This window comes from Staurois parvus, unplaced genomic scaffold, assembly GCF_062004578.1.
Source record: "Staurois parvus isolate SC_StPar_1 unplaced genomic scaffold, SC_StPar_1.0 ptg000198l, whole genome shotgun sequence".
Classification (NCBI taxonomy): domain Eukaryota; kingdom Metazoa; phylum Chordata; class Amphibia; order Anura; family Ranidae; genus Staurois; species Staurois parvus.
In genome coordinates, this window is record NW_028317994.1 from 10225259 (window position 1) to 10297347 (window position 72089).

The window sequence follows — 72089 nt, forward strand, 5'->3', positions numbered from 1 at the left end:
GTCAGGCATGCATACAAGCATGTGGGGGCCATACAAAATATTGAGAACCTATATGAGTTGTTGTAATGGAATTTCAGAAAAATGGACTAGCCTGCTGCATAATTTTTTCACTTTGATTTTTGGGTTGTCTTTGAATTCAGTCCTCTGTAGGTTGATAATTTTCATTTCCATCAAACAATGGGGCATCCTTACATTCCTAACACATTACCCAGTCCACATCAGTATAGATATCCAGCATGATATTTCTCCCCATTGAGATCTGATGTGTTTTCATAGTGTTCTTTTAATTTTTTTGAGCAGTATATATATATATACATACATATATATATATATGTCTGAACAGTCAGTCTACACAAGAGAACCATAATATATATATATATATATATATATATATATATATATATATATATATATATATATATATATATATATATAGCACCATATAGCAACTAACTAACTCTCCCTACACGGATAATGAACTCTCGTTAAACTCCAACATGCACTGCCAAAAGGCTGCTAGGCATCCACCCCTTTATAGTAAAATGGCTGGTACATGACAAAACAATACATTATTTGCCATTGTAACCCAGTTCACCAAAATTGAAAGGTCAGGATGTTATGGTTATGAGGAATTTAGTCTGAGCAATGTACACATTAATTCCTTGGGACTGTGATTTTTAAGCTTGCTGGCCCTGCCACAAACCCATTGTAGATGTGAAACTGAACCTCATGCCTAGTTATAAGTAATACCACCAAAAGAAAGCCTTGTGTGCTCCCTCACTTTGGTATCATAAGCAAATGAATGGAAAATCTGTAGGCACATATATCAGTTACAAAATTGTTCTGCCAATAAGGGGTAAACAACCACTGGTGCAAAAATGATTAAACTATATTTCTATTTTTAGGTACAGTATTTTACATATTTGTAAACCCATAAAGATCAGCAGTGCTGAAGGAGATCAGCGATGTTAGAATGGAACAATGGAAAAGAAAGGTGAAAAAAATATCAATTGTTTATGATAAACATTGCTTTAGCAAACTAAATGTCATTCTGTTATGGTTTGTGTGTTCTTTAATGAACCACTTTAGTACTTTATATAGGTATTGTATATGCTGGCTTGAACAAATGAAATTATAATATGCACACCTTTATAAAATAGACTATATATTTGTTCCCAAATGTTAAAGTGATTGAAAAGGATTTTTTTTAATAACAAACATGTCTACTGTAAACTTACCTGCTCTGTGGAATTGCACAGAGTGACCCCGAACCTCCTCTTCTCAGGTCACCTGCCAGAACTCCTGTCTCATCCTCCTGTCCAGTGCCCCCATGGGAAACTGCTTCCCATGGGGGCACTTGTGCATGCTTGCTCCCGTGTCCCCTACTGTGTCAATTGACACAGAAGGCGGGTCTTGGTACCACCCCCTCCACTTCCCTGTTACTTGCTGTGATTGACAGCAGTGGGAGCCAATGGCTCCTGGTGCCTCAGCAAAGCCAGTGAGAAGTGAGGGGAAAGAAAAGCTGCAGATACGCACAGCTCTTGATTGAATGAGGGCTCAAGTAAGTATAAGAGGGGTAAGAGGCCAAAACTGAGGCCAAAACATTTTAATGCAAAGAATACATTAGGAAGAAATTTTTTTAAGATTTAGAATATGTTGTTTAATAAATACTTAAAGTCTTACACAGAAGCATATTTGAAGATATCCATAAAAAAAAACACATTTTAAAAGATAAGCTACTAACACAATTGAGATTTCTCACGGCATCCAACTAGACAGTAATAAAATGTTAAATAGCTAAGCAATCTTTATAAAGCATTGTTAAAATACTTCTTACCACCTACTGTGAAAATGATGGTCATGGTTATGCAGTGATGAAGGAATAAGAATGTTCAGTGTGAGCTGTCTTTGCCAATTTGCACTGTCAGCATTAGCCATATAATATAGCACCAGTGGAGAGCATTGGATGAGAAGTGAGAGCAATCAGCAAGCTTTCATTTAGTGAGATGGAAGAGCCTGTCAAAGGACAAACAACTAATCATCTGCAGAGTGATGTATCTGACCATATTCAAATATATCACAGTGACCAAGTAATGCTTACATTTCATCCAATGCATAGATAAACTAGCTGTAATGTATGGTGTCAAAGCTAATAGATCATTAACCGCTTAATTTGTGGGAAACTAAGCAAATCTGCTTGCCCTCTCCTGTGGAAGAAATAGATGGTGCCGATTGTGTTTCTCAGACTGAATTTATTACATTTATTTTTATTTCAGTTCATGCCTCCAATTGTCACCTCATTAAATCAATCAAGAAAAGTATCAATGTGTTAATTATAGCCACAGATAAGATAAGCAGTGATTTAGATCCTAAGCAGATGATTACTTTTCGCTTTATGTAGCATGCTCAACTTTGTCCCCAATTTGAATGTTTCTTTTCTCTCCGGAGAGGAAATGTTAAGATGTACGTATTTGTGTTAATTGCATTTACAACTGTGGATTTCTAATTTACTGTAGGATGTACAGAACAACACATTCTAGCCTATACATTCCCAGCAATCAACTGGGAAAAGGAAACTTTACCAGTTAAAAAGCCAATGATATTTCACATGATAATATAATAAACCATACAGTATAACACATGTATAACATAATAAATGAAGGGTTGTAGAATTAATTTTATTTGAGTGGTTATGTTTATTATTAAACTCACACATATTTAACATTGTTTTGCATAACAAGCAGACACACTTGAACTGATTTATTAAAGGAATAAAGGCTGTTTACTTTGCAAACTAAATGGTCGCTTAATTTAGTGAATAAAGTAAATTTGTGTTTGCTTAGATTATCCAATGATGTACAGGAAAAATATATTTTCCCATACACATGATTGAGCATTAAAAATAATCATGGCTTCCCATTTTTCTCTAACCTAATTTTTACTTGTCATTATTTGAATATGAACTAATTACTTTCATGAGATGTCTGCTTATAACATTACTTACCAAGATAAATAACAGTTGTGAATGGCCACTATTTTAGTTGTCTTTCCTCATTTTTAGCATCTAGGGATGCAAGAAATAGGGAAAATATATTTATCTGACATTTTTTTTTCAATTGCTCGAGGTCCAAGATTGGTGCATCTTACACTAAGTTATGCATTTGTGCAATGGCTTTGGATGTGAGTAATCCTTGATTGGTGGTCCTGCCATTAATTTCAACTTGGTGAGGATTGGTACATACGTACAGTTTTTATTAAGTCTGTACCATGGAGATTCTGATTCAATTGTATGGCAATTCTAGAAGCAGTCCTTTCATGATATTCAGCCAATATTTCATGGCATGGTAATGTTACCTTCCTGTGCATCAGTTTTATGAAAGCCCTGTTTCCCTGTGCTAATGTGGTTTTGGAATATATTGTCATTACCTTTGAGACATTTCTGCACACATTAAATAATTTAATTATTTATTTTTACAATACTGATGAATTTATAGTTCAGGCAGTTTTTTTTGGTGCCTTTAGAAATCTATCAGTTCTCTCGCAGTACAATTTATTTATATATATATATATATATATACTTACTGGCCACTTTATTAGGTACACCTTGCTAGTACTGGGTTGCACCCCTTTTGCCTTCAGAACTGCCATAATTCTTAATGGCATAGATTCAACAAGGTGTTGGAAACATTTGTCAGAGATTTTGGTCCATATTGACATGAGTTACAGTTGCCTTCCTATCATCTCCAACTAGTCTACCCATCCTCCTCTGACGTCAACAAGGCATTTTTTCCACACAGCTGCCGCTCACAGGATATTTTCTCTTTTCCCGGCCGGTGGTGAGTGTGTGTATGTGTATATATATATATATATATATATATATATATATACTGTATGTATGTGGGTGTGTGTACTGTATGTAAATATGCATGAAAATGATTTGTAACCCTTTGGAATTGACTGGTTATCTGCAGTAATTTCCCATATAATGTGATCTGATCCTAAGTCACAATAATAGACAAATGCATTGTGGTTGATTTACTAAAGCTGAAGAGTACAAAATCTGGTGCAGTTCTGCATAGAACCAATCAGTTTCCATTTTTTGTCAAGGCTTAATTCAACAAGCTGAAGTTAGAAGTTGATTGGCTACCATACACAGCTGCAAAATATTTTGCAATGTGCTTAACCTGATCACACACCAATTAAACATTCACAGTGCTGGAATAAAAAGTAAGTGAAACAATTGCATAATTACTTCAACAAACGCTAATTGGAGTTAGCAGTTTGCATACCTGGAGTCCAATTAATGAAACGAGTTTGAAGGTGTGATTTAGAGATAAATTGATTGATAAAAGACACACAACCACTTTTCATAAGAAGCATCAGCTGCCTCACAAAAAGGAGCTCTCTGAAGGCTCACAATCAAAAGTAGTTTATTCTGCATAAGGATAAAAAGGGATACAATCCCAAAGTGTTCAGGCATTCATCAGTCGACAGCTAGGAATATTGTCTATAAGTGGAGAGAATTTAGCACTGTGGCTACTCTTTGTAGAAGTGGGTGCCCAGCCATGATAGCTCCCAAGGCAAAATGCAGAATCCTCAGTGAGTTAAAGAAGAACCTACAAGTAACAGCTAAAGGCTAGAAAACATTACTAGAGCTGGCAAACATTCTTGTTCATGAGTTTACTATAGGAAAGTCTTTGAATAGGTAGGGTGTCCATGGCAGAACACCACATAGGAAGGTGCTGCTCTCCTAAAAAAACATAACTGCGTGCCTGATGTTTAACAAAAAGCACCTTAACAAATCACAACAATACTAGGAGAATGTTTTGTGGACTGATGAAACAAAAATTGAATTGTTCAGGAAGTAAACACAGCACTATGTATGGTGCAAAAAAGGGAACAGCTTACCAACTTCAGAACATCATCCCAACTGTGAACTATGGTGGAGGGAACATATTGATTTGCACTTGCTTCACTGCCTCAGGGCCACACATGCCATCATTGAGGGGAATATGAATTCACAAGTTTACCAAAATATTCTACAGGACAATGTCAGGGTGGCTCTCCACCAGCTAAAGTTTAGTAGAAGTTAGGCGATGCAGCAGGACAATGACCCTGAGCATTGAATAAATTAACTAAAGACTGTTTTCTTAAAAAGAAAATGTGCCTTTTGGAGTGGCCCAGCCATAGCACAGACCTTAAGTCCATAGAGATGCTGTGGAATGGCCTCAAGGTAGCCAATCACACCAAACATCCTACAAATGTGTTTGAGCTAAAGCAGTTTTGTAAAGGTGAATGATCAAAAAAATCCTCTTGAATGTTGTGCAGGTCTAATCCAGAGCTACCACAAGTACGTGCTTGAAGTCATTGCTGCCAAAGGGGGTTCTACCAGCTATTGCTGCAGTCATTGTCAAGCACTGTGAATATTTAATGGGTGTGTTCAATAAAGACACAAGAAATTAGAATTGTTTGTGTTTTTTCTGCCTAAGTACATTGTGTTTGTCCATTGTTGTGACTTAGACAAGGATCATATCACATATGATGATAATTTACTACATTTAATTCCACGGGGTTCACATATTTTTCTTGCCACTGTATATATTAGATTGCTAAGTTACACAACCATTTAGCCATATGTCCTTATGTGACACATCTTTTGAAGCTATAAATGAAGTTTAAAATATGTAAAAATGAATGGTACTTATAGACATAGGAGAACAGTACAATGTGTAGGCATGAGCTGACAGACTTTAGGCTAAATGTATGGAACATTTCAGACTACTACATTACCACATACAATTGTTATAGCCAAGCATACATGTTTGCAAAACAGGTAAACTAAATGGTCAGATTTGGCCGGTTCACCTGCCCAAACATGTGGCTGCTGAGTGCTGAAGCTAGAAGTCATTTGATTAGTGGCAATATTACTACTGCCACTGAATGACAGCTTTAGGTCACCAGACCACCAACTTGTTTTAATTGTAAACAAGCCAGCAGCCATCCAAGGTGACATTATCAACCAAATATGGTTCTGAAAATATTTGGTCAATTATGTCATTTGTCTGGTTTGTTGACATTAGCAGGTGGCTGGGGAGTTTTGAGATTAACATTATATTTACATCATTGGTACATGTTGTCCTGGTCAGAGTCCTGCCTGTGCTATTTTTTGACACCGCCTTGCCTATTAGCCCAGAAAATGGGCATTTTAAGTTTGATAGATTTTAATTCCATATATTTCAGTGGGGTTTGGGTTCAGCATTCAAATGTCTTTGAAGTTCGCTGAACCCTGCTCAAATCGAATCAAGGGCAGTTAAGCTCATCTCTATTACCAAAAAAAATTACTTCTTTTAGCGTTCCAATTGATGACGGTAATCTTATGGTCCTCAAAGGGTTAAATGGCAAAATGTAACTAGGTACTTCCTACAGCTGTGCCACTTTATGTGTAGGGTTAAGGCTTCCCTCAAGTAGGTTATACCAGAGTGGCAAATCCCCCCAGACGACGTGTGTGTGCACGAAACGCGTAGGAGGAGCCAGGAACGCCATGACGTCACGTTGCCGGAGCATCGTGGAGCTCCGGCGGCCATCTTTACCATTGGACGGTTAGTCCACATTGTTTATACACTGCTGTGTACACGGATCTCTGTCGTTTTAATAAATTTTTTTAAATGACCTACTACACTATGGATACGTTTTGTTTTGACTCCCTTGGGGAGTATCCATTTTAGTCACTCATCTCTCTGCTGGGTAAGAAACGCATACAAGCTTTAAGGAGAAGTCCGCAGGTCACCTATCAAGGGACCACACAGGAATATCTAGGAGCTCTGGAAGGAGGCTGTCATACCACCACATCCTGTCCAGCCGATGATTCTAAGGGGAATCTATATTGATAAACGCTCATTTACCCGTGCGTTCTGGTGAGTGTGCACTTCTTCAGCACTACTTTGCACAACGCCTGATCATCAGGAGGATACGAAATAGAGGAGGGCACTAAAGTCACCTTATTCTATGAACTGTTGCTTTTGTTCAGTTATCTAATATTGATTTATTGATCTGATTCATTTGTTTTATTATAACGTTCTGGTTCTATAGCGCTGCATCTTTTGATCTATATTGTTTTGAGGGTGTATGGTACCTAATGTTCAGCTGCTATCCTATAGATGCGCTCGTATATATTCTTTTTGATCAGGTTATTTAACCACTTCAATATCGGGCACTTTTACTCCCTTCCTGCCCAGGCCAATGTTCAAGTTTTAGTGCTCTCACACTTTGAACGACAATTGCGCGGTCATGCAGCACTGTACCCAAACTAAATTTTTATAATTTTGTTCACACAACTAGATCTTTCTTTTGGTAGTATTTAATCACCACTGTGTTTTCTATTTTTTGCTAAATTAACAAAAATAGACCAAAAATTTTGAAAAAAAGTTTTTCTTTGTTTCTGATATAAAAGTTTGCAAATAAATAATTGTTCTTCATAAATTTAGGCCAAGATGTATTTTGCTACATTTCTTTGGTGAAAATAACCCAAATCAGTATTTATTATTTAGTCTTTAGGAAAGTTATATAGTTCACAAACTATGGGATATATCTGAAAATTAATCAATCCTGAAGTACTGACGGCCAATCTAATTTTTTGAGGATCAAAAATGTCAGGACAGTACAGATATCTCCCAAATGACCCCTTTTTGCATAGTAGGCAGTCCGACAAATTTCATAACAGGCATGGCGAGTTTTTTGAAGTTGTAATTTTTTGTCATACTTTTTCTTGACTGAAACAATTTAGTCTACAAACATAAGGGATAAGTTAATTAAAGCCAAAGTTTCCTTGCAGTTTCTGGACAATGGGATTCTAATATTTTCCCCACCTGAAGCCTAGGAAAGACTCTTTTTATTGTTCTACAAATGGTCCAATTTAATTGTCAATACTAAAAACAAGAATATTGCCAAACTCTCATAGGCATCTGATATAATTGAAATAAAATCACAAGGTCCAACTTGTATAGCAAAATATTAATTTATCCTATAACAGATTATTTTGTAAGAGTAACTTCCGAGAGCAACTTAGAATAGACACTTCTTGTCCTAGAGTGACATCCAGTGGCCAAGGGATGTAATGCTTGAATAAACACTGGTTTGATAATTGAATAAATCCACCACTGGGAATAAGGTTACACCTTCTGGGCCAGGTTTATTCAAATGTTATGAATGTATTGTGTGCTGCTAGAAAAAAGAGGAAGTCAGGTAGACAGGAGGAGGACACACTTTATGAAGAACACCCACCAGGCAAACACTTACATCAGAAGACACTTGAGGGCTCATGATCTGAAATACACATCATCAGACTACTCATGGCCATCCTCTGACACTTTATTCTAGGACACACCACTCCCACCAAACTAGATGCCATTTTGGGCAAGATCAACTCCATCCATTAATAGGCAGCCATCTTAGGATAGTCTGTCTGCGACCATGTTAAAGAAAATTACCATTTAAGGGTAACTATACTTTCCAAATTTAATTTTGATTTTTCTATGTGCAAATGTTTCCTGAGAGTTGATTTGCTATCTCATTAGGTCTCCTAACACCTCGCAAGTTGGTCAATTTAAGTTGCCTTACTGGCACAACTCTTGGCGAACTTCACCAGGTAATTCTACTTTAGCGGGTTAATGGGTCAAGTTAGTCAAACACAGATCATTATCTGCCCAATTTTATCTTGTTGGGATATTTACAAAAGGGGAAAATCATTATTGTCTCATTGGTATATATATCTTACAGTAAACAGTTAATTTTCAAACCTCATTGCAAAATTGTTTGTGTTTGCCCATTATTCAACGAACTGGTGTGTTTGTAATTGACTTATTGTAATAAATATTAATTTATTTTTAATAATCTACAGGTGATACTTACACTGATCTTTGTGTCCTTAAAGAGTTTTGCTTGGCTACAATTAACTCAGAATAATTAAGTCAGTTAATTTATTTTCGTATTGGACACATTGTGATTTGATTGATTTGGCTGACTAAATTAATCTTTCAGGCATTCCCTAACAGGATAAAATCCTTTCGTTCAGTGTGTACTATTGTCATTAGCTGTGATTGGTCACAGCTAATCACATGATGCAGATGGGTTGTGATTGGCCCTGTCTGTACCATGTGATCACTGTAACCAATCACAGAGATCAACACAATAGTACACAATGAATAGAAGCCATCCATTATGTACAATTGTCATGTGATCTGCTGTGATTGGTCACATCGATCATATGGTACCAGCAGCGGGTCAATACAGTGATCCGTCACTTGCTGTGTCCTGTGGACACAGCGGATGACAGATCCACACCACATCATGATCCATGGGGCCCATGTGAGCTACAATCCTGGGAGGAGATTTGCAAAGTGGCCTTGATGAAGGCCAGAAAAAAGGACAAGATTTACACATAAAAGAGGCAGACTGCTATTTATGAGTTGTGCTTTGAAATGCAGGCTTTTAAATTTTCAAGTGCAGATTAAATGCATGTGTTTTGCCTCCAATGCAAGCTCGTCTTCAATAGGATATGGCACATTCAGAGAAATGCAACATGAAGCCAGTCAAATGTAGCCTGACCACCCTACTTCATACTATAACACTGAGGTAAATGAATATTTGCTTGTAGAGAAGATGTAACAGGGCATGGAGTGGCATGGGTGCCTTGTAGGATATTTTGGCTGGAAGAACCTTGCAGCAAGTGCCGAAGAGCAGGAGGACTGATGAGCTGGCTGATGTGAAGACACAGCAGCAGGTGCAGAATCATAGGCAATAAGCATGCTGGCAAGCGGGCAGATGCAGGATCTCAGGTGGTCAGGCAGGCAGGAGTCAGTATCAGCCAGACAGCAGAGGTGCAGAATCAGGAATCAAAACAGTCAGAGACAGGATGGGGTCAGTATTGGTGGAGCAGGCAAGGTACTGAAACAGCAGGTAGAAGGCAGTGTCAGGTCACAAACCAGAGTCAGCAACGAGGTATCAGGAACAATGAGGGTCAAGACAAGCCGGGTAGTGCAGGATCAGGTTACAAACAGTAGAAGCTAATGACCACTGGTCTCTGGAGCCACTATAAGTAGGCAAGTGAGCGCCAAGTATTCACGCTCACTCAAGCTAATGTGCATTTGCCCAGATACGTGTGTGAGTTAGGACACGTCTAGTTATAACTCAAGAATTATTATGAACATGCGCACATCTTCATGCATGACTGTGCATGTGATTTCCCTGACAATATCTCTTTAACCGCTTCCTGCCCAGACTATAGACAAATAGCAACCGGGTGTAAAATGCGCTGTTCCCGGTGGATGTCATATGAACACATCTTGCACATGCCCCATGGGCCACTGTGGCATGATCTGTCGCACTCTGTGGCCACCTGAAACACTGGATAACTGATCAGTGTACCGGCCGCTGACGGTACCATGTGATCTCTGTGACCAATCACAGAAGATCACATGGCAATTGTACACAGCAGTGATGGGCTGAACACCCCCATGTTCGGTTCGTGGTCGAACATTTGAACCTAATGAATGTTCGACCGCAAACTTCGAACTCAATGCAAGTCTATGGGACTCAAACTTTGGACTTGTCTATGGAACTCAAAAGTGCTAATTTTGAAAGCTTTTATACTATTGGCCATATACAGGGTATGGAGACTCGAGTACTACCCTGAGGGACATGAATCAGTGAAAAAAAGACCCTTAGGTCTGGTAGGAAGGTTAGGAGGGACCCCACAGTAAAAAGTAAAAAAAAAAAAGTTTGGGGGGGTTTCCCTTAAAAGCCATGCCAGGTCATTTAGGCCTAGTAGAACTTTTAAAGGGAACCCCATCCCAAGAAATGGGGGAAAAAAAGCATGAGTTTCCACATAAATTCCTACCAGACCCTTGATCCGAGAACAGGGGAGGGGCACCCTGATGCTGCGCTCCCTTCTACCCCTACCCATTTACTAAAGGGTTACATTTAAAAAAAAAAAAAGACGCCAGACCTTTGAAAAATTTCTTTAATTGAACAAAAAAAAAACAGTTTTTAACAAGCCCTTTAAGTTAAAAAAAAAGCCCAAAGAATGGTTCCATTGTTGTAATTCATTGTCATTCACAGCGTCCAGCGTTGTCACCACTACACCGACTCACCAGGGATATTTGGGGGATATGTGTACTATGCTGGCATTTCCTGGCCTCAGGAAATTAGATAGGCCATCAGTACACGAGGACTGATTAATTGTCAGAGATAAATACCATAGTATGTAGACGCTACAACTTTACTACAGACTAAATAATAAACAGTGATTTAGGTGATTTTCAGCAAAGAAATGTAGCAGAATACATTTCGGCCTACATTTATGAGTAAATATAATTTATTTGCAAAATGTTATAACAGAAAGAAAAATTTTTTTTTTTACAAACTATAGTCTTTTTTCATTTATTTAGCAAAAAAAGGTAAAAAACAGCGGTGATTAAATACCACCAAAAGAAATCCCTATTTGTGTTGAAAAATTTTAAAAATTTAATATGGGTACAGTGTTGCATGACTGTGGAATTGTCATTCAAAGTGTAACAGTGCTGAAAGCTGAAAATTGGCCTGGGCAGGAAGGAGGTGAAAGTGCCTGGTATTAAGGTGGTTAATAATGCCCCATAAATTTGTACCCCAGCTGTCAACAAGATTTGATTCATCCTTCGCAACCTCTGCTATTTTCTTATCAAACATCAAAATAAGGAGTGTGTAGCAGTGAGCACTCTGTTTAACTGCCATGGTTTTATGATCGCTAGAGGCATCTGATGCGGATGCATGGGGGTTGATTTACAAAAACCGAGGAATGAAAAATCTGGTGCAGCTCCGCATAGAAACCAATGAGGTTCCATTTTTTTTGCCATAGCTTAAAGAATAAATTCACCTCTTAACAAAAAATAATAACTTCACATTTTTTTGCTGGTAAAAAAAAATGTGCATTTATTATTTTTTGTTTGTGGAGCTGTCTAAAGCATTGCACCAGCGTTCAGCATATCACTGGTGCCTTGCACATATCCCCCTGACCTGTCAAAATATAGATACTTACTGACAGGAAGGCTCAAAGAACCACCAAGTTGCAAGATGGCGGCGGGAGCAGACACGCTTTAGGAGCTCCTGCGCTCCTAGCCCCAATCCGCTGCCATCCGGGCCGCAGCGGAACCCAGCGGGGCCCCTAAGACACTCCCGGCCCAGCCTGACCACCAGGGACCACTTCTGGACCTTTTCCCGGAGCCCCGGAAATCGCGGCCTACCCGCGCACCCGAAGCCGCGGCCTCGATTTTGGCCGCGGCCGAGCCGCGATCGGACCGGATCGCCGGACATCTACCCGGACCGTCACCGCTCTGCCCACCGGGTCCCGCCGACCTGCCTGCCTGCCCAGGGCCCTCCCCATCAGCCCTGGGTCCTTGCTGATCACCCTGGACCACCAGGAACCGGCACGGCCTCACGGTCTCCCTGGAGCCCTCCCTAGCTCTGGGACCACCCCAGACCACCTGGCACCCAGCCGCCACCTCGGGGCACCCAGCTGCTCGCACCCGGCGACCCTGCATGGGAACTGCTTCAGGCCTCCCAGCACCCTGCGGGCCACCCTGCACCAGCCAGCCCCAGACCAGGAACCTTTCCAGGACAACGCCGCACCTCCGCTACCTGCATCGAGGGGATTCCGAAAAACCATGGGTCTTTAATGCCGTTCCAGATATTGCAATGCATTGTTGATGAGGATTCTCCCGTCCTTCCCATCTCTTGGCCTTTGCTTGGCAACTCGAAGTCTAAGCTCCCAGCTAACACCCCTGGACACCCAGCACCCAGCTACCGGGTACCCAGCTACCACCCCTGGACACCCAGCACCCAGCTACCGGGCACCCAGCTACCACCTCTGGTCACCCAACACCCGGACCACCCAGCGAATCGAGACGTCGCCCAGCGAATCGAGACGTCGCCCAGCGAATCGAGACGTCGCCCAGCGAATCTCCCGGACCCGGACCACCCAGCGAATCTCCAGTCACCGAGCCGCCAGCATCACCAGACGCCTTGCCTGCCAACGCCCCCCAACATCGCACCCTACGTCCCCTCCACTCGCCGATCCACCAGACCCACTGATGCCCCCTCGGACGCCAGCATACTGCACCCACAGATTGCAGCCAGCCAGCTGCTGGACTCTACTCCCACTCTCCCCCTACAGAAGGACTCTAGTGGACTCCTCCACGGTGATATAGACTCTCCACATCACCTCGCCCTGACCCGTATCCCTTCACCTCCCCTGACCCGAACAGCACTGCACTCACCCCAGCATGCCACCTGCACTTCTCCTCCTCATTTTCCTCTCCTCCATCCCAAAAATCGCCTCCCTCTACCCGCCCACCCCCCCAAAACGGCTCTACATTGCCCCTTCACTTCTGCCCTCTCCCCACTACGGCACTCACCACCTCCTCCTGGTACTCCACTCCTCGGTCGACCCACGTGCCACCACTACCAGACCCACACGCTCCTGCACCTCCCATTCCCATGCCACCCTCCTCACCCTTCTCCTTCTCCTATCCGCTGGGGACATCTCCCCGAACCCTGGCCCCTCACCACCTCTCCCCCCCTCCAGGGACCCCCCTGCTCCCGCCAGCCGCCGCAACCCCCTCAACCTCATACCTGTGCACCTCCTCCCCACATCCATCCCCCCTCTCTCGGTTGCACTTCTGAACGCCCGCTCGGTTTGCAACAAACTAACTGCCATCCATGACCTCTTTATCTCCCGCTCCCTCAACCTCCTAGCCATCACCGAAACCTGGATACAGGCCACCGACTCTACCTCCCCTGCGGCACTCTCTCATGGAGGTCTCATCTGGTCCCATTCACCAAGACTGAGCGGTCACAAAGGTGGTGGTGTCGGCCTGCTCCTATCACCGCTGAGCACCTTCCAGGTCCTCCCTAACCCCCCCTCCCTAACCTTCTCCTCCTTCGAGGCTCACTGCATCCGGCTCTTCTCACCCACCCCCTTAAGGATCGCAGTGATCTACAGGCCCCCCGGATCCATAGCCCGCTTCCTGGATGACTTCGCCGCCTGGCTTCCCTTCTTCCTCTCCTCTGAGCTACCGACCATCATCCTCGGGGACTTCAACATCCCCATCAACGACAACACCCCAGCTACCTCTCGACTCCTCCACTTAACCACCTCCTTCGCGCTCACACAACACACTCAATCCTCCACCCACATCAATGGGAACACCCTGGACCTCGTCTTCTCCCACCTCTGTACCCTTAACCACTTCACTAACACCCCCTTCCCTCTCTCCGACCACCACCTCCTCACGTTCTCCATCTCCCCTTCCCCTAACTCCCCCCCCCCAGTGCGCCAAACCATCACCAGCCGCAACCTCCGCAACCTGCACCCGGCCCCCCTCCACTCGGCTGCCGACCGCTTGCACGACAGCATCCTTCCACTGTCATGTCCTGACCTAGCCACCACCGCGTACAACGACTCACTATCAGCCACCCTAGACTCTCTGGCACCCCTAACCACACGCAACATCAAACCCAGACCGCTCCAACCATGGCAGAACGACCACACTAAATGCCTCAAACGTCGCAGTCGTGCGCTGGAGAGACTATGGCGCAAAACCAGGTCCCCTCATGCATTCTCCCTCTACAAATCTGCCTTCCTCACCTACACCTCCTCCCTCCACGCCGCCAAGCAGGCCTACTTCGTTGACCTGATCAACACCCTCTCTAACTGCCCTCGCCGACTCTTCTCCACCTTCAACTCCCTGCTCTCTCCCCCCCCTCCTCCACTCAGTACCTCACTTACCGCCCACGAGATTGCCACTCATCTCCATAGCAAGATTGACGCAATCCGCAAGGACATAGTCAACTTGCAGTCTACCTCCCCATCTAGCCTCCCCCCTTCCATCACCCTCTCATCTCTCCCCTCCTCTGACCTTGCAACGGCACTGCCCCCCACCACACCCAAGGCCCTGCCTACCGTAACCCCCCCATCACTGCACTCCTTCAGCCCTACTACCACTGAGGAAGTCACCAGAGTCTTCTCAGAAGCCCGCCTCACTACCTGCCCCCTGGACCCTATCCCCTCTCAACTCCTCCGGTCACCCCCCTCTTCCCTCATCCGCTCCCTTACCCACATCTTCAATCTCTCCCTCGCTACTGGCGTCTTCCCCTCCCCCCTAAAACATGCGCACATCACCCCCATACTCAAAAAGCCCTCCCTGGACTCCACTGACCTCAACAACCTCAGACCAATTTCCCTACTGCCACTCACGTCCAAGCTCCTTGAGCGCTTGGTCTACGATCGCCTAAGCGCCCACCTAACTGACAACAACCTCCTTGACCCACTACAGTCTGGCTTCCGTCCCCTACACTCCACCGAAACTGCCCTCCTCAAAATCACCAACGATCTACTAACCGCCAAAGCCAAAGGCGACTACTCTGTCCTCCTTCTCCTAGACCTCTCTGCGGCCTTTGACACAGTCGACCACCCCCTCCTCCTTAATAAACTACTCTCCCTTGGCATCAGAGACACCGCTCTCTCCTGGTTCTCCTCCTACCTATCCCAACGCTCCTTCAGCGTTTGCTACAACGGCGCCACTTCCTCTTCCCTCCCCCTCTCTTTTGGGGTCCCCCAGGGCTCTGTCCTTGGACCCCTTCTCTTCTCCATCTACACCTCCTCCCTTGGCAAACTCATACACTCCCACGGCTTCAACTACCACCTCTATGCTGATGATACTCAAATCTACCTATCCACCCCTCACCTCACCCCCACATTCTCCGCCCGCATCACTCACCTCCTAAACGACATCTCTGACTGGATGTCGCTCCATTTCCTCAAACTCAACCTCTCCAAAACCGAGCTTCTCGTCTTTCCCCCTTCCCGTGCCCCCCCCCCCATCCTTTCCATCACTACCAACAACACCACCATCAATCCCGCCCCGCAAGCCAAGGTCCTTGGCGTCATTCTGGACTCAAACCTTTCCTTTCAACCTCATATCAAATCTCTCACAAACTCATGCAGGCTCCACCTCCGGAACATCTCCAAGATACGCTCCTTCCTTACCCCAGACACCACTAAACTACTCGTTCACTCCCTGATTATCTCACGCCTTGACTACTGCAACTCCCTCCTCACCGGCCTACCCCAGTGCAAACTCACCCCGCTTCAGACCATCCTGAACTCAGCTGCCAGACTCATCCACCTCACCAGCCGCTCCACCTCTGCCACCCCCCTCTGCCTCTCCCTCCACTGGCTCCCCATTGCCCAACGCATTAAATTCAAACTGCTCACTCTGACCTATAAAGCCATTCACAACACTGCCCCTAACTACCTCACCGACCTGATTCCCAGATACCACCCTACCCGTACCCTTCGCTCTTCACAGGACCTCCTTCTATCTTGCTCCCTGGTCTCCTCCTCCCACGCACGACTGCAAGACTTCTCCAGGTCCTCCCCCATCCTCTGGAACTCACTACCCCAACCCATCAGACTGTCACCTTCCCTCCTCACCTTCAGGCGCTCCCTGAAAACCCACCTCTTCAGGGAAGCCTACCCCACCCTCACCTAACAGCCGCTGCCCTTCCCTCCTCCTTCCACTCCATCCCCCACAGCCATTTCCTCCTGTACCTCTACCCCCTCCCTCCTAGATTGTAAGCTCGAAAGAGTAGGGCCCTCTTACCCCTTGTGTGCTGTTTGATGTTACTGTACTGTTTCATGTATTGTCCCCCCTCTATTGTACAGCGCTGAGCAAACCCTTTGGCGCTATATAAACTCGATAAATAAATAAATAAATAAATAAATAAATACCATGGTACTGTGGAGCTCTGTGGTAGTTAGTTGAAAATGACAAGTCGACAGCTGCAAAGGATGCGAGGACTTTTAGTTTTCCCATTCACAGTATACTGTGAATGAGTGATGCGTCCAGGTGGGCAGAGCCCCAAACGACCATATTTTTTAACATTGTGACATTTAATTGTGACAGCTAGTGGGGATAAGATCCCACACCAGCTGTCACAACGGGGATGGGGGGGGGGGGGGTGCAAGGGACATGTCTAATTGTAATATGTTACATGGTACACCCTGAATATGGGTGTAACAGTGTAACATGTAACATGTTATGAAAGGTTAATTTATCCTTGAATTGAACAAGCTGAAGTTTGAACACTGATAGGCTTCCATGGACAGCTGCACCAGATTTTGCCAGTTTTAGTAAATCAACTCCATGATGTTGTTAAAGGTCCCATCCCAAGAACAAACTTTATGTGCTATTAGACCTCATGTGCAGAGAGATCCAAGCTGCAGATAAGCATACTACATATAAGTCTGGGATTGGGTGGTGAGATAAGCCATATAAATTTAAAGTAATAGCGGTCCTCACAATTTTCAAGTGGTACACATTGTGTGGTGAGAACACTACATATACTGTATGTGGTGGAGTCGAAATATGTTATAATAGTATTTAAAGTAGTACTGGAGCTTAGAATCATTCAGAGGTCTAAGATATCGGATGAGCATACTACAAAAACTTTAGTAGAAGGGATATACTGTATATTATTTTGAAGAGCACTACTATTATACAGTATATATTATTCTGTAAGACTTTATTAAGGACTTTAAGGACTTTATATTAAGGGAAATTTGAGCACTGCTCAAATTATGTTTGCAAATTTTATTTGTTCTGTGTGCAAGTCACAGTGTGTGCTAGCAGTTTTGGGGGAGGTCATTATAGCACAGCTGCATAGGAACTAATTAATTTTAATTTTAAGCATCAAAATTGGCAACCCCTTGTCCTGAATCTCTTTTTTATGTTCCTTCTTAACACTTGGAAATTCTGCATTTCACTGCAATTCCTGTGCAAGAATTGAAATACTAGGGATTAGGGGTCAAGGATAATTACTGGTGGCATTGAGGAGCATATTTATAGTGGTTGGCTTTCTAAAGGTGGTAATCTTTTAAGTGCCGACCACCTTCTGGATTTTTACCTCCAAGAATTAAATTTAACTTTTGTTAAACATATACTGTATGTCAGGAAGTTATTGTTTCTATAGTAATTGAGTTCAGCCAAAAAAAGCCATAAGTTCTAACAGAGTGCCCCACCACATCAAAGCATATTGTAAATGTAGCAAAGCCACATCACGGAGTGCTTGCTAAATGCACGCATCCCATACACCAATGATTTCTCCCTCCAGCTGAGATACAAGCAAGCATATGATGGTGGTATGCTGCACCCCTGGTAACTGTGTGTAGAAACTTTCATGAAAACAAAATAAACTTTTTGTTAAGGATGAACTCAATATGTGGATGTTGATTTTGTGGGTATCGATAGATGAACCACTAAACAAAATCACTTACACCACTTTCATGAGGCATAGACATACAATTCAAATGTTCCTGCGTTAAAAATGGCTGTGTATATGGGTGGGAGCTGCAGTGACCATTGACTGGAACCAAACAGAATCAGCAAGGGAGAATGTCACCAGCACCAATGACTGTCACATGCCTGATGAAGGGGTCCTGCAAGACTCCAAATGTTGCCTTACTGTAACTATGTGATCGTTCATTAAAACGTTTGGACCCATATTTGTGATCCTTGGTGTGCTGGTGACATTCTCCCATCCCTATTATCCAGGAGAAAAAGAGAAAGGTCAATCAGGATTTTTCAATGTTCTACCAGGAATCTATTCTGTCAATCTTTTGACTCAAACCAGAGGGCCACCTGGTCCCATCACGAGTAGTCTTCTCAGTTGTTTTATTTTTGTATAATTTAAGAAACATATATTATGGTAATATTGTCTTAATCAACCTGCATACTGATCTAATCTCAAAACAAGAGCAGGGAAATTATTCTTATTAATCCATTCACAGCACAACATTTCTTTTAGTTTTTTATTGCTCTCAGCAACATATTCAATTTCTGCAACTAGAAGAATTTTGACACCAGTGGTGTATTATCTATATGTGCAACAAACACTTACAGAACAATTTCCCTAGACCAGTGGTGGGCAACCTTTTTTTTCAACTGAGCCAAATCTCGCCAAACCACGATTGAAATTTATTTTGAGAGCCACATTTTTAAAACTGAAAATACATCTCCCATATAGTAATTCATCCCCCATAGTAATTCATCCCCCATAGTAATTCATCCCCCATAGTAATTCATCCCCCATATAGTAATTCATCCCCCATAGTAATTCATCCCCCATATAGTAATTCATCCCCCATAGTAATTCATCCCCCATAGTAATTCATCCCCCATAGTAATTCATCCCCCATATAGTAATTCATCCCCCATATAGTAATTCATCCCCCATAGTAATTCATCCCCCATATAGTAATTCATCCCCCATAGTAATTCATCCCCCATATAGTAATTCATCCCCCATATAGTAAATCATCCCCCATAGTAATTCATCCCCCATATAGTAATTAATCCCCCATATAGTAATTCATCCCCCATATAGTAATTCATCCCCCCTATAGTAATTCATTCCCCATATTAATTCATTCCCCATATAGTAATTCATCCCCCATATAGTAATTCATTCCCCATAGTAATTCATCCCCCATATAGTAATTCATCCCCCATAGTAATTCATCCCCCCTATAGTAATTCATTCCCCATATTAATTCATTCCCCATATAGTAATTAATCCCCCATATAGTAATTCATCCCCCATATAGTAATTCATCCCCCCTATAGTAATTCATCCCCCATATAGTAATTCATCCCCCATAGTAATTCATCCCCCATAGTAATTCATCCCCCATATAGTAATTCATCCCCCATATAGTAATTCATCCCCCATAGTAATTCATCCCCCATATAGTAATTCATCCCCCCTATAGTAATTCATCCCCCATAGTAATTCATCCCCCATAGTAATTCATCCCCCATATAGTAATTCATCCCCCATAGTAATTCATCCCCCATAGTAATTCATCCCCCATATAGTAAGTCCCCCCTGTGTCAATTCACTTACCTTTGCTCCGCGCGTTCCTCTCGCCGTGTTCCCGCGCCGTTCTGGTCTTCAGGGCGGACTGTGAGAGGAGAGGAGTTTGTCACGCTGCCCCGCCTACATCCTGGCTGCCCCGCCTACATCCTGGCAGCTGCAGAGTCCTGACTTTTGGGGCGGCCGCCCGAGAGGAGGGAGGGGGGAGGCCGCCCGAGAGGAGGGAGGGGGGAGGCCGCCCGAGAGGAGGGAGGGGAGGGGGCGGCCGTCCGAGAGGAGGGAGGGGGGCGGCCGCACGAGAGGAGGGAGGGGAGCGGGCGGCCGCCCGAGAGGAGGGAGGGGAGCAGGCGCCCGGCACACAGAAGAGCCGCATTTAAGTTTGTAAAGAGCCGCATGTGGCTCGCGAGCCACAGCTTGCCGACCACTGATCTAGACAATGGAGTTTCTGTTGTCTATACACACCTGAGACTTAGGAGAAGGCTTATCAGTATTTTAAAAATGGATCCTGTCTGGCAAACTTTGAACATATGCAAACAGGGATCAGAAGAACAATACACACACACACACACGTATGTCTGTATATATATATATATATATATATATATATATATATATATATATATATATGTGTTACTTTCTATGGACCCAGGACACTATAACCTTGTCTACTCAACCGCTTGGCATTGTCTCAGCTTTGGGAAAAGTAAACAATAGTCAAACATCATTTATTAAAGTGAACTGCGTGGGGAGTTGCTACAAATGAGGTTGGAAAGACTATATTTTCAAATTATTCCTAAAATATGTCAGTTCATGATATATAAAAATAAACAGTTCAGTCAATAAAATTGTCATTTTCTGGGATAATAAGACAAGATCAATATTATATTCAACATGAACTACATACAGAAAATTAGCAAAATATTGAAAATAGATTAAAATAAAGATATAGCGAGATAAAATTTCTGTCAGCGCTGATTATTGTATATTTTGAAAGAAAATGTGGCTTGGTTTTTTTGAGAAATGGTTTATAATATTTTATGTTATGTAGAGAAATGTGAAAAAAAATCTGCTGCTTTAAAAATAAAGTACTTTTGACTGAAATTAAGCAGAAAGTTGAAAAGCATTATGTAACACACACTATTTGATTTTTATAGCATTAGAAATTGTTTATTTCTGGCACTGATGTACAGGGATCCTTTAAAATACTGGAAAATAAATCAGTACCCATATCAAAATTGTCATATACACCTGAGTCAATGAATATAAATCTAAATTAACATGATGAATTATGCTTTTTTTGTAAACCAGCACTTCGGCTTACACTTCCCCAGGCTAGCAAACTAAACAATTAGTCACAGCAGTGGCTTATGGTTTTGCTTGTGAACCTATCAAGAAACACTTTAAGTTTCTGTTCTCCACACAGGGAACCTCTTTTGCTATTCATCTCATTGCAGCTCTTAGAGATTGCTTATACAATTGATTCAAATATTTAGGAATAAATAATTTTAGCACTTTCAACACAGACCATAACTATGTAATACTGTAACATTGTTTTCAAATAATTGTACAATGACATGTAAAAGCAAAAGCTCAAAGAATGACAGCGTATCATAGCAATAACCTCAGCTATTAAAATCTATGATGCCTAGCATTGATTGCAAAAGCAGTTTATAAATAATTCAGGTTTTGAATTTTATTTTTAAATAACTAAGCCAAAAGTGACATTTCATATTCTAATTCAACATGCGGACAGCATAGACAAGTACATTCTTAAATATCTAATCCAACCAGGGGCGGATTGACCATTAGAGCTGTTGGGCACTGCCCGAGGGCCCGGGGTCAGTAAGGGGCCCCATGAAATGCCCCTGGTACCTTTTATGGGCTTTTTTGGGTGTGCATTGAGTGTGGGCAAGGACACAGGGGCCCCATGATTCCCTATTGCCCGGGGGCCCCATGAGTTGTCAGTCCGCCTCTGAATCCAACTATGAATCATGCCTGAGAGTATCACATTTACAGGAAAAATCTGAATTTGTCTAGAAAATAGTCATTTGTTCCCATTAAAAGAACCTTTCCAGGTTGAATGAAGGCTAATATGTGTGATCTTTACTGCTGAATATGCTAGTTGCCTGGCTTTAATACTACATTTACATGCCTGACCTTGAGAGAGAAAGTACGCAAATCATGATTCTGGCTTTGCCACTTTTATATCAAGCAATATGTCTGCACAGCCCCTAAGTCTGTTTCAGTACAGTCTAAATTTCTCTTACTGAAGAAAACCAGGCAAAAACTGCATGGGTAAATGCTAGGGGTTCGTACAGCTGAGATATACTTAGCTAATCTGCCCCTCCTCTGAGTGCAAGAAGGGTCCCAGCTGCTCCTGCCCCCCTGCATGCTAGCAGTGTTGTGAATGGGCTGTTCCTGACATCATCACACCCATCACGGCTCTAGACATGAGGACGGCAGGAACAGTCCACTGCTGTTCATGAGAAAGAACGGTTTTTGAGAGGATCGGAGGGCAGGGTTAGTATAGCTTTTCCCTGAGCGCCTGGACAAAATGAGCAGTTAACTCATGCAGTGTGGGCACAATCCCACTGCACGGGAAAATTAAAAATATTGACTGGAGTTCTGCTTTAAGCATCAACCTGTAGTACCAGACGGGCCTAGACATGCTCTTTTTTGTATGTCCACACATATACTGATTTTGTAGCAATTTGTATCCTGAGGAGGAAGCCCTGTCTTTTTTTAATCAACACATAATTCTCCAATTTTTTAAATACTTAAATACTTATCCTGGGATCTGCCAAAACAAACTCTTCCCCATCACTATCTGCATCTTTACACAATGACACACCATCCATCAAAAGTAGTATTTACGCTCTAGGGGGGACCTTTATGTATATTATTTCTCTTTCTTGTGGGTGTCCCCCAAGATATGATGTGGACCCTATAGCCATAACATCTTATTTTGTCCTTTTTTGGCTATGTATTTTAGTTTATGCCTGTGTAGTTCTTAGAGATCCTCTGTAGCATATCCAGCTGGAAATCCTATGATTGGTTTTCTTTAGCGTTGAGTGGCTTCTGTCTCTATGGTATTTTAATATTTGAATGTCTCTGATTCTGGACTCATTCAATAATGTAGTATACACATTGTTTACTATGTTCCCTTTGTTCTCCTTTTTCCCCTTGTGTGCTTATTTACATGCATTCACACGCAAACACACACCCATTTTTTTTTTCATTTAAATTCCTTCCCTCCTTTCTTTTTTTCTTCCCCCTCTTCTTTCTTACAGAAATAGGGTGGGAGCTTTGTAGAGATTTACCAGTCCCCTTCTTTTCATCCTATACACTCTCCCACAGGCTGTGTAGGGGGATTTAGTAGGGAACTACTACCTTTGCTGGTGCATGTTACTGTGTCAGTATTTTACCTTCTTTTAGGTGGGTCTTGTATGCTTAGTTTGTTTCGCTTTTTTTTCCCCAGCGTGTCGTGATTGGATAGTATTTATTAGATATGTGCAATATGAAAACTTTTTTGGTTTTGTATTTGTTCATTAAGTAAATTATTTTGTTTTGTCATATTTGTTATGTTAAAATGATTTGTTTTAGGAATTTGTTTCGTATATTTGTTGTTCTGATGCGATTCTTATTTTTTGGAAGTTATTTTGGATTAATTTGTTATATCCTTATGTCATTTTGTTGACTTGTGACATTAATGCGACTTGCTTGTAACTTTGATGTGTATTCCATGCAACTTCCATGCGACTTTGGCTAATGATAACTCCAGAATGTAAACAAAAGAGGCACTGAAAACAAAACAGCGTGGGGGCCCTCCACTGATCCATACCAGGCCCTTTTGATCTGATAAGGATTTTAAAGGGGACTTCACACCAAAAAAATCCACATCAGGCCCTTAAGTCTGGTATGTATTTTAAAGGGGACACCACACTCCCAAAAGAAATTGGGGGTGCTCCCTCCAAAGCATCGTGTTGCCATGTTAATGAAGACAAGGGCCTCTTCTCCACAACTCTGGCCCAGTGGTTGTGGGGGTGTGGGGAGTAGTCTTATCAGAATCTGGAAGACCCTTTATCAAGGGGCCCCCAGATCCCACCACCCCATGTGAATGAGTATGAGCTACATAGTACCGCTACCCATTCTCCCCAAAAAATGTGCAAAGTAAATAAAAACACACAGGCAGTTTTTGACAAGTCCCTTATAAAAAATAAAGTATAAATAAACATGTCCCCTGATGTAAATCTAGTGTAATTTATGATGAGCGTTGACTGGCATGAAAAAAACAAATCCTGCCACCCCTCAAAGAAGATCAGTCCTGTTGGGAGACGCTTGCCGAATGACAGCCACTTCTCCCTTGTTGCTAAGTAAACATGGGGGGGCGGGGGTTTACCAGTGGCATTACCTTGTTACGCAGGTCTTGGTATCAAGAGATTCCCGAACTTTCCACTTCTTAATAAGTACCAGCTGTCATGTTCAAGGCTTTGGATATCTTTTATATCATTTTCCATCTCTTTAAAGTTTTTTTTACAGTTCGTTTCTGCTCCTCATGGCTGAATATCTAGCCTGCTGAGTGCATCCATGTGAGGGTTAACAAACACATTTACTATTTATGCACAGACACTAATTGCAATTTAAAAATCCCCAGATGTGGGAAATTAACCTTTAATTGCCATTTTAACCTGTATGTGTTACTGTAACGTACCTGGTGGTGGACCCACACATGTGGAGGTAGGCTTCTCTTACACCTCTGGCTGAGGTGCCCTGGTAAAGTGAGCACCTGAGCACAGAGTGGGCATGAGTACCTGACTGGTCTTCCAATGCAGGATGCTGCAGAGCAGCATGTGTTACTGATGAGCTGGTTGTGCATTGCTGATGAGCAGGTGGTGCTTTGCTGTAGAGCCGGCTGTGCTTGCTGAAGGGCAAGCTGTGCTTTACTGATGAGCAGGCTGTGCATTGCTGTAGAGCATACTGCACTGGTGGAGGACCGGAACAGAAGGCATGCACAAGTCAACAGGTTCAGGTGCAGGAGAGCAGGATCAGGCAGTCCAGGTCGGCAACTGAAAGGCAGATGAAGGTACAACACAGCAGGCAGAAGGATAGTCAAGGTTAGGCCAGGGTCGGCAATGACAGGCAGATGGCTGGATAAGCAGAAGCAGCAGGCAGAGATGAAATCCAAGGACAAGCCAGGGGTCAGTACAGGCAGTGTCCAGGCAAAGTCAGGGGCAGATCAAGTCGGTATCAGAAAGTCAAGACAGAAACAGGTTTCAGATACTTCATGGAACATAATAGACCAAGTAGCAAGGACCCCAAGCCATAGTGCAGTTTAAATAGCCCATCTCGTGTTTGTGCTTTCTCATACACCCATGTGCGCACTTGCACATGCGCACCTGCGATTTGGCTGCAAACCAATATTCTGCACACCGGAATGTGCCTTTCCTGACAGTCACCTTTTGTGTCTGTACCAAGGCCAAATATTCCACAGTATGTAAACTTTTGTTCAGGGCCATTTTGGTTATTTCTGCTATCATTTTGACTTAAAAAGGAACTAAGCAATTATAACATTTACTATAATAAATGGCTTCATATGATCAGTCATATATACAATATCAGTGCCTAAATGTCACCATTTCTGCAAGGGTATGCAAACTTTTGAGCACAACTATATATATATATATATATGTATATATATATATATATATATACATACACACACACACACACACACACACACTATACTACCAAAAGTATTGGGTCACCCCTCCAAATCATTGGATTCAGGTGTTTCAATTACCTCCATGGCCACAGGTGTATACAAACAAGCACCTAGGCATGCAACTGCTTCTACAAACATTTGTGAAAGGATGGATCACTCTCAGGAGCTCAGTAAATTCAAGCGTGGTATCGTGATAGGTTGCCACCTGTGCAATAAGTCCATCCATAAAATTTCCTTGCTACTACATATTCCATGGTCAACCGTTAGTGGTATTATAACGAAGTGGAAGCAACTGGGAACAACAGCAACTTAGCCACGAAATGGTAGGCCACATAAAATGACAGAGAAGGGTCAGCACATGCTGAAGCGTACAGTGTGCAGAAGTCAACAACTGTTTGCAAAGTCAATAGCTAAAGACCTCCAAACTTTGTGTGGCCTTCAGATTAGCACAACAACAGTGCGTAGAGAGCTTCATTGAATGGGTTTACATGGCCGAGCAGCTGCATCCAAGCCTTACATCACCAAGTGCAATGCAAAGCATTGGATGAAGGGGACTACAGAAGTGAGGATCCTGCCCGTGGGGGTTCCCAGCTCACAGCAGTCATACATGAGAATGTTCAGTGCTTGGAAAATCTTATCCTGGATAATCAACACATAACCTGTTGTAAAATTGCACAAGAGGCAAATCTTTCTGTGGTCAGCAGCTGATGACGAAATGAAGCAGGTTGTCCTAGGATGGTTCAAGCATACTAACAAATCTTTCTATGCTGAAGCTTTCCAGGCATTAGTTAAATGCTGGGATAAGTGTATAAATGTAAGAGGGGAGTATGTCGAAAAATATGCAGTTTGCCCCTCGTGTGTGTGTGTATATATATATATATATATATATATACAGGTATATATATATCACTTAACTTTTGTATCATGACTAATGTCAATGTTATATCTAAAACAGTATATCCAGACTGAATTCCAAAAACTGCTTGCAAGGGTACTCTAGAATAATGTTTACACAATTGCATGAATGACTTCTAATGTGAGGTTACAGTAAATCGATTCTATGCAGGGCTTACAATCAAGCCTTGGGCAAAACGTGAACATCTTTATTATACCAGTCCCGAATATCCAAATCACATTATTCTACAGTTAAATTTATCACCAAATATTCAGCTTAGCATTCGCAATTACGTTTACTCCTCCAGTGACATTGGCACCTTTGGCAAGAGGAGGGCATAACAGCTAAATATATTAAACATCAAACAGAAATAGTGTTTCAGAAAACTCCATCCTTGGGGGATAGAATTGCCAACAGCTATTAAATACCTCAATCGACCCATGACATCTCTCAGAAAGGAATATTTAAATGTGGCCATTGCCCCATTGCCCTTGGGTACAGGAGGGTACATGCTTCTACTTGCCCAATGGGGAATCGTTCATTCCACATATTTATGCCAACTGTGACATTCAGGGAGTTATTTGCCTTATGCTATGCTATTGCAGGGCTTTCTACGTTGCCAATTCAGCCAACAAATTAAGGATCGCATTTGTTAGTCTAGCTTTGGCAAAATGTTAACTCCAGTGAGCTGCCATTTGGGATTATATCGCAGATTTGACACCTCATACATACAATTTGTTGTTTTGGATGTCATTCCTAAGGACCCACCTGGTGGGAACTGGGATAAAAAAAATCCTCCAAAAGGAGACAATGTGGATTGAACGTCTTAATGCTACATAAACTCCAGGAATCAATGAGCTTCTGTCAACCTTTAGCAATACACATGTGAACTGATTTGAACACAACATTTTAGAAGATATAATCACAATATACTATACAGGGGGTAGCCTGACAAGATGATTAGTCATGTATAGCCATATAGCTGCATTAGCAGGCTGTTTTTTTCCCCCCTTTCGGCATTTTCATTAGTGATAGTGATGTATGTTTATTAAGACAGTAATGCTCTGTGTTAATATTTTTGGAATGCCCATTATTTCGGGACCCCCTTCCTACTGCCCTTATTTCTTAGCCATATGGAATTTAAGAAGGAATGATGACGATGTGTCCCTGTGGAATGCCCATTATTTCGGGACCCCCTTCCTACTGCCCTCATTTCTTAGCCATATGGAATTTAAGAAGGAATGATGACGATGTGTCCTTGTGAATCGTTTTGTCAAGATGTGCGGCTGGAAAGGCCGCAGAGCTTGACCGGCAAGTGCACATGCATACCTCCATGAGAAGTTTGTGTTGTCCTTGGGCTACTTGCTGCGGCCTCTGCATGGGGATTGAGGTTAGTCCACTTTCCCTGTCTCCATTGGCACAAGCATTGCTGGTGACATGCCGGCTCCTCTCTATGGTCTCTGATCTTCAGGAGTGTTGGATCCATCTGCGCATGCGCTGGAACTTACCGGATGACGTCACACACACTGTAAAATCCAATAGCTTTCCCAACTTAGATATATTTGTTAATTTTACTCATATATCAAAAATATGCCTTCTTACTAGTGTTTATTAAGTTAGAGTTAATTGCAAGGTAATGAAACCATTTTACTTATTTTTTTGAGTGAAACCAACTTAAAATAATCAAGTTGCAACAAAGGACGCAGTGGCAATACTACACCAGTAGGAGGCAGATATGCATTAACTGTCCTTAAAGCCCAACTCTGGGCAAAAAGAAAGAAACTCCTATGCAGAGGAGCTTTGCTTGCATTGCAAGGGTTAGCTGTTTTTGCAGGGGAGAAAAAAAGCTTAAACTCAGCTGATCCTCCGATACTGCAAATGGCACTCCCCCACGATCCAACAGTGGACTATTCCTGACATCCTCATGTCCTGCCGGTCTATGGGCTTGCTGACATCAGGACCAGTTCACTACTCAAGAATGCTAGATCATGGGGGGTGGAGTTGCATGAGCTGCAGGGATCAGTTTTGTACAGGGAGAATTGAAAGATCGGGTAAGTATATCTCCTTTCTCTCACCACTAGACACAAATGGGTAGTTAACCCTTGCAGTCCCACTGCAAGGTAATATTTGTTTTGCCTGGAGTTGGCTTTAAGTGATTGTAAAGTCTAAACAATTTTTCCTGCATTAAGGTGATACATGTTTAGGTAATATTATTGCCCCCTCACTCCCCTTATTACACTTGATCCAGCGCTATGTCTGTCTGTATAGTGGCTTTCTCTTCTGACTTTCAGGTCTAACAGGCATTGCTGAGGCAGCTGCTCCTGCTGTCATCAATCAAAGCCAGTGAAGAGAGATTGAGGTATTAGGTGGAGCCAGAGTCTGTCAATTGACACAGACAGCGGCTCAGGATTGCACCTGCAGGTGTACCACCATAGGAAGCACACTTAGAACATGAGGAGCCATGAGCGCCAAAAAAGGACAACTGGGGGAATTGCACAGAGCAGAAAAGTATAAACCTTTGTTATTTTTTTAAATTGTGTTTACAATCACTTTAGTCCAGTGTTTCAGTATTGCTGCAAATGTATTAAAAATGCCCTAACAGACAGCCAGTTACAGTACATTTTCTCCTGCTGGCTCTTTTTTTCACAGTGCTGTCTTTCTGGTTCTTTTTGGTCCTTTAAGGAAGAGAAAGGGTTAGGCCTCTTGCACATGGGAGTGATAAACACCTTGTGTTATACTGATCTCTAATCAGATGTACTGATGTCTATGACACAATGCACACTACTGACTAAACACTAATAAAGCAGCACTGAGTAAAGTGTGCAAGAAAAAAATATAAAGTACACTTAGTTTGTGTCTATACTCTGTACATAATCATTTACATGCACACAGGAATACAAGTGTATATCCATACACAGCCTCAGAGCTTGAATCATTATTTGTCCTATCTCCACCCACCTACAATTTCCTCCTCCCTACTTCCAATAGGACATGGGCTTATTAGTGACAGACAGTTGTCTGCACCAATGAGAAGCAGAGGTCCCAGCTAAGCTACAACAGTATGCCGGCAGAAGGCACGTGGACATCAGACTGGAAGGACATCCAGGAGAAAGAAGAGCTGCTGAAGAGGGTGTGAGAGGCACAGAGTGAGTACAGTGAGAAATGTGGGCAATTAGACTTGAAGGATGGACAGATCTGAGATGTAGTGGAGGTGTCTGAGCAGTGTGAGCTGCAGAGAGGAAGCGCGCAGGAAAGTCCATGTGCTGTAATATGCCACTCCTCCTTGGTGTTCAGTGTCTGCTTCTCCTGAGAGCTGTGTGGGATCAGGAAGGTGGGGGCTGAGAGCTGTGTGTGATCAGGAAGGTGGGGGCTGTGTGAGTTGGAGAGAGACAGAGTGGGGGAAAAGCTGAGTTCTGTGACTGCCATCCCTCTTGGGATTTAGTATCATCTTTGGAGGTGAGTGTGTGTTGCACTGTGATCTGGAGAGAGGAAGTTTATGGGAAAAGCTAAGTTCTGTTCAATGTGTGCTTCCATATCTGTGTCCCTCTGCAGTCTGGGGGGGGGGGGGGGGGGGGGCAATGTGCAGCAGTCTCAGTGTGTGTTTTTTCTCTCTCTCATGCCCCAGTTTGGTAGATTTTTTTCCTCTCCTTTTTACTGCTATCACCAAGAGTAGAAAAATCTAAAACGGGAATAAAGGCAGAATGTTAGAATTGGAGACATAATTTCTGGTGATCCTGGTGGCTACCATGGATTTCACTTCACTTTCAGTGTTGGCTATGAAACAGAAATTAACCTGTTTGGGACCGCCCCACACACATATACGGCAACAGGGTGGCACGTGCAGGCTAAATCCCGTAAATGTACGTCGAGGGTGCAGGCGGGCAGGGGAGGTGCCCACGTGCTCCCCAGCGCCGCTGTCACTGTCTCCTCACACAGAGGGAGACAGCGCAGGTATCCGGCAGGCTCGATTGCCACCAGCTACCCGACAATCTTCACTATGAGAGGAGAACGGCGAGCTGCCTATGTAAACAAGGCAGCTTGCGTTCTTTTGGTAAGGAGCGGAATGATCCCCGCCTTCCTGTCATCGGGAGACAGATCACTCTGCTCCATTGGACAGCCCAGCTCCCCTCACAATTAGAACATGCCCAGGGATCTCACTAGTGTTAGCCCCTTCCCTCCCAGTGACACCAATACAGAAAAAGTGCTTTTTTTTTAGCACTGATCTCTGTATTGGTGTCACTGGTTCCCAAAATGGTTCACAAGTGTGCGATGTGTCCACCCCAATGTCAGAGTACTGCTAAAAATTGCTGATCGCCACTATTACTAGTAAAAATCAAATAAATTATAAAAACCATAAATCTTTCCCGTAGTCTGTAGACACTATAACTTTTGCACAAACCGATCGATATGTCTATTGGGATTTTTTTTTTTACTAAAAACATGTAGCAGAATACATATCGGCCAAAATTGATGAAGAAAATTGACTTTTTTTTTCATTATTTTTATTGGCTATGTATTATAGCAGAAAGTAAAAAATATATTTTTTTCAAAATTGTCGCTGTTTTTGTTTATAGTGCAAAAAGTAAAAACCGCACAGGTGATCAAATACCACCAAAAGGAAGCTCTATTTGTGGGAAAAAAAGGACATCGATGTCACACGACCGTGCAATTGTCAGTTAAAGTAACGCAGTGCCGTATCGCAAATAATGGCCTGGTCAAGAAGGGGGCAAATCCTTCTGGGGCTAAAGTGGTTAATAGGAAATCTCTTGAGTTGGACAGGGATGACAGAAAACTAATGGGTTTTAATAACTGCCCTTACTTTATCAAAAAAATTTTTGCCTTCAGATTTTCTCACATTGCTAATTATATATTGTACTTAATTGTAACTTAAATACTGAAATTTGCACTTACAATTGTAATTGTCAAAATGGCAGTAAAAACTTGGCTGTGTCAGTAAATTGTGGGTGTCTTATCAGTAAATTTATTTTGGTAGGTTGGCAACACTGTAGATGGAGTGTGGACACTGATCATCTGGGGCCTGGGGGGTGCAGATGCTGACTACCAGCAAGGAGGATGGGGGTGTGGCCACCAACCAGCAAGGGGAGGGGTGCATGCGGCCATGGACTGGCAAGAAAAGGACGCAGCCAACAAGCACTATTTGGGGGAGCAGCCACTGATTGCCAGGGGCTTGGCGTCTGACCACCAGGAGCACATTGTGCTCTACAATCACTCTGCTCTATGAATGCTTGTATGGTGGCTATCTTCAAACCTATTGTGGGGGGGGGGCACTGGATGAAAAGACACTTGACCACAAAGGACAAGGGGCACAGACACAGCTTTTATTACAGTTATTTATGACCATTTTTCCTGTACTCTATTCTTTCAGTCAACAACGATCCATTCCACAGAGGAAGATTTTACCTTTGTGTAATGGTAATCCTTGATCCATATTTACCGACTGGACAGTCTCTGCCATTGTGAGTATTTTCTGGGGTATACAATCACTGACCACATGGGGGAGTGGATGCAGATACTGCCCACCACGAAGGGGGGGTGCTACAGGGCACAAAAGCCTGTGTTCAGGATGGAGGCCGTAAATATAAACTCTGCATTACAAACCACTGAACTCTGGATGCTGCCTTAAACCATTGAACTTATCCTAACCACTTAACTTAAAATTGAATGTTTCATTTAATATTTTATTGTAGTATTTTTTTTTCAATGCTTGCTGTAGTTTCCTATGCTTATAAAGAATGCACATACGGTATCAAAGACTGTGTCTGCCTGTAATCTACTACACTAGGTTGTAAGGGGGAACTTATTTTTAAGTAAGGAATTTTGTCCTTTTCAGAAGAATTGCTCACAGCAGCTGCCTGAGATCTCTTCCTTGAACAGACTCTTTGTCAAAGTGGGCTTCAGTACACCGGAGGTAAGATGCCAATAGCTAGTAATATTTTAATGGATTTTCCTGCAATAGGTCTAACTAGAACTCTGCCTTTCAAACTTCTGAGCTCAGGTTCACAAAACTACTGAACTATACATGTAGAATTCAGTAGTTTGTAAGGCAGAGTTCAGTAGTTGGTAAGTAAATTTAGGAGTTAAGCAGTTTTGTGTTGGCTTACAAACCAATGATCTCTGAATGCAGAGTTTAGTAGTTTGTAAGGAAGAAAAGTTTACCTTACAAACCACTGAACTTCACAGGTAAAGGTGAGGGAAAAGCTGGGGGAACCACAGAGAGAGGGAGGACAAGGATCTGCTTGCTGGGGCACTGGAGAATTTGGGAGAAACTTATTCAAATATTAGGGAAATAGAGATTTTTTTTTTTGTTTTGTTTTTGTGTTGTAGGTGTTTGCAGAGTTCAATAGAATAGCCACCACAAATCTGCAGAATAACTTTTTTGATGCCCTGGATCGATACACACCACGCTTTGTCACAATCTTCAAGTCCAAGAAAGGAAGTGTTGGAGAGACATTGTCCATGTTTGTGCAGCAAATTAATTCAGAGGTGAGTCTACTGCAACCCTCTTTTTGTTTGTTCTCAACTTACAAAACCTTTCATGATTCATTTTGTTGTAATATACAGAAATATGTACGATACCATAAATGTACAACCTGTAACCTCTACTACTATCCCTTTTGGCCTATGTTGTTACCTGTATTGATTTCAATATTTTAAAGTGGTCTTGATAAGTTGTGATCCAATGATGTTAAAACATCGAAGCTATGGGTGTAATTTAAATAACTTCAAGCAGTAACTTTCCTGAACTGTCAAATAGTGTGATATTTGCTTCATAAACATGTAGGTTTACATTTTATGCAATATTAAACTGAACTTTTGATAATTTACTTCTAGAAACCTGATGTGACAGCAATGCACACCCTTGTGCTCTGAGGCCTCCCTGTTCTACTTGGTGATGACCCCAGTACATTCTACATCACCTGCTTCGTAAGTTATCATAGTTGCACCTTGGCAGTTGTGGGGGGATTTGCTTTGTATTCCTTAGAAATACAGATTAATACTTATTATATTACTAGTACAGTGGTGGGCATGGCAGTTTATAAAATGTAATCCCTTAGTGAGGGAGGGTAAAACAAATGTTAATGCCTGAACACAATTTTGCAACTTAGACGTGTTAGTAGAACTGTATCATTACAACTACTTTGTGTATCCAGATGGATTATACCCTTTTTTGCGTGTGTATATAGCTATCTAACTTAAAGTGATATTAAAGTCCTTGTGTGTTTTTCTGTTTAAATATAACAAACGTGTTATACTTACCACCTTTTGTGCAGTTGGTTTTGCACAGAGCAGCCCAGACCCTCCTATTCTCGGGTCCCCTGCTAGCACTCCTGGCCCCTCACTCCTGCTGAGTGCCCCTACAGCCAGCAGCTGTATGGGGCAATTGTGCCAAGGCTGTGTGTGTCTATTTAGACACAGAGCTGCGGTTTGGCCCCACCTCCTCTCTCTCCTCATTGGCTCACTGACTTTGAATGCAATGGGAGGTAATGGTGCCCCACTGCTGTCTCAATTAATGAGGACCTGCTGCACACAGAAGGTGCTTTATCCTAATGCATAGAATGCATTAAAATAAAAACCGTTTAAAAAAATGCTTTAAAGGAAGAAACCTTCCAAAAATAGATTGACTTTGACCCTTACCTTGAAGCTAAAACTAACCATATACAACACAGTGACAAATAATCATGTTTGTTTTTGTATAGCCTTCTGACAGTGATGAGGTCTGGGCACGTTTACCTGTTGGACTGATGACTGTCATTGATGAAAGTAAGCCTGCTTCTCCAAATCATCTCCACCTTGACCCAGTGTCTATTGCCATCATAGCCGAGGGAGGTACTGTAATGGAGGATCTCCAGAACCTACCTCAAGCACTCTTTGCCTCTTCTTTGGACTTTTATATGCTTTACACTTGGAATACCCTAAAGCCATGAAAAACACTTTTATATTCATTCAAAGAGGGATGCTTGGCATGTGGGAGAACAAACTCCCACCAAAACTGCAAAGTCTGAAGAATTTCCTGTTGTGTTAGAATGTTTGTTTTTTGTTTTGTTTTGTTTTTCTGCATGCCTGTGACCTGTTTTCAGTAGACTAAAGTTAGCTGACGTCACAGAGCTCAGAAACCTTAGTGTGCTGTTTTAAAATTTATTGTAATAGATGTTCAAGCTGGCCAACTGCATCAAAATGATCTGTCTTTGGCCCTTGCATACCAAATCACCAAAATAGAAAATATAGGCATACCTCAGTGGTTGTACAGAACCAATACAGGCTAAAGTAATTTCATATATTGCAATTGATGTTCAATTGCCTCAAAGTAATCTATCTGATCATACAACAAACATACCTGAGTGGTTGTATATTACCAATGTGGGCTAAACTCATTTCATGTATCATAATTGATATTAAAGCTGACCAACTGCCTCAAAGTGATCTGTGCTTGCGTGGAATAAACTCATGGATGCAGTTGTCTAGTTTGTATGTCTCTACAGTATAATATATGCAATGAATTTATTCCATGTAAGTACAAATCACTTTGAGGCAGTTGGTCAGCTTTAATATCAATTGTGATATATGCAATGAGCTATGCCTATATTTTCTATTTTGGTGATTTGGTATGCAAGGACCAGAGACAGATCATTTTGATACAGTTGGCCAGCTTGTACATCTCTATAATATATGCAAAGTGGTCCTTTCACTAGTTCCTACTCATCCTGTAAAAGGTCCTTTACTTGCAGGCAGAGTTAATTTAGTGGACCTATTGTGAGTATGGTGTAAAATGGCATGGAGGAAAACTACTATTAAAATGGTTGTAAACTTCAGACATGAAATATGAACAAAGTATATTCCTCTATAGTGTGTACTTGTCTCCATTAAAAGCAATGAGTATAATTTCATTTCTGCTGCTTCATTTCTCCATATCGGCATGAATCACTTCTGACAAGTTTTTTTTTTCCTGACACCAAGAGAAAAAAGGTGACTGGAGGGCCCTCTAGCAGATTGACAGCCTCAGCTCTGTTCCTGTGAAGGAGGTGTCTCATCCCACCAAACAGTTCTTAGAGCTCTCCTCACTGAATTTCTGCAGAGTTTCATTTCAGCTCTCCACCCTCTGTTTTCTGAACTCTCGGACAAGCTTTATAAATACAGCACTTTAAATGGCTGTAGTGAAGACTGCAGATTAACAGGTATAACTTGTGTAGTAGGATGTTTCATCTCTGTATCACCTAAGGCCAGTCACTTCACTAGGTATATATGGAAGGGTTACAACCACTTTAATTGTATGAAAATATATATTTAAATAGGCAGTCATGGAAAACTCTGGATATTTTGTCAGGTTTTAAACCAAGCATCAACGTTTGTTATTATGGCTGTTGCTTACTTTAACAGTTTGTGTAAGTAATATGTAAATTCTCTACAAGGGCAATAAACAGCTCTGTATGTGCCCTGTTACACAGCTGTTTACACAGCTATAGATTCTATACTGTAATGACGGTACAGCAACATAGTGTGACTGTGATGGAGTGGTGGGCAATCTAGAGCTAACACACTGGCTGGGAGGGACACCAACTGACATCAATAGTGACACTAATACAGTGATCAGACAATAATGTACACTGTATTAATGACACTGACCGGGGGGGGGGGGGGTTATCTGTGAAGTGTAATGTGTGTCCTATGTGCTGCTGTTTAGTTGTGAGGGAGAAGAAACACGACCTCTGTTCACAGCACAGTGATCTGGCTCTGTCTGTGTAAATGTGATTTGAAAGAGAAGGTCAGCAGGTTTCAGCCACAATCATTGGCTGAAACCTGTTGATTGATGTGTACTGCATCCAATCACAGCATGGGTAGGCAGGGGGTGCCAAACCCAGAAACAGGCCCATGCCATACAGTTAGATAGTCTGGCCTGCCCAATACTGCTTGTCTGCAGTATTGGGCAGATGCAAGATGTTAATGTAAAATGGATGTTTGGATAAAACTAAAATAAAACAAGTAACGCTTACTTGGTTTTTTTAAGGCAATTGGTTTGCATGGTTTTAACAAGTAAATTGGATTGCTGTTCAAGTAACCACAACTCAATATTCAGAGTTGCAGAAAATATCACATTAGTTAGCCCAACCTAAATAAATGTGTCATTTGGAATACATTACACAGTAAACTTAACTTAAAATGATTTTGTTATTTTAAATGGCAAATCCGAGTATTCCATACTAAGTTAAGAGTTCACCTAACGTAAAATTTTCAAGTACTATTCACTATTTTTTGTTAGTTGTGTATACTAAAGTGTAAGTTCACCACACTCAATAAGCATTTGTAAAAAGAAAATACAATTCTTATTCTAGTTTACTTGGTTTTTTTGAGGCAATCGGTTTGCATGCTTTTTTTAAGTAAGGTTTACTAATTGGATTTTACAGTGCACTGCACACGGCTGCGTGTTAGCCCCAGTTGGGGCTATTTAGGTTGAGTAGTATGGCTGCACCATCAGAGCCACTTTTGTGGCATCTTCTTTTTGAAGACAGTGGCAGACGCATGGGTCCCAGGTGACAGGTAAATTTAGACATAGCGATATATAGTGGCAACACTTTGTATGGATACTTTTGATATACAGCAACGACTAATAACCCTGAAGGGGATTGGATCAGCCCTTATAATTCAATACATCAAGGCCCTAACATTAATACCTGTGGTAGCTTACACATCATGTTTTGAAGGTAATTTTCTTTTCATATATTTATATAGTATATATCCCCAGATTGTCTACAACATACTTTTTAATTATGTTTAACTTCCCCTATCTTTCTAAATTACAGTTCTCTGTATACCACTCTCATTTGTTAATGATCATCTACTGACCTGGTTTACTGTATTTTGCCCATTTTCCCTCCACTTAAGTCCCCATTGTAAGTGGGCATTCTTATGCCAAATCTTTTTGGGGAGTGGTATGTTCTGGTTATTGCCAGTATCAATTAAAAGTTTGGGTGTTCCACTCTTGTTAGATTGTATTTGTGCCTCATGGTGCCACCCTTGGCTTCCTAATGCACTCCCATGTTTGGACACCAGATCCAGCACATTTTCTCTTCATTCGGTTGTATATAATGTAACTAATACTACTTTTAATTGTGAGTATTTATAACAATTGTAATAGACATACCTTTTTGGCATTAATAATGTATGTATATCTAAAAATTATGTCCTATTTATCTATTTAGACACATCCATTTAGCTCCTGAAGAAGCGATGCATAGTCACGAAAAACATACAGTCTACTTCATTTGAAATCAGAAAAAAACCCATTTGGAATATTTATACACATGTGTCTATGATCATCCCGGACATTGGTGGTCTTTTGGTACTTTAATAGCTTATATGTTCATTAGAGGGTTCATGGATTTAAATTTTTTCATGTTTAGGGTGCAATATTTTTTCATTCTGTGATGTGCATGTAGTATTACTTTTAAGAATTATTGTTCTTTCTTTTTTATATAAATAGTTTTTTCTGTAATAAAGACAACCAAGGTTTTACAAAATAATTATTGTTTGAAATTTATGTACCTATAAAGTCCATGCAGCTTCAGCCTTCTTCTTTAGTTGTCATATATGGCATGTGAACACCATATCCATAGTACCACCCTATGGATACACAATTGACTAGAATAATGTTTGTTTTGGATTATTATGTGATTTTTACTTTGCCACAAACCCATTTGACATTTTGCAAGCTTTACTTAGAGTGTGTGTGTGCATATTAGTTTCTAAAACAACCTAACCATATATGTTTCCTGCTTTTATTTGTCTTAAAACAGTCAAACTAGTTTATCGTTAAAGCAAACAGTGTGCATCTGAAGTGTCATGTTTAATCTATAACCTTAAACTTTTTTTTTAAACAGTTTAGCTAAATCAAGAGCATATATTTAACCTAAACAAAAGAATTTTTTTTTTTACCTTCCACCTAATAATGTACCTAAAAACATTGTTGGACCTACTGTATACAACTTTACACTAAGGGCAGCAAAGCCACATTCCATACAAACATTATTTTTAAAGCAGTAAACAGCACAGCATTAGCCACCATCTCCCTCTTCCCCTTTATATATATATATATACACAATGAAGAAATTTTTTTAGTGTTAGTAGAATTAATGACTTTTTTTTCGTTTTCTTTTAGTTTCCTCACTCATGGACTAAGTCTCTCTGAGTTATAACACAACATTGGAAAACAAAATTACTTATCATATCATTATCGTCCCTTATCGAATTTATGATATACCACATAATTTATTATATACCACATAATCTAAATCTTCAAGACTACCTGTCTGAATAATACATTAAATCACCTTAAGTGGCAAACTTAACTTTTTGCAAAGATTTCTGTCCAGATTTACACTGAATTTATCATCATTCTGCCTGACCTGACCTCTGTAACTGTAATGAACCGCCTGGCGGTACCTTTAGCAAACCACAGAATAGGGTTCCCCAGAGCGCGGAGTCTAAGTCCCAGTCTGCTTGTTCACCAGGGCCCCTGATGGTGGAGATGGACTTGGAGCCGACTGAGACCAGGTCGCGGCTCCTGAGTACACCTACCCGTGGTAGAGAGATCCGCCAGAGGTATCTGCACACTGAGAGCCTGATGTGAAGAGGCGGATGGGCCTGAGCAGGATGGATGGATGGATGAGCAAAAGCGGGGTCAGACAGGCTGAGTCGGTAACCGTGGGGGCAGCGCAGTAAAAGGCAGCAGGCAGAGAATGGTCGGGTCACACGCCGGGTCAGCAACAAGAGGTCAGAGCAAATTAGGGGCATCCAAGAGAGAGGTCAGGCAAGCCAGGGGTCAGGGCAGGAGAGTACAGCACGGTCAGGAACAATCCGGGTCAGCAACATTCAAATACCAATAACTACAGGAGCAGGAACACAGGAATGACCAAACAGCAACCAGTGTCAGCGCAGAGAGGATTTAAATACCGTACCCTGCGCTGTCATTGGTGCCAGGCACGCACCTGCGGCCCTGAGTGTGCATGCGCGAGTTCCGTCTCCGCCGCGGCCGGCCAGGACCTAGTGCCCACACACCAGTGCGAGCTGGCACACTGCGCTTGCGCCGAGCCGTACGCCGTGGCGGCTCCTGACAGTAACTCTAACCTCAATCTGACCAGATGTGTAACACCTTGGAGACTCATATTACTTGTTTCATTGCTACTGCTATGGTTGTTCAGCAACATCCTAGTTAAGATACCCTTCTCAAATACTTTATGGAACCCAACACATAATTTCTCCCCCCCCCCCTCTTTCCCCATCTTTCCCACATCCTAATATAGTTCAAGATGCCAAAGAACTTGCTAACAAACTATTGCTTTTTAATCTTGATATACATAACACTTTTTGATAGCATTACCTGGCCCTTCCTTAATCTCTTGTTATCCAAATATGGCTTCCAAAAGTAATGTTTTCACTGATTTCCTGTCCTGTATGATGCACCTAAAATGTATAATAAACTCCCAGGCTGCAAATGAGAAATTTCCACATAGAGGTTTAGAGGATAACCTGATGTGGTAAAATTATAATAAATATTCTAGAGTCGCATGCTTCGATTTTTCCCTCTGACAACAAGTCACATGCAAAGTTGCTTAAATCATAGGTCAGTCTTTATCCCTAATACTACTGATATGTTTATTATTTGCCCCCATCCTCAGTATGACCCCCAGTGGTAAAGGCTCTTGAACACTCTGTTTATTGCAGTCCATATAGATATAGTTCCTAACTAGCATTCTCAATTAGCCTCATCATCTCAAAGTGTGTATAGAGTGATGCTGATGGAAAGGCTCCTTCCTACTATCCATGAGTTGATGCATTTCTTTCACAAGAAGGATTCATAGTCTTTAAACTGGGTAGTTGAGTGATACCAGCTTAACAATATCCCTAGTTATCCCTATTCACAGATTTCTATTTTGTACATCTTGATTACCAAAATTAAACTTTTGTTGTCTACTCTTGTATATGATCTATCTTTCTACATTTCTTTTTAAGTCTATATATCTTGATGTTCTTTGTGATATTTCTATCTCAAATATTACTCAAAATATATACAGGTATGTTTGATAAATATAATCTTTTCGCCTTTGGTCTTATTTTTGTGTATATTTTTGTTCAATCCTTTATGAAACAAATTTTGTAAACCCTTAAAAAAATTAATACAAATTGTTTGTATTAAAAAATATTGGGTACATCAGGGGTATATGGAGGATAAACATACACAGTAGCAATGTATGACATTACTGCAGGAGAAAGGGAGATCTTTATATGTTAGTAAACATACTCCCTAGAGTGGGAAGTGTTTAAAAATTATATTCATCATTGTATTGGGATTGCCTTGGTTGCCTTAATAAATAGGAGGTTTCTTTGTTCGGATGAATCTCCTGCAAGTAGACCAGAAAAAGAGTATGCTTAGCCAGGGCATAGAAGAATGACTTTCCTTTAACCTCCCTAGTGGTATGATTCCTTCCGATTTTTTGTGCTGAAAGCGGTACCATTTTTTCGCATGGAAATAGTTTTTTATTGTAGGCTGTAATTTTTAGGAAAATTTCCCCACAAATCATTATCACTCAATTCTGTAAGTGGTTCTGATTTACTATCACTGTTGTCTAGCCAGTCTAAAACCGCTTTTGACTTAAAGGGACACTTTTTGGATGCCATGGACTTTTCTCAGTTTCCAGGCAGAATGAACAGACAAAATGCAGGCAGGGCACAGGACAAAGCACTAGGGACAATATGTATGTGAAATGGGATGAAACAGCAATGTTTTACTATTTAAAATTGAAAAAAAAAAAATGAGGAGGAGATGGCCGGGGACGCTGCAGGGGACACATCGTGGGAACGAAGGACAAGGTAAGTGCTGCAGGGACCCCCAGAGCAGCGCCGCATGGTAAGCCCGAGTGTAGCTCGGGGTTACCGCTTGTGGTATAGAAATTTTACCCCGAGCTACACTCGGGAAAACCGCCAGGGAGGTTAAGTGGTTCCTGAAATCCCAGTATGTTCCAGGATATAATAATAAGGGTATTTTTCCTGTGATTTCCTATATTGACTTTAAAATAAAATGAGGAGGGGGGACTAAAATATACCACATAACGCTGGCAACGGGCTGGTGTAGTGATATGTCATCGGCTGTGTCCCGTGGACACAGCCTGTGACAGATCATACTGCTGCGCGGTGGAAGAAAAGTATATATATTTGAAAAATATTTTAAAAATATTCTTCCCAAATATATTGACATATGTTTGAAATGCTACAATTCTGGCCATATTCAATATATTTCAAAATATATTTCAATAAATATATATATATATATATATATATATTATATGTTGAAATGTGTTTTTATTACAAAATATATGAAAAGTATTTTTAAAAATAGATTTCAAATATACTGTATGTTTTAAAAATACAAATCTACATTTTTGGAATGCATTTACAAATATTTTTTAAAAATATATGTTAAAATTACTTTTTTATATGTAAAACAAAATCTGAAGACTATATTTAAAATATATATATTATAGTATATTTGAAATGTATTTTTAAAAATATTTTTCATATATTTTGTAATAAAAATACATTTCAACATACAGTCTATTTATATATATATATATATATATATTTATTGAAATATATTTTGAAATATATTGAATATGGCCAAAATTGTGGCATTTCAAATATATGTCAATATATTTGGGAAGAATATTTAAAAAATATATTTCAAATATATTTTTCTTCCATATGAGCGTGAGTAGCTCATTTTGACAGGAAGTCATATGATGCCCAGTCACAACGAGGAGTGTCCCGCCCGGCCTATAGCAGTTTGTTAAAATAGAAGAGTGACGGCAGAAAAAAGACCAAGTGGTCCATCAGTCCTGCCCCATTTTTTTTCTTTTAATATATATATTTTTTTACTTTTTTTTGTCAGAGTATACTGTAGATCCATGTTTTTCCTAAACATTTTTGAATCTGCTTGCATACAATGAGTTAGTTGCAAGGAGATGTATACCACCTTTTTGATCTCTCTCTCTCTGTTTAGCTTGCAATTGACGGGTACAATGAGCTACAAAAGTATAGTTTTAACTTTACTCCTTGGCTCTCCTACACAGCAGTTGCTCTGCTCTCCTCCCCTCCTCTCCCCTGCCCATTCACAAAAATCTTTGCATTCTATGAACCTATTGACAAAATACAAAGTGTTCTGTGATTGGACAAACTTAGATGAGGAGTGGGCAGTGCAACAACAAATGATGCTGTATAGTATGGCTATAGTAATAGCTATACTATTGGCATTCAGTGAAATTGCAAATTACTAAAAAAGGATCTCCAGGAGATAGCATACATCTCATTGCACATAGCTCCTGTGTGCCAGTAGATTTTAAAAACTTTTTTTTTTCCTGGAATCCTTCTTTGAGGAAGATGTTTATACAGATTCACCGTTTGACCAAAAATAATAAATGCACTTTTTTTGCAGATAATAAAATGTGCATTTATTATTTTTGGTTGCAGGAGCACATAAAGCATTGCACCCAGGGGCGGACTGACCATTTGGAAACTCGGGCACTGCCCGAGGGCCCGGAGTCAGTAGGGGGCCCCATGAGATGCCCCTGGTACCTTTTTCATAGACTTTTTTGAGTTTGGGCAAGGACACGGGGGCCCCATAATCCCCTATTGCCCGGGGACCCCATGAGTTGTCAGTCCGCCACTGTTTGCACCAGTGATCAGCAGATCACTGGTGCTATGCAGGTCTCCTGCAAACCTGTCAGTATATACTGACAGGAATGAACAATGAGCTACCACAGCGCCATGGTTGTTAATTGAGAACTACAAGCTGACAGCCACTAAGTAGTTAATTCATTCACAGAACACTCTGAATGAATGACTTGGCAGTGTGGGTAGAGCTCCACACATCTGCGCTGTTTTTAAAAAGTGACAGGTAATACGGGGAACTTTTCCCATACTGCTGTCATGGAGTTGGGGGGGGGGGGTGGGGGTCCACTGGCTGTAGCACCAAAAAAAGGGTGGAACATGTAACATGTTCCCAAACATGAACTTATCCTTTAATATTCACAGAATGTTCCTATAAAAAAGCAAGGGATGTTTTATATCAATTTTCTTTTAATGTGTTGAATTTGAGGAATTTGGAACAATGTCATTCTGACACTGAATATAATTATTCCATTAATTAATACTGAACATAACTAGATGATTTATAATATCTGAAAATATACTCTTTATAGCTTGCAAGATTTATTTGTTCATATAAAGTTAACTTGAAATGTCAACAGCTGTTACTTAGTCTGTCTGTAATCTGACCATTTATTTTAATATCTTCCTAAACGAATTAAACACTACATGTACAATATAAAAAATATATTAATCAAAAGGTATGATTTTCAACTTTTTAAATCTTATGTTTGGTTGACATTTAAAGGGTAGCTGCACTTTCAGCTATAATCCTCTACATGACCCGCTTGCCCCTGGTAAATAGGTTTAAGTACAATGTATATGTCCAGTCAAAATAACAAATTGTACCACATGAATGGAAAACATCTTACCTTTTATCTATTGATTCATACCTGTTGATCCTGCTAGTAAAATTTTAGAAGAGCTAGTTCTTGTGAAAGAATGACAATGTTGTAATATGGCTGAAAATGACCACAGCATTGTTACCTTTTCCTCTTCACTATTTGTTGCTGCTCACCGTTTCATTGTTAAGTCGCAGCAGCAGTAGTAGCAATAGTCTCAGAACATTATCATAGTGGCCTAGAAAAAAGTATAGAAAAAGGGCAATGGAAGTCTCTTACAATGGTAAAATATCACCTTCATGTTCCTGGTACCACTTGCACATCCACAACTGCTGCCGTGCTCAGTAAGAAATGGAAAAAGAGCTGTTATGTGATCAAAACTTGGAAGAAAAGGTTATTTAACATTGGCACTTAGTCAAGGACTTTGGGTCACTCTACCTCCACCTTGTCAATTCATAAAATCTCTTGCATTCGTTTTCACATTATAAAGGACATTCTGTAAATGAATGAGGGGAGTGAATGGACAGATGTATATTACAATCTCGCCTTGTCCAATCACAGTTTTTTATTGTGTGCAAAGAGTACAAGATATTTTATGAATGTACAGGGTGGAGTGCAATTGACTCCCTTTTTCTCACAATATGTACCGTATGAAAGCTAGGAGCCTTCTACTCACTGTATTGCTGGGTATGAATGAATCTAAGAGTTCTAACCAACACAGCAATTATGCACATTCAATATAAACCTAAGTAGAGGTAATTGGTTAGTACAAATATGCAAAATTAACTTTTTTTCCCCGGAGTTCAGCTTTAAATATTTAAACTGCCTGAAAACTAATTTAAAAAAAGCCCTTTCCAAAAGTAAAACAAAACTATCAGTACTTAAAGTGGTATTAAAGCCAAAACAAAAATGTATTAAATGCAGCTTACCTATCATTAGATGTGATGGCTGTATCAGTTTTCTTTTCTTTGTCTTTTTCCCTCTTTTTTAACCTGGTGACCTGGCCAGTAACACACCTCCTGTATTAGTGAGACACAACTCTGGATGAATGAGCCAGGACACAGCAGACAGCAGCATTGCCAGTATGGGTGGAGGGGAGTGTTAAACGTATTAGTAGATTTGAACACAAATAACACATGGAAGCCGAACTCCAGTTACTACTTTATAATCAGTTACAGCAACCTTTTTTTTTCCTTTTGGGATATAGGTTTTACATGAATAAATAAAAGCTGATCATTTCAGTCACCCCTGCCAGTGGTAAATGGATGGTCTTATCCATAAAGAAAAAATGCATTCTGCTGACCAGATTGAAATTCAGAAAAACAGCAGAGTTGCTGGCTGAATCGCCAGATGAAAATAGAAGAAAGGAAGCCAAAAAAAAGGAAACTAATACAGCCTTCATATCCAATAATTAGTAAGCTGCAGTATAATGTTTGCTTTGCCCCTGGTTCACACCAATGCGTTTTTTAATGCTTTTTGAAGAAATGCAATGCAGTCCATTTAACATGGCCTCCTATGGGACATGTTCACATCTATGCTTTTTGAGCAGCTGCATTTTTGGAAAGGGTCAGAGACTTTTTTTTTATGCAAAAGGCAGCATATTTGCTACAATAGATTTCAATTTAGAAGCTGCTGAACACATGTAGTGCGTTTTTTTTTGCCACGTTTTTGCCACGTATTGCATTTTTTTTACCAAGCAACAAAAAAAGTCACACTTTAACAAAAAAATCTGAAAAAAAAATGCGGTGAAAACGCATGTGTAAAAATGTGCATGTAAAAATGCAAAGCTCAATGCAAAAAGTATTTACAAATGGATCAAAAGCAAAAAGCATAAGTGTGAACCAAGCCTTAGGGTTTAATACTGCTTTAAGGGTGTGGGCAAGTCCTAACTTTGATATGCTCAAGAGCTATGACAACAAAATAATCTTCAGCACCTAATACTTTCATGTGGGAAGTTGGTTCTTCCAACTGCCCATTAAGGCATTACAAGACAAAGTAGTGATACAGTAGCAAACAAGAGGAATCACAGCACACAGCCTGGGACCTGGCATTTAACAAATCCAGATGTGTGTTGGCAGTTGAAGAATAGGGATGAGCTTCGGATTCACCCAACCATGAATATGAGGCAAATTTTCATTCTGAGCAGCAGACTCACAAGAGTAATTAATGAGTTTTTAAAGAATCTTTGGCTAGCTTTTGCAAATGGCAGATAAATAGATAAGAAGGTGAAAAAATGGGAAAAAATACCATTTTAGGTTTGCTAAATGTCCATTTTATCAAATTTAAACTTCTCCAACTCTTGGAACTACTGGTACCCCTCTATCATCATATCTGAAAATTTTCTTTAATAAATTAGATGCAGTCCTTAAGTTTTGTGGATACAAAATTGGCCAACGGCACCAAAGTTTGGCAGCAGTGACAATAGGCCTAAACAACCATTCACATCCATGTCTGCAAGTTTGGTAATGCTCATGTATACATGTGGACCAAAAACTGCAGCATATAAATTTGAACCTCCGCCATAGGAAAGAATAGTATTTATACTTCAAATGTTTTTTTAATGCATTCAAAGTCATAGGTTTTGCTGCAGGAAAACAGAGTAGATTGACTAGCCAATAATGTGGAATTACAATGTACAAGCAACCATTTTCCTATAAAGAATAGAACTACAGTCCTCAAATTTGGGTGGTTGAAAATTGGCCATTGGCTCACATTTTAATGTCAGTACAAACGGGCCAATATAGAGACCCAAGGCGGAGGTGGGCATCTTCATAAAAAAAACAGAGCTACAGCCATCAAAAAGGTATGGGAAAAATTGAGCAGTGGCAACAAAGTTTGACGGCAGCTCCCACAGGCCTAAGAGCAGTGGCACAAGTCAATGGGAGCTTTATACTTAGAACTATAGTTGCTATTCTTAAGTTCCTAAGCATGGAGACACAAGTGACAGGGAAGTGTCTTCTTGAAAAATGAAGTTAGCTTTACAGCTATCTTAGGGCCTGAGAGCACCATTCATTTTTGTAACTGCCTGATTCTGCCCTGTGTTGTCAAAGAGTGATATGCTAATGGCTGTAAGATTCACCCTCCATTTTATTTTCTGCCTGCTCTTCTCTTTGCATTGTTAAAATCGTGGGCAGATGATGGCTGTAGGAATCCTCCCTACAGCAATGCCTAATAAATACTGGCCCCCTAGTGCCTAGGAGGATTAAGATTACTCAGGCCTTGTAAGACAGTCAGTCACATCCTCTGCATGTCAAGGAATTTCAGGTGTGTCTGGCCTCTGCTGTGTGCAGCCCTACAACCTCATCATCTCCGAAATTAGGCCTGTTTAAACTACCATAAAATTACTTTATGGCTGTAGCTAGAATTTAATGGACACCACCAGGCTGTAGCTCTACTTTTATGTGAAGACATAAGGCTCCCTATGTCTAGTATCTGATGGGCTACATTTTCATTTGAGCCCTCGTTCATACGAAGAGGGCAACCAGGATGATGTGACAGCTGGAAGCATCTCTCATCAAAGGTAGCCACTTCACAAAGTTCACTGGTGTCTCAGTGGCGGCTGTCTTCCCAGTCACCATGTGTAATTGATCATGTGTACCCTGCTACTCACAATATGGGTCAGCAGCTATACAACATCAACATGAGTTTAAAAATATAAATAAACGAATAATAAAAGAATAATAAGCCATATAAACAAAAAATGAATGGTGTCCGGAAGTATGCCGCTGTGAGGATTCCCAGACCAGGTACTTTCTGCTATGTGGAAGGAGCTGTAGTGCAAGGAGCTTTTCCAAACTATTGTTCAGACCCAGGGGCGGACTGACCATTTGGAAAACTCGGGCACTGCCCGAAGGCCCGGGACAGTAGGGGGCCCCATGAGGTGCCCCTGGTACCTTTTTCATAGGCTTTTTTGAGTTTGGGCAAGGACACAGGGGCCCCATGATCCCCTATTGCCCGGGGGCCCCATGAGTTGTCAGTCTGCCCCTGTTCAGAACCCAGACATATGCTTGGTTATGGCAGAGCTTTTTTTCCAGCTCGTTCATAGCTGCTCTATGCTGTCCACTGTGAGGTGCACTGCTCACTTTTCCAACACTTTTCTACTCTAGCACTTCTGCCTCTTTTAAAGAATGCCCTGCTCATTCTACTTCTTCTTCTTCTTCGGCTCCCAGTTGAGGTCTGATGAATAATCATTCTACTGCCCAGTTCCTACTACCTCACAGAAGACCAGCTAACAGAAAGCACCACGTGCAGGCCATTTGAAGACTGGCAATACTCAGTGTTCAGCGAAGGGAAAGGAGTAGTAAACACAAATCTGTGGAGTGAGTCTTTTTTTTATTATATATACATTAGATGTTACATTCATGTTTTTAAAATGGTGTGTGACTTTTTCTCTTTCTTTTCTGCAGGCAGCATACAGCAGCCAATAATTATTAGCAGATGTGTGGTTCATCATCCTATTGGAGTTCACCTGCTTATGGGAGGGTGTTCTTGCACTGTTTTCTTGTTTAGGTGATGAGTCTGTTTAGACAGCTATGATTAAGCGCTGAGTAAGCACGAAACATGTTATCTGTTTTCTGTATTCTTCTGCTGTAACCTTGTGGCTCTGCATTTTATTTAAGTATTCACAATAAAGGTGGTTTTAGATGTGCGACCGACTACCATTTTTATCTTTCCTGTGAATGCAGCTATAGGCTGGGCCAGCAACTAGTAGTGTGTTAGCAAGAGCAAATTAGTGGACTCACCTGTAGTGGTGTGTACTCTTTCTTTTGAACCAAAGTTGTTCTTGAAGAATTTTATTGTTAAGTTTTTTTTTTTATTGTTAAGTTAATCAACTCATACCAAAACTGCCTAATTTATGTGATAATCTTGGTTTCAAAAACCCGAGCTGCAAGTTTGCAGCTGAAATAATTTCTAAATACTAGTTAATTTTACACATTTTTACTGTGACACTTCTTCACTTTCATCTTTTTTACTTGCCATTTTTATTTCTTGAACATGAACAAGTTTATTTTGTTTAATTTTTCCATTGTTTGATTAAGCATTATTTTACAATAAGTAAATACACTTTTAATACAGAGTGGTATGAATGAGCCTTTTAAGTATATATTACTGTTTGTGAATGTTTAGGGAGATGAAATCCAGCCATACATGCTTCCACATTTTGATCCTTGTCTGGGCACCCTGGTTGATAGACCGACTTGTGTACAACCAGGCTGTCTGGTTTTCCTCAAATGATTAGTACTACCGGCAACACTAATCATTGTGTTCTGCCAGCAGGGAAGACTCCTCATGGAAAGAACACAAAAGTACCGCGAGAGGGATTCAGCACAGTCAGTGTTCATGGGGAAATAAAACAATATTTGTTTCCTGTGATGAAGGGAAAAAAAAATTCAAAATGTATGGCTTACCTTACTCTCACCTTTTATACTTGGAAAACCAGAACAAAAATCAGTTTATAAAGAGAATGTGGGGTCTTTTGATGTACTTACTGAGCTGTGTACTATGTGTAATTTTAATATCTTCCTATTCAGATCTATTAACATCAAAGGCTATTCATGCTATTCTTAGCATAGCAGTAAGACTGAATTTAACACTGTATCGTGTGAAGGTAAACTATTTATAGAGGATGTTTCATATATACAATATGAAACAAAGAAGAAAATACAATTATTTTTTTCCACTAAAAAGTACAATTGAATAAAGTAAAATACTATTCTATCCCTTTAAATGCACCAGAAACAGAAACCATGAAAAAAAATTGTTATTTTTTTATTAAAATTAAGTTGTTGAAGTGTTTTTTTTTCAAATAATAATAATAATAACTTGATCTTGTACCCCTTGATGAATGCATATCAGATGCTGCATGATCCTGATGATTCGTGACACAATCTCACTAGCTCTTCAGAATATATAGCATTTGAAAATCGATTAAGTGACATGTCGGCATTATTTTAAATTATGGCAATACTATAAGGCTGACATACTAATGGTCCCAGATTCACTCATATACAGTGGGATAAAAACAAAAAAGAGCTTTATGCGTTACTGGATAATTGAAGCACACGCTCTTTCGCTTCTCCAAGAGTGAACATTACTGAAAAATCATGTTCAATAGTGTGAACTTTTTTTTAAATACCCTTTCAAAAAGTACTTGTGGTTTTCCCTGTATATGCAGAATATTCAGTGTATAAATAGCTGACTGTCTCTAATCTTTGGTTTTCTAAAATATGAATAATACAGTATGTCATATTCAACTTACTAAAGCTATTGTTTAAGTTTTCTGAAGCTGTATCACATACAACTCTGGAGCTGGATGGGTAGACAATGTCAGCCTGAGTGTAGACATTAATAATCCAGGTCATTGCTAAGGTTCCTGAAAGACCATGTGTGCAGGTGACTGTGGTAATATGCTGTATGCATTTGTTTTACAAGGCCATAATTAATTAGTCCTTGAGTTTCCAAATCTATGATTTTTCTACAAGCCTGCATTGCCTATCCACTATATTAAATATTACAGTTGATGTACCCGTATTTCTAGTTTTTAGAGTGGAAGGATTTTTTTCTGGGAAATCCAGCACTAGAAAGTTGTTTCTTAATTTGCATTAAGAGTATCCCAGAGTCAACAATCATATTTAGTCCTGCTCTGGAAAATGAGTGTAATTTTGAATTAAAGTAGCAGTTTTCTAAATGAGACCCTGCATATTTGAAAAGAAGTAAACCATCATTTTGCATATTTTTTCAGTTTTTTACAAGGTTGTTGAAATAAAAGACTTTTTATTCTTTATGCTAATTTGGTGGTTATATTTGCATGTTCTCCCTAGCATAAGGTGCTGTTCATCGACATTTGGATTTTTCCATCTTCATTTTCATCTGTGGTATTTATATAACAGCAATGGCTGTTAGTGGCCCTTTAAAACTCCATCCATCACCAATTGCAGCCTTTCTCTGCTGCAGTCAGGAGCTTTTATTAAATGGAATTATTCATTGAATCCTCCATTGTAAGAAGAAAGGAAAGACTCTCAAATGTAGGTGGTGCTACACTATTTACAATTGTGATTGCTCTGATTGGCCAGGAAGGGGTGAATTCTGGAAATTGTGTGGAGGTTATGGTGGCAATATTTAGCCAGTGATTGGATGTGGGAGCCCAAAGGAGAGGTCAGAGTCTAGGATTACACCTAGCCCCCTTGCATGTGTGGAGGGACCAATGGTTGTGCCTTTGATCTCAATGATAAAGGCATGGGGAGGGGATCAGGGAGGAGGAAATATTACAAGCTGTTTTAGACAGATTGAGTTTGAGGAAGTGGTGTGACATCCATACTGGTCAGTAAATTTGTGATATACTTAGTATGTGTTTTAATTAGTTCCCGCCCAGGCGTCATTTTACAATACATTCCAGGTGGACATCAAATGGCATCCCAGACTGGGGCACACTGCGCAGCGATCTGTCACCTGCTGTGTCCACCAGTACCGGGAGCTACTGGTACTATGTGATCACTGTGAGCAATCACAGCAGATCACATGACAATTGTACACAATGAATGTCTTTCATTCATGCCATCCATTGTGTACTATTGTGTTGATGTCTGTGATTGGTGATCACATGGTACAGACAGGGCCAATCACAGCCCATCTGAGACAAGTGATTAGCGGTAGCAAATCACAGCTAGCCACAATAGTAAACACTGAATGAATCAATTTAATAACAGTGAAATTCACTGGTAAAGACAATCATAATGTGTAAAACAAAACAAAACAAAAACAATCCTGATCACTTCCCCAGAGTAGTACAGTGTTACTATGGTAACATTCTATTGCTCTGGTCACAGTGTAAAAAAAAAACTGTAAAAAATTAAAAAATGTAATAAATAAAAAAATGTTGAAAAAAATATTTTTTTTTAAACATACAGTTACCAGTCAGTGTCCCTGTTCACCACCACACCAATTATATAATGACACTACACTGCACTGGTGACAGTACATAAAAAAAATTGTGAATGTTTTTTTTTTAATTTCTTCATGTTCCAAAACAATTATGACAAAAAAATGGCAACTTCAAAAAACTTACCATGCCTCTTACTAAATACCTTGGACTGTTTGCTTTCTAAAAAAGGGTCAATTAGAGGGTATTTGCACTGTCCTGATATTTTCGGACCTCAAGAAATGAGATCAGTACATCAGGATTGATCCATTTTCAGATATACAGTATATAGTACCAATGTTTGTGGAATGTATAGCTTTCCTACAAACTAAATAATAAACACTGATTTAGGTTATTTTCATCAAAAATGTAGTAGAATACAGTTTGGCTTAAATTTAACAGAAACAAAGAAAAATATGTTTTTTTCCCTCAAAATGTCTTTTTTCTTTTATTTAGCATAAAATAAACACCCAGTGGTGATTAAATACCACCAAAAGAAAGTACTATTTTTGAGGAAAAAATGCTGAAAATGTATTATGGGTAGAGTTTTGCATGACTGTGCAATTGTCACTCTGAAAGCTGAAAATTGGCCTGGGCAGGAAGGGGGTGAAATTGTCTGGTATTAAAGTGGTTAAAAGAAAACAAGTTGTGTGGAAAAACACTAGGTCTTTTCAACATTTACCTTGTAAAGGCACGTAGTGAGACCATCTGCAGTTTGCCTGCAAGAAATCATGTGCGAAGCCAAACTGATGGATGGACCATAAGCAGAGATGGTTTTCAAAAATATTTTCATCTTTACTTGCCAGTGACATGACAGGGTTATTCTATGTGGTCCCCTACAATATTTGGTTAAGTTGAACTACCTTCATTTTTGACAGTTGCTGAAACTTTACATTTTTATCAATTAACCATTATCAATTACATGCCTGTGTAGACTAAATTGCAGCTAAAGTGTATTAGCCATTTAATGCCAAGTATGTTTTCTGTATATAATAAATTGAAAACCGTGCAAATACCCAAACCTAATTGTGTACAGCAAACACATCAAGAGGATATCCCTTCTAAATCACAAATCAAAATAAATATCTAGTGTTATGCTAAGTGAAATATAAATGAATCAAACAATTCTCATAAATAATATACAGTTGGTGTGTGTCCAATAAAGGACAAAAAAGAAGAGCAGGCAACCACAATCAACTCCATACACCCAAGTGGTTAATCAGCAGACACCAATGGTGCTAGACCCCAGGATGAAAGGCCCAGTGCCAGCACTGGAATATTCCACCAGACCCCGAGAATTAGGACCCAAACATATCTTCCTGACACCCTGGCAAACCCAATATGGCTGCCTTTCAGCTCAGGATCAGCTTCAATCCCACCTTTCTCCGCACAGCCATGTGTGCAAATCAATACTGAAAATTTTTTTAAATTGATTTTTTTTATTTGTTTTCCCTGCCAATTTACTGCAATACATTGTAGACCAGACAAACCTTTTTGTTCAGCAGTATATTGATAATAATCCCAGTACATCCTACGCCCGTCCTTTTCTATAGAGACGTTTCACAGTGGAGGAGTTAAAATTATTTTTGGGCCTTACGTTTTAACATGGGGCTTACAAAAAAAAATTAACTGCATGCCTACTGGTCCACCAACCCCATCCATCATATGCCCTTCCATTCTGCTGTAATATCCTGGTCATGCTATGATCTGAACATGCGATTTCTACGTTTCAATGACAACTCACAGTGCCCTCCCAGAGATCATCCCAACTATGACAAGTTAGGCAAAATCCGCCCCCTAATAAATTCTTTTGCTAAGAGATTTGCGAAACTTTATGTCCCTGAGCAACAAATTTGTGTGGATGAATCCCTTGTCCACTTCACTGGCCAGCTAGGATTCAAGCAATACATCCCTAGTAAAAGGGCCAGGTATGGATTGAAGCTGAACAAGCTCTGCAAAAGAGCTACAGGATATGTGCATGTATTCCGCATGTACAAAGGAAAGACTCCCAGCTCCAGCCCCCTGAGTGCACAACCTACGTGGCAAAAGTGGCAAAATTGTTTGGGACCTGGCATTCCCACTGTTCCAAAAAGGTTATCATATCTACCTTGATAACTATTATACCAGTCTCCCCCTTTTCCGGCATCTGTACGGTGAGAAAACGATGGCCTGCGGCACCACCCAAAAAAATAGAAAGGGCTTCCCACAAAGTTTATCACCAGAAGACTACAAAGGAGGAATCTGCAAATCTGAGAAACGAAGAAGTGTTGGCCATGAAGTGGAGGAATAAGAGAAATGTATATGTCCTGTCCACCATCCACAATGGCACCTTGGTGGAAATTCATGTAAGATGGGGTCCCGTCCAAAAAACTGAATGTATCCACGATTATAATCGGTTCGGGGGGGGGAGGTGGATTTAAATAACCAGATGCTATAGCCCTATTTGTCAACAAGCAAGTCCATCTTCTGGTACAAAAAAGTTGCATTTTTTTTTCCATTTGGCCATTTACAATGCATTTGTCATCTATCAAAAGTCAAAAGAAAGACCCACCACCTTCCTCAAATATATAGAAGAAATTATCACTGCCCTGATCTACCAGCAAGGCTCCCCCCCAGAAAACATTTGCTCTGATTGTGTGAGCAGACTTCATGAGCGTCATTTTCCAGAAAACATTCCACCCACAAAATCAGAAAGAAGACTCAAAAAAAAATGTTGGGTATGCTGCAGAAGAGGAGGTAAAATATTAGTTCCCCTTATATTTAACAGCCTGCAATTTCCCAGTTTCTAAAATCTGTGCTGATCATTTGCCTGCTGCTTTGATTGACCATGCCTTTGCCTTCCACGTTAACTGACCCTGGCCTGTTTACTGATGATGCCTTTGCCTGCCATCTGTATTGTTTCTAAACCACTTTTCTGCCTTCCACCTGACCTGCCCCTGGCCTATTTACTGACAATGCTTTTGCCTGCCATCTGGATTGTTTCTAAACTATGTTTCTGCCTTCCACCTGCACTGGCCTGTTAATTGACCATGTTTTTTGCCTGCCGCTTGAACTGATCTTTTGCCCTGCTACTGTAGTAGTGGGATGCAAAATAACACAGGGGTCTCACATGTGTGAAAGGCTTCAGAGTAGAACAAAACAGTTTTTTGTTTTCACTGGGGTTTGTAATTCCCGAATCAGGGTCTGTTAGTCCGGAGGCTCCGAAGAGATTGGGTGGGAAGAAGCCTCTACCCCTGTGGCCAGGTCTTACCTGACCGAGGCCCTAAGCCTGATGTTCCTTCCTGTTGCCTGGACCAATACTGTGCTGGCCATATCTCTTCCTGCTGCCTGTAATGACCCAGGACTTTTTATGGACCATGTTCTTGCCTGCTACCTGAACCAGTACTTTGGCTGTGCTGACCATATCTCTGCCTGCTGTCTGTAATGACCCAGGACTTTTTTTGGACTATGTTCCTGCCTGCTGCCTGAACTATTAATTTGGCTTTCCCAAATAGGGTCATTTTGTCGGTAATTCCATTGTGCTGGTGCTCCAGGGCCTTCAGAAATGTGATAGGTAGTGAGGAAATTAGATGTGTAATTTATACTCCTAGAACGCCCGATGGTGCTATTTGGATGTTGGGTCTCTGTATGTGGCTGGGCTGTGTAAAAGTCTCACACATGTGATATCACCAAACTCAGGACAAGTAGCAGAATGTATTTTGAGGTGTAATTCTTGGTATGTACATGCTGTATGTTGGAAATATCTTATAAATTGACAACTTTGTGTAAAAAATTGTTATCATTTTCTTTCCACATTTTTCAAAAACTTGTGGAAAAAAATGTTCAAAAGACTCATTATGCCTCATAGAATATACGTTGGGGTGTTTCCTTTACAAAATGGGGTCGTTTTGTGGGTAATTCCATTGTCCTAGTGCTCCAGGGCCTTCAAAAATGTGATAGGTAGTCAGGAAATTAAAAGTGTATGCATATGCCGTGTGTGAGAAATAACTTGTTAATATATCAATTTTGTGTTAAAAAAAAAAATAATTTCTTAAATTTCCCAAGAATTGATGGAAAAAAATTACAACTTCAAAAAATCAAGCATGCCTCTTGCTAAATAGCTTGAACTGTCTACTTTCCAAAAAGGGTTCATTTGGGGGGGGGGGGGAGGGGGTATTTTTACTTTCCTAGCATGCTAGGGCCTCAGGAAATGAGATAGACCATCAGTACATCAGATGTGATCAATTTTCAATGATTGGTACCATAGCTTTTAGACTCTATAACTTTCACACAGACTAAATAATATACCCTGATTTGGGTTATTTTTACCAAAGAAATGTAGTAGTAAATATGTTGGCCTAAATTTATGAAGAAAATATTTTTTAATAGATAGGAAAAAAGGTACTTTTTTAATTTTCACCATTTTTTCGCTTATTTCGCAAAAAATAAAAAACACAGTGGTGATTAAGTACCACCAAAATAAAGCTCTATCTCTGTGAAAAAAAATAAGAAAAGTTTTGATGAGGTACAGTGTAGCATGACTGAGTAATTGTCATTCAAAGTGCGAGAGCACTGAAAGCTGAAAATTGGTCTGGGCAAGAAGGGGGTAAAAGTGCCCGGTATTGAAGTGGTTAAAAACATGTAGCATGGCAAGTGATCTTTTTTAGTGTAACACTATATGGTATCATCTACAACAGTCTAAAATTCTAAAACCACAACCCCACATTCCAAAGATGAGGCATTTCTTATGAAGGGTTAACATTTCTGAGCTAAATTAAAAGTGACACTAAATGAAAGTCTTTTTTTTCATAAATTGATACACATCCACTACTTAATGGCCCTGTAATATAGTTTTCATGAAATCTTTTCATACTAAATTTTCATACTAAATTTTTCTGCCTCCTTGTAACATCCTCTATGAGCTCCTGAACCTCTCATTTTTCCCTCACATAAGTTGTGGTGATGTACACTGCTCTATGCACACTACAAATCCAAAAGTCCACAGTCCCTTATCAAACTTAGGAGTGAGAAAGAGAGGGTGTCTGTACCTTTAATAACAGTTGAACAATGCAAAATGAATGTAGCCATCCTCTAACAGGAAGTTGTATCACATTAGCAAAAAAAAAAAGGAATTTGGAAATTTGTAAGAAAGACTGAAAGCAACAGAAGGTACATTGTTTTAAATTAAGAATACATACTTGAAAATAATATATTTTTTTAAACACGAGTTTAGTGTCACTTTAAAAGGTTTACAGTATAGCAGAGTGGCTGTAGAGTATGTGCATTGCTGCACAGTAAGAGGGAGAGGCAAGCAAAAAAAAAAATGAACAGTGGATTATGTTAGAGAAAACGGGCAGATATATTGCAGAGATACTCTGCACATCACCTAAGCTTTTATAGTAGGCCACAATTGAAAATGATAGATGAGGCAATTTTGATACAGAAATAAAAAATTACAGTGGATTATGTCAGCAAAAGAAAGCAGAAATATTACAAAGACACCACATAGGGGTGGAGGAGAGATTAGGTATTATTATACAGAATTAAAAATTAATTTAATTCATTAATTGTACAGTGGATTATATCAGAGGCACAAAAAAGAAATATTTTAGACATGTTGCATATCATCATGTAAATTCTACTAACAATACAGAAGAGAAAAAAAAGATGATTAAGAAGTTCATGCCATAATGTGAGTAAATACAGCCAGATAGAGTATCCTCATCCCATAGATCAATGGTGCAATTCAATGTAAATTAATAAAGTAAATGCGATTCTTTAAACACAATTAACAGTGGGTAAATCTGAGACTAATACCATAAAAGAAAGCTTGGATGGATGGAAAGACCCCTGAGGCATTGGTGTGAGACTCATAAAGAAAAGAAGAACAGAACCTCAAAGTGGCCCTAAAAGTTTAATACAACAAGGCTCAACTGTTGAAATGAGCTAGGTAAACAAAAGAATGAAAAGAAAAGTCATATACTGTATAACAGAGAGGGTTGAAATAGACAATCTGGTATCCAGGCATATATGACATTACTGTTCTAGAAAGGATTGACCAAACGGAAAGAACTAGTGTTTGAGTCTGCAATGGGGTTACACTCTCAAGAGGCTGAGTGGAGAGACTCTTAGGAGAGAAGTAAAAGAAATATTCCTTTTAAGTAATGATTTGGCCAGCATTAGCTTTCCCTTCCACCTAAGTGAAAAAAGACAGCAGAGATGATTATTTGTGAATCAGTGAGAGTTGCTTCAATAAATGCTTTCAACTTGGAACAAAAATGTTTAGATGAGGCATAATTATGTAGCTCCATTCCAGTTTTTCTCTATATAACAAAAGTCTCAGTTCCTTTTTGATGTCTGTGATATTAGGGGCTGCTGTGAGTTCTCCTGAGACTTATAGATGTGGTTCCTTACAAACATAGATATGTTTTTGTCACTCCCAAATAAAAGGAGGAGTGGATCTTTTGGGATCTGACAGTTGGTTACTCCATAGATGTACACTATCACTTAGTCCCAAAATGTCAAAATTTGAGGGCAGGACCAAATGCAATAGAATAGAGGTGACAGGTGGACATTTTGAAGTGGAAAGAGGCAGTTTGCAATGAATCTGTGGTTGGTAAGAAAGGAATTTAAGCTCTATGGATGAGATTGAATTGTGACTTCCTCCCTAATTCATTTACCAATAGTTTCTATATTTTGTTGTATCCCTCCATGGTATTATCCACTAAACCATCTACAGGTATGTCCTTGCTCCAGGATTGCAAATATTTTGTAAAAAGAGAGTTCAGTGACTGGCATATCAGATATGGAGCAAGCCCCATCATGGAAAAGATAATCCATTAGAGGAAGTTTAAATCACTGATGTTTGTTTGAGCTGTACTTGCTGACAGTCTGTAAACTGCAAAATGTGGATAAAGTGGTAACCAGGCAGGTATTCCAAAGCCTGAGATGAAAAGGGATTAAGGGTCTATGAGTTTGTTTTCTACAGGGAAGCAATGCAAGACAGCCCTTTAGAATTCTAGATATGAAAGGCTTTGTATTGTGTAGCTTGTGGGAACATTGGATTGCTATGTATTGGCAATTATTGAGAGTCGTAGGGAGATAAGCCCAGTTTTTTGCAAGTTTCTTTCCAGGAAGTCACTGTATCCCTGATCAGGAGATTAGGTTGGAACTTTGTGGGGAGAAAATGCAATTTGCTGTGGAGAAGTGCAACCATGTAAAGTGGATGCCCCATTTGTATTTCTAGAGTATAGTTTGTATACGAGGATGCTTGAAGCACCCAATCCAACTCTATATGAAGTAAACAAGCAAGGTTATACATTCTGATATTAGGTAAATTGGCTCCCTCCTCACTCCTTGGGAGTTAGTTTTGTTTGTGCTATTCAGAGTTTTTTCTTGTGTCAGATAAAAGAAAGGATAGCTATTTTTAGTGTTGTATATCTTTGTGCTTGAGCAGTAGTGTAATTTTCTGGAGTGGGTACAAAAGCAACATAATGCTAACCATCTTGAAAAGATTACATCTCCCAAAGAGTGATAGGGAAAGGTCCAGCCATGCTTTCAACTCTCCCACTATTTTTGAGATCAGAGGAGGAAAACTGAGGTTATACACCAAAGAATGTTCCCTTCCTATCTTAATGCCCAAATAAGTAATAAGGTTGCTGGCTACTGGAATTGGGGACGAGTGAACCCAGGGAGGAGATTTGGTTCGGGACAGGGGAAGTACTTCACCTTTAGTGAAGTTGATCCAGAGACCAGAACATCATCTAAAGTTAGCAAAAATTTGTTGAATTGTAAGGAGATCTGACATAGAGTCACCCCTTAATACAGGGCTACAATATCTGTATAAACATCACAAAAGGTAGATAATATGTGAAATAACTAAACAAACTGAAAACATCGATAACTGTCTCAAAAATGTACAAAAAGAGGTAAAATATTTTTTTTTGTATAAAATTCATCCATCAATCAATGTTTATATAAACAGCATAAAACATTAATTCATTACTTATTGACCTGTCCCTATACCAGTTCAAATGATCAGCCACTGACCAGGTGATATTGCCTCTCTTTAAACAAAAGATTGGCAAAAAAAGCACTCAAAACTCCTGTTATTCAGTATACGTGCTTCTCTCATGCTATTAAATCTCTCTCTCTCCTATTTTCTCCACAGGGTTCATATCATGAGAACATGGAAAATTAAATTATATGTAGCATAATACTGCCAGACCAGGTATTCATATATGTGAAAGCAAATATACTCATAGAAATACAGTATATCTTGCAAAGCAGACCACAATATACAGTATATGAAGCATTACACAAATCACTCTCCATGCAAGTGCCAAAAAGTATTTGCGGGTTCCACATTAAAATTATCATGTACTTGGTAGTAGAGCCTGACATGATGAGGAAGGCCTCTCTTACACCTTTGATGTGGGGCCCCTGGTAGTGTAAACAGAAGGTGCAGGAGTGCAGAGTTTCATGAGTGCCTGTAAAGCCAGCCATACACGGGTTGAATTTCGAAATAATTTTCTTTCGAAAATCTTTTCTAAGAATTTTCGTTCGAATTTCACACCATTAGTGGGTCACAGAAACAGCCGATTTGCATGTGACCATTGAATCTGAGTGATCAGGCATGTTGGAAACTTTTTGAATAACGAACAAATTTCGAATCAATGATGGGAGAATCGTGCAGGAAATATAAACAAAAAAGAAATGAGTGGGAGCTGTGACCTAGAAAGAAAAGAAAATTCTTGGCCACGAAAATTATTTTCTGTAGCAACACGAGCTGAAATTGAAGGCTTGGCTTGATTAATTTCGAAATCAACGGTGATACCATCGGATTTCAAAATGCACAAAATTTCCGATTTCCTAAAGAAAATTTGTTCAGAATTCAACCCATGTATGGCCTGCATAAGTCTTGCTAGCAGCAGAGCAGGTGTACACCCTGACTGGGCAGGCGAAGTCATCAGGGTTCTTAAGTGAGACAGCGGCTGGTAGCAGACAGTAGATCATCAGGATCAGTGGTAGGCAGGCACCAGCTGTGGTAGGCAAGTAGCAGAATCAGACAGACTGGGTCATACACCATCAGGACAGATCAAGTACAGGGCACAGACAGAAACATTTTCTAGGTACAAGATGGATCTGGAAGCCGATCAACACAACAGAAGCCAATGGAACAGACAAAAGCGAAGGTCAAAGGACAATCTGAGGTCAGTGAAGTGAGTTTAGGGGGTAGTCAGGACAATCTGGGTCAGCAATGGAAATCATTATCACAGGAACACAGGATGCACAGGAGGCTGAAGACAAAGCATCACTTGTCCAGAGCACTAGCCCAGTTTAAATAAGCCGTTTGGTGCCAGAATCTGTCAAACGTGTATGTTTGCACCTGCACGCACGAATATTCACACAGGTACGAGCACCAATGTGCACATGCGTATGTGTATAAGTATTAGCATGTGCCCAATTTCTGAGAGCACGAGAGGTCCGTCCAGAAGAGCAAACTTGTCTATTAGCATTGATCTTCCTGACAGAAATATTCCTCCAACAATTAAGTTGGACAGCCAATCACCAGCTATTATAGCTTAATACAGTGTTTTTTTTCTAACTAATGTATTCATATGTTATTATTCTTATTGAACATGCTTATATGTCTTTCTTGCATTGTAATATTTTATAAGCTTTATATAAAAGAATGTATTAAAAAAAAAGTGTTTTTTTTTTACTTCACAAGATCATACCTTATATCCTAGTTGTACTTTAGATAAACAATTTCTGGTAATTGTGTTAAGGTAAGTTGTGACAGGGGGAGAGGAGCTAAACATGAGATATGTCCAAGAAATGCTGTAAAAGTTTTTTAGGAAGTTTCACCTATGTTTAAAATCATCAAGTAGTTACAATGGAAAAGCAGGGGTCACCTTTAGTGAAAACTATCTGCTGACACATTCAGGAAATCTAGGTATACTGTAGAAGAAGAAAAGTTACAAGCAAATTATTATTATTCAAGATTTATATTGCACCAACAGTTTGTGCAGCGCTTTACAATATAAAGGGGGAAAGTACAATTACAACACAGTTCAATACAGAAGGAATAGCAGGGATCTGCTTGTGGAGCTAAAAGGGAGAGGTAGTTGGTTCAAAGGTAAAAGTTGCAGGTGATGATCTGATGTAGGCAACCCAAGTACAGTTTTTTAGGTGGAGGTGGGGTAGACTTCCCTAAATAAATGAGATTTCAAGGATCTCCTAAAGGCTGACAGGGTAGAAACTGACATACTGGTATAGGGAGTTCCTGTCATGTACCTGAAGGGAGACTGAATTGACGAGGTCGGCCTCACTCGGCCCCGCTGAAGTTGGAACAGAGGGAGTCTAGGGACCAGAGGAACAAGAGCGCCAGTGGTTGTTGCTTGCGGCTCTTGCAGGTGGTGACCTTGGTAGGCAGAGTATCTTCTGATTTGGGCACCGTAATAGCAGACAGAGCAGGTTCTGTGTAGTGTCCGATGTGCAGCAGAGCAAGGTAGGTAGCCAGGACACAGGACAGGAGCAGGGTCATAGGATAGCTGAGGTCATCAACAGTCGGGCAGCGCGGTACAGAATCAGAAGGAAAAGCCAAAGTCAGGAGCAGAGCCGAAGTCAGGAACCAGGAGCAGAAGAGTAATCGGAGTCGGATCAGGAACAAGCCGGGTCAGCAACAAAGGGATCATACAGAAGTAAGCAGGACACAGGGGGGAGGTGAAGACCAGTCAGCACTGAATCTGAGCAGAGGCCCTCCTTAAAAAGCCTTTCTGGCACCAATCTTTGCTGTGCGTGTGAACGTGTGCGTGCATGTGCGCGATCGCGCATTCCTGCGCCTGCGCACATCCGTAAATTCTTCTGCGGGATCCCTTTCGTGCATGTGCATTCCCTATCGCGAATCTTCTTGCTGGAAATCCCTTACAGTTCCAGAGGATGGGAGAGATTCTGGAAAAGTCTTGGAGGCAAACAAGGGAGGAGGTAACATGGGAGCTAGAGAGCAAGATAGATTATCTTGAATGGAGCAGAGAAAGTATTTGGGTGATATCTGCAGAGGAGGTTGGTAATATAGATGGGGGCAGTTATATGGATGGCTTTGTATGTTGTGGTTAGTATTTTGAATTTTATACGTTGGGCTAGCTGAAGCCACTGAAGGGATTGGCAGAGAGGGGCAGCAGTCAAGAATCGGTTAATAAGGTATATAAGTCTATAAGTAAAGGTGGGCCAGTGAGGAAGGAGTTGCAGTAGACAAGGCTGGATATAACCAAGAACTGAATATGTTGTTTTGTGGTGTCGTTAGTCAGGAGGGCACACATTCTGGAAATGTTGCAGAGGTTAAGGCGGCAAGATTAAGCCAGTGATTGGATGTGGGGCCCAAAGGAGAGGTCAGAGTCTAGGATTACTCCTAGCATCCTGGCATGTGTGGAGGGATCAATGGTCATGCTGTTGATCTCAATGGTATAGTCATGGGAGGGATTGGGAGGAGGCAGGGGCGGACTGACCATTTGGAAACTCGGGTACTGCCCGAGGACCCGGGGTCAGTAGGGGGCCCAATGAGATGCCCCTGGTACCTTTTTCACAGGCTTTTTTGAGTTTGGGCAAGGACACAGAGGCCCCATGATCCCTTATTGCCCGGGAGCCCCATGAGTTGTCAGTCCGCCCCTGGGAGGAGGAAATATTACAAGCTCAGTTTTAGAAAGATTGAGTTTGAGAATGTGATATACTGATATGATGCTCAGTAAACTTGTGCTACATGAGGAAATCAAGGGAATGAGCTGGGGAGTAGAGAGATAGACAAGGTGCAAATATCTATTTACTATACATTTCAAACTTGGTTCCACACATAACACCTCCAAAGTCTCTCCATTGGTTCTTTAAGGGTGGATTTACACTACTTGCATTGTGTTTAACTCAGTATAAGCACACATGACATGACCTACATTTTTCACAGCAGGGATCAAATTACTTTTTTTCTTAACATGCATCACCGTTGTAATTCATTATAATACCTTGTGCTGTGTTTAATTGCAACATGTTGCATTTCCAACCACTGCACACAAGCACAGCACCTTGATGTGAACTGGCACAACTGTAGTAAAGGCAACTTGTCTTGTCCTTGTGTTGGGGCTATATTGAGCAATGCAGGCCATGACAGACCAACAGAAGTAGTGTGACAAGACTCTAAAATGATAGGTTGCTCACTAATATGAGGGCTCATAAGGTAACAGTTCAATATTTTAATATAACTTCAGCTGCCTATATCTCTGGATCTATCTTGGGATTTAATTTTCAGTAAAGTTTACCTATAATTATATAGTGTTTCATCATATGTCAAGTTGTAATTATTTTAAGAAAGGTGTATTTTACAGTACCATTCAGAACATTTATTGTTTCGCTTCACACAGCTTCAGTGACATCATGGAAAGTACGGCTGTTTCATTGAATGTTTCCAGTCTCCTTGTTAATGTGTGGCAGCGTTAAAAGTAAAGACATGTTGGCATCATTTATAACTTTGAAGCACAACTTGTGTCTTTTAATAAATAAATATTATGAATGTAAAGCATACACTCTATACTGATTTAGAATATTATTTTCATCATTCTTAATAGAGAAAGTAAATCTCACAAGTGAAGTCATAGCCTCAGTTTCTGCGTGGAAGGGCTAGAAAATACAGTTCAAGGTTTTTGTTTTCTACATCAATATCTTTATCTTATAATTGAATAGAAATTGATTTTCTTTTCAACTATGTGATATCATGCCCCATGAAAAAGACTCAAAAACATGACACTTAACTTGAAAATATGGGAAATATATAATGGGACAGTGCTGCCCTCTATTCTGACCCATTTAGTATTGATTGCAGTAACAAAAGAGCTTGAAGTTTAATATTAGTGCAAAAAAAAGGTCAACATTAATATTAGTGCTTTGAGCATTTATAACTGTTATCTTTGTGGATTCTAAAATATTTAGGGTTTGATGGTTTTCCTGTTTATGTAAAGTTACTCATTAATTCTACAAGGAAGAAAGCAATCTGATATATAGTATTTAAAAATGTATGTTTTAACAGACAAAAAACAAACAACCTCCAGGCTTTTCAAAAACATCCTAGAAAATGGTAATGAGTCCAAAATGTGAATCTTGTAGCCGAAGCTTTCACCACCTGAGGAGATGCCATGGTAAATGTAAAATTAGAAAAAGAGAAGAATCCAAGAATGATTAGAAAATAAAAAATAAAAAGAAGAATCCAAGGCACAATACTAAAACAATCTAGTAAAGACAATCCTAGTTATGATGTTTAAAGTGGAATTGTAGTCAGAAAATTAAGTCCTGCTAGATCACTTCAGGCCACTTTTTGCAGGTATAGCTATGTAAAACATTAAAAATAAGTGTCTATTCTGTTTAAAATTCAGTAATATACTGTCTCACTCTGCTCTGCACATGCTCAGTTGCTCTCTATATTTCAGCATTGTGCCAAAAATGTAGAAGCCAATATGCTGACAGCCTTAAGATTTACTGCTGCTCAGGGCCTCTGTGCATCAGCAAAATGGCAGCCTCTTGCCAGAAGAAACTGAAACAATGCTGGAGGCAATTTACAGCACTCACTAATTTTGGTAGCCTAATTATAAATGTGGAATGTATGCTCTTTCCTAAAGAACACTATTTGTTATCAAGCTGTTATGGGTAAAGTTTTGTTAATCATTGTATCTACATAGATGAACACTTGAAAAGTCTCATAGAATAGTTCACAAAGCTTGGGGTAATATGCACACCTTGCAGATCATTCATATATATTATTAAACAGCAAACTTCAGGGTTCCATGGCCTCTAGAGGGAGATATGGACACCAAAAAATGCCCCATTCAGTAGTGTAACTAAAAACAATTATTGAAAGAAAGTACCCAACCACATTAAAATAAGGAGACAGATGCCTGAATGCACAAGCCATGTCCCCAACCCACAATGTTGTTCTAGCTGTCATCTCCCATTCTGCAGCAATAGGGTAAGGCCGATGGGGAGCAAGCAACACTGCTCAGATGCAAAGGAAACTCCAGTCGGAATCCATACTGTCTAGTGGTGCAGGTTCAAACTGTTGCCGAACTCCAGCAACTGCATTCGGGATCCTGCCATCTGCATGAACACACGCAACACCTTTTCAGGGTACTATCGTCTTTCTAAAGCCTGATCTACACATTCACTAATGACTTAAGAGAAACACTCTACATCCACAGAAGGGGGGAAGATCTATAATTTTGCATATACAGTATATAGGTCTGGATTCCTCACCAGGCATGTCTTTTTTAAAAAAACAACCAGTGCATACACAAAGCTTCAACTCACTGCCAGTATAACTTACCCCACAACAAGGTTTTTTTGAAGTTACCACCTGCTCCAGAAGTCTAAAAAGTGTCACAGAAGTCTAGTAGAGTCACATCAGACAAACAGCCCACAGTCCTCTTACACTGTTTCCTGCACCACACAACACGTCATGGCCTGCTGGATGCCTCCTGCCCCTTTCAGGCCAGTCTTGCAGAAGGGTTTAATCCTGAGTACTCGAAAACTGCTCCTTGTTATCCCATGTATAGGGACCATAGCCCAAACAATGGTGATAGATCTCTACCATCCAGGACCCATCACTGGCATAGCCTAAAAAATAATGCAAAGAGGAAGAAAGGGGGAGATAAAAGTGGGAGGGCAAAAACTATACTATAAAATGGTATGACCATCCAATTCCTCATTCAGACCTTATGGGGTCAGAGTGTCCAATCTGTATATCCAGAAATGTTCTCCATTGCAGCCCCAACACTTTGGGGTTGATTTACTATAGTAAAACTGGAGAGTGCAAAATCTGGTGCAGGTCTGCATAGAAACCAATCAGATTTCAGATTTTATTGTCAAAGCTTAAATGAACAAGCTGAAGTTAGAAGCTGATTAGCTACCATGCACAGCTGCACCACATTTTTGCACCAGATTTTGCACTCTCCAGTTTTAGAAAAATAAGTCAATCAGTGTCTCTAATTTTTTATGGCATCTAAATGTAAAATGATGTGAGGCACTGTAGTCAAGGGAGCCACATTCATTGAGTTTGCAGTATTCTCCAATTCTTTATCTAAGAGGTATTTTTTGTTTGGCCTAAATGTAACAAGCAGCAAGGGCACATGAAGTAATAGACCTAATGATTGTTAAAGCACCCTGCTGAACTTCTGAAAAACCTGGACACAAGACTGAAGACTCCGTCCCACCCAATACTCTTTGGAGCCTTCAAGCTTACACCTCCGATCCAGACTTACCAAATAAAGGGGAAGCTTAAAACATAGCTTTCTCTGCTCACAAAACATTTGCTGTAGCCTCTCATACTGACGGTTTGAGAGTTCTGTGTCCTTCTCAAACCCATTTCCACAGTGACAGAGCCCCATACTGTCATACTATGTGGTGCAAGAGCCTGCTTGATTGGATACAGAGTGATTGTGTAGATAGGTGGGTCTTCCTATTCCATAGTTCTGGAAAATCTGAAGGAAATTATACAGAGATTGTATAATGAGATTGCATTGTGTATGGCCATCTTTGTACAAATACATAGGAGGGAGTGGATGGTGACACTCATCTGTCAAGCCCCGTTCACATCTCTGCATAGTGGGAACTTGCATTCCTGCCTAGTTTTTTTTGCGGTGTTTGGAGCATTTTTGCTCGTCACGCATAGGGCAGCTTATCCACTTGAATGGGCTACCATACATGCAATAATCGCCCCAAAGAAGCTCCAGAACTTTTTTTGGAGAGTGGTGCTTTTCTTACTGTCATTTTTGGTGCAACGCTTTTCTGAAATGCAAGGCAAAGCAAGCATTTTCTATGCAGTGTGCCATGCTTTCTGAAACACACAAATGCGAATTGGGCCTCATTTTTCTTGTGTAAACACACAAACACACCGATTTCACTTTCAGGACTCATTCACATCTAGCATAGTGGGAAAATGTATTTGCTTCTATGTTTGGTGTGCCGTTAACAATTAATGGCACTGAAAGTGAAACTAATTCATTTTAGGTGTATAAAGGTAGCCATACACAATGCAATCTGATTTTACAATCTCTGTACAATTTCCTTTCCAAAGAAAGAGAAGGAGGAAGGCAGTATTGATTTTTTCATCAAGGAATTTCAAGAACAACTACCAAGTGGTAATTACAGAAACTATTTACAGGGCAGGGGTATAAAAGAATATTGATATTGCCAATATATGGGGGAGGCAAGAGAGCCCCTTCAAATTTCAAAAAAAACTTCTTTCACATTGTCATTATGGGGTATTGTTTGTAGAATGTTGAGGAAAAAAAAGAATTTAATCCATTTTGAAATAAGGCTGTAACATAACAAAATGTGGCAAAATGTTTCTGACAGGTCAGATTTCCATTGGAGCATAGCTGAGTGCTAGACAAATTCTAGTTTCTCATGTAAGCAAGTATAAAAGAAGGAAGTCGATTTAGTGGGAGTTCTGGTATTCGTTAGTTTAGCCCAAGTCATATCTGAGATCCAGCTAATTTCAAAACATAGGTTGTGTAACGCATGTGTAATTTGGTAATACTGGTAATTCTCTTTATCTGATAGTCGAAATTGAGTCTTCACTGTTTGCCAAGATTTAATTTTGTTGGATATATAGAGGTCAGATATTAGTCAAAGTCCTTTATCTAGGTACACCTGCTGTGCGAGATAAGGGATAAGAAGCTTCATGCTTTTCAAAGGGAAGGGTAGTGAGGAGATGGGGGCTTTAGTATGCTCATTGGTTATCAGTTTTCTATAGGCTAATAGTAAAATATGAAAGTGCAGCGCTAACTTAAACAATGATTACACATAAGATAGATCCCATTTGAATGTGGATCGGCAAAAAAGACGGCGTCAGTTCATCAGATGTGCTAAATACGTATACAGTCTCCAACACTTGAAGAGCCAGGGATAGTAGATATCAGAAATGATAAAGAAAAGCCAAGTAATGCACTGACCAGATAGCGCAAGTTAAAGCGCATGGGACATTTAAGACCTGTCCCTGGTACTCAGCCACTGTATCACTGGAGCAAGGCGGTGTCATCTATAGGGTGACCACTAGATGTCATCTGTCCAGATGGAAGCTGTGTCCAGCCACTGTGTTGATGGATCAGGTGGGTGTTGTCTGTAGGGTGACCACTAGATGTCATCGGTTCCAGGAGAAACTGTATCACGGATCCAGGGACGTCACTGCAGATGTGTTCTTGTTAGGCACAATCCCAGGACCTACTGGATTTACAGGCTCCCCAGAAATAAAGAGCCCGTGGAAAAAGGCCTCAAATAGTGTGATAACGTTTATTTAAAATTGAACAATCAGAAAAGAACTTACTTAGCAAAGGTACAGCTGCTTATAAACGGCCAGACCGGAGGTACATGTACATAGGATAAACATAGCTTGGCACTTCCCTAACGCGTATCGTGTAAGTACACATCATCTATAGGCTAATAGACTGCATTGTATAGTAGGGGGAAAGGTATTGAGTGTCCAAGGTTTCCAGGCGTCTATTAGTAAGAAATGAGCAAGATGGTGCCCAGGGACTAGCATAGATTCCAGTCCCACCCAAGGGGTGTCTGAAGTCTGGTGGAACCATTCTCTAATTTGATCTAAGTGAATAGCAGTAAAGTAGTCACCAAAGTCAATGCAATTGCCCCGCCTGAATTTCGGTGTTTATGGCCAATAGAATTCGGGATCCTAGCTTTTTTATTACCCCATAGAAAACCTTTATAGAGTCTAGTTATAAATGCTAAGATATAAAGAGGGAGTGGCAGCGGGAGGGTTCTGAATAGATATAAGATCTGAGGGAGAATCTTCATTTTAAATGCAGTTTGCCAAGCCATCCATGACAAATTAAATGAGCGCAGTCTAACCATCTCTTCCGAGATTTTCTTTATTAAAGGTTCATAATTCAATTTAGTCAGGGAATGTGAGTTAGAGGAACGTATAATGCCCAGGTGTGGAATCCCACTATCTTTCCACACATACGGTAGTTTAGATTGCAGTTGAGATATTGAGGATTTAGAGGTACCAGTGTTTAAGATGAGGGATTTAGAAAAGTTTACTTTGTAATAAGATATGGTGCTAAACTTCTCCAAAACTTCATGTGCAGATGGGAGCGATCTGAGGGAGTTGGTCAGCAATAGGATTATATCATCTGCAAATAGTTGAATGGTATGCTATTGTTTACCTATGGCTAAACCCAATATTTCTGAATGCGATCGGATCCTTTCAGCTAATGGCTCAATAAGTAGATTAAATATTATGGGCAATAAGGGGCATCCCTGTCTTGTACCGTTTGTGATTAGAAAAGTTTTTGATAACATTTCCGACGTGTATACTTGAGCAGAGAGGTTGGAATATAGGGCGCGAATAGCCTGATAGATTAGGCCATTGAAGCCAAATTTAGATAAAGTATGAGACATATATGACCATTGGATAAGGTCAAATGCTTTCTCAGCATCTACAGAGAGCATTAATGAGGGCTTGAAGGCTGATTTGGAATGATGGCTAGCGTTTATCACTCTCCTTGTAGCGTCAGATGCTTGTCTACCAAGGGTAAAACCCGATTGGTCTGTCTTGACCAATGACGGGAGAATATGTGTGAGGCGTCTTGCAATTAGTTTGGCATACAACTTTACATCTGTGTTTAACAGTGAAATGGGATAGAAATTTGAGGGAGTTTTCAGGTCTTTACCTGGTTTTGGGATGGTAACAATGTAAGCTTTAAGCATTTCTTCCAGGAATGAGGAAGAAGAGGCTACTTCATCAAAGAGATGTTTTAGATGTTGCTTTAGGATACCTGGAGGAACTGCAAATGGATATGCAGACATTGGAGCAGATGGAAATTGTGGTGTTTCCAGACCACTTCTTGTGGTTGAGCTGCAGGCCACAAGAAATGCATAAATGCCATCCATGACCTACTTTTCCTGCTCCCTGCCAAGGTCTTCCAGCTGCATGCTCAGACTGTGGCAGAGGGTTGCTCAAGCATCTTGAGAATCTAAGAATGGATCCCTGTCACTCACTTCATATTGCACTTCACCAAGCAGCTCAAGGATCCTTTCCTTTGCTTTTGGGGTCATCTCTGTTCCACTCTGCCACCATCCAATTCCATTTACACACCCATGCTCAGATGGCCCACAGCATCCTAGAGACACAGAAAATTTACTACAGAAAATTTATAGAAGATGGATAGATTATGGAGATAGACAGATAGACAGATATGATACATACATGCTTCCCGACTCTTCAAATCCTTCTAGTGTGGCTGGTGGTGAGGTAATCAGTGAATATATCAATTCACTCTCTTCCACCTGCTTCTCCCTCTCATCTGCAGACCAGTTGGATGTGGTCCTATAAGAGAAAACAATTCAAATTAGATCAAACATAAGCAAATTCATATACCCGGCACTTTATCTCTGTAATGTGAATGAGTCTTTCTATGGTTGGATGGTTGGATGTAATCACGATGAGAGTGTACTTTTCAACCCTATAAGTTAAGAATGGACACATTGCCCCACTTGAATGAAAAAGAGAAGTAAAATACATCTCACATTTTCATCCATGTGAAGTAATGATTACATTCTCAGTCTTACCACACACCAAAGAAAAAGACATCTCACATTTTCATTCACGTGAGGCAATGCATCTATTCTCATAGAGAATGGCAGCCTTACCTCACATGGAAGAAAAAGATATCTCAAATTTTCATGGAAAATGGCAACCTTAACTCATATGGAAGAAAAATACATCCTACATTTTTATCCTTGTGATTTAATGTGTCCATTTTTAGCTCACACAGTTAAAAAGTAAATTTTTCTCTTTTTCATCCATGGGTGAACAAGAAACAACTGGGTGGTGTGGCCTGAGCATGCTGGAGTGCGCTCCTGCTTTCAGCAGGTCTTTTACAGCTGTGACAGAGAAACAAACCACCAGCTTTACATACTGTCAATGACAGGCCACTCACACTCGCTTTCGAGGCCTAAAATCTTTGCTGGTTGCTAGTAAGGACAATATCCAAGATGAAT

The 72089-nt window shown here is 40.5% G+C and overlaps 1 long non-coding RNA gene across 3 annotated transcripts; it reads left to right on the forward strand.

The window, feature by feature from the left end:
* Positions 1 to 29581: 29581 nt before the first annotated feature.
* Positions 29582 to 35488, forward strand: LOC149461582 (uncharacterized). Of its 3 annotated transcripts, none has more exons than XR_016312825.1 (5): positions 29582 to 29728; positions 32434 to 32511; positions 32928 to 33086; positions 33435 to 33527; positions 34301 to 35488. It is a non-coding gene; the product is annotated as an uncharacterized LOC149461582 (long non-coding RNA). The 3 variants fall into 3 exon arrangements; XR_016312824.1 differs by lacking the exon at positions 29582 to 29728 and adding an exon at positions 29899 to 30038; XR_016312823.1 differs by lacking the exon at positions 29582 to 29728 and adding an exon at positions 31874 to 32059.
* Positions 35489 to 72089: the final 36601 nt, after the last annotated feature.